This window comes from Theropithecus gelada, chromosome X (assembly GCF_003255815.1).
Source record: "Theropithecus gelada isolate Dixy chromosome X, Tgel_1.0, whole genome shotgun sequence".
Classification (NCBI taxonomy): Eukaryota; Metazoa; Chordata; class Mammalia; order Primates; family Cercopithecidae; genus Theropithecus; species Theropithecus gelada.
The window spans coordinates 113,698,144-113,770,232 of record NC_037689.1 but is presented as its reverse complement, the minus strand read 5'-3'; the positions used below and the strand labels follow the sequence as shown (position 1 = coordinate 113,770,232).

Genomic DNA, 72,089 nt, shown 5'->3' with positions numbered 1-72,089 from the left:
CTCCTAATAAAGAGCAAAACTTTTATTTTGGACTAAAGCTTTTTCTTTTGACCTAACAAATTAACATAAAAGAATCAATAATAAATTCCACTTGAAGACTTACTGGTTGTTGAAGTTTAAAGCAGTAATCATAAATCAGCTTGCTTAGTGCCTAAACACACTCCTGTAAGAGAAACAGCAGCTAAATAATTCAGGAGTTTTACAAAATACAGTGTTAAAACACAGGAAAAACAGAAGTTCATCCATAAAAAATACTTTCATTTAATGTATGTTCTACTTTCCAAGTAAATGATATACAAATTGTTCATACTTACCTTAAAAATTAAGGCTGCAGAATGCTTTGAATTCTGTGCTTACTCGTTCTCTCAGACGCTGGGACGTAATAGCACCAGATCTCTGGTTTCCTTCTTATATGTTTGGTCTGTCCACTGGGAGCCTTCAACCTACATAATTCTAGGGCTGACTTATGAACACTTGCCAGCTTTCCAGAGAGGTTTTTTTTTTTTTTTTTTTTTTTTTTGTCTGCAAAACATTAATCTGAAATTCTCACTGTCTCCAATCATAACAGCTCATTGAAATAAATCTCAAACAAAAAAATGAAGTTTCCACAAATGTGTTAGATAATTTTGAAGTCAGTGGCTTACTTTAAGAGAAGAACATAATAATTATTTATAGAATTTTCTCTTTCTTTTTTCCTAATATTGGCATTCTAATAGAAATTAATGAGTAGAGACTAGGAAATTTATTATAGTAGCAAAGTCTTTGTTCATCATCTTTTACAACCTTCATTACTTTCTGAAAATTTTATCCATGTTTATTAAAGAATGGTAGCAATTTTACTTGAAGTCTACAACTTCTAAAATTTCTCCTTTGCTTTATGCGGTTTTTGTTGGCTTCTTGCTGGAGGGTTGGAGATTGCAGGAATATAACTTTTACGTGATGGAGAAGAGGTTTGGTCCTCCTTGCATAGGTCTCTGTCATATTTGTAGTTTAAATACAAAGCACAAAAAGTGAAGAAGGATTAGGTGACTATTTCAACATAGATCACTGTTGCTGCTGTTTCTTGTGGCAGTGGGGGCAATAAACTACACAACCAATCCAACAGAAGCAAGAGTGACAAAATGAAGAAAGATAAGAACAAGTGATGGTAGTGATAATACTAGCTGACAATACATGTTATGTGCCAAACACTGTGATGAGTTATTTATCATCAATAATTTAATAGAGAGGCAGTATAACACACTGGTTAGTAAATAGCCTCTGGGATCCAACCACCTGGCTTTACAAACCCAGCTCTACCACTTACTAATTCTGACCTTGGCCAAGTTACTTTATTTCTCCATGTCTCAGTTTCTCATCTGAGAAATGAGAATGATATAAATTACCTACATCATAGAGTAGGAATTTTAAATAAGCTAATGGAAAATTAAATGAGCTAATATGTTTAAAGTGCCTAAAATCATGCCTAGCATATGGTAGGTGCTATTACAAGCTATTCATTTTAGCCCCCACTTTAAAAATCAGGAAACTAGGACTCATAGAGTTTAATAACTTTTCTGAGATCATACAGCTATTAAATGAAGACACTTGCATTTAAATCAAAAGAAACTAATATCAGAACTCATTCTGTTTAGCCTCTATACCACAAGAGGAAGCACTAGATGGTCCCTTAATCTCACTCTTTGTCTTGGCAAAAGGAAACGTAGCATTTACAGAAAATCACTGATGACCATTCATAATCTATCACAAAATCATCAAAGAAGGGGAAAAGAATTGGAAGAACTGTTATGTGGGGAAAAGTATTTTTCTTAATTGTGTTGCCCAATTGGAGACCATAGGAAGGAGAAACTTGTGACTAGAAAGCTTTCTGTAGTTAGTACAGAAAACCAGAGAACCTAGAACACATTTTAAATGGGCAAAAAGATTCAAGTTATTCCTGTGGATCGTATTTTTCAGATAAGCAGTAAGGGCACGCCTGTCCATGCTGCAGGCCACAGGTAAAGGATGAGGGCAGGCTCTGAGGAAGTAGCTGGGCACCTAAGTATGGAGTTCAGCAGAACAAGGAAGGAGAAGTCAGTGTTGATGACAGAAAACAAAATTGCAAATGGCATGAGACAAAGCACAAGACTTTTGATATTTGTCTGTTTCTCCATTAATATTGAAGTCAATACTGTAGCACACAGGCAGTTGAGATCAGTGAGAAGTCATCGTTGTGTGAAAAATACAGTAGGATTCAAAGGTTTCATAGACCATCTTAAAGTTTCTTTTGGTGAACAGTTTGAACATAGTCAAAATTCCCCTAATAAATGTATGCACCATTTTACTAAATCTCAAAATATTTGTGTCCTATGCTCTGGACAGATTCAGTTGAGGCTGAGGCTCTGTTAAAATGATAGAAAACTTATGTTTTGGAAACAAATGAGGGGTCACATATGTTTATCAGCAGGAAAGCTGACATGGAAACTGTTTTCTCTCATTGTTTAAACCTGGTTTCTCCCTCCATTTCAAATGTTTGTTTTTGCCACATAAAGGGGAATTTTCCAGGCCAGGGCCTCCCAAGTGGTCATAATGGGTCAGATTCTCACCCTGCTCTTTTTCTTGTCCCCTCTTATGCCCCTTGCAAAGAAACAGCCAGGAGGTGAGCTATAAAATTATGAGAACAAACTACAGGCTTGTCTCCAGAAGACCTAGCCTTGAACACCCACAAGGAACAGGGGATCTTGTCTAGAGCTTTTGTCCTTCATTAGAGTAAGTTCTGACGTAAATAAAGTTTAAAGAGGTACATATTTCCCAGAAGATTAAAGGGCCATTTACTCTGCGTCTTCATACTCTTAGGAGTAAATTTTTTCACAAGTCAAAGAAAAATTTTGTAACTGTAGAGAATTAACAAAAAAAGTTTATAAAAGGAATAGCAATAATATTGACACCACTTGAAGAAAGAAATACTGTATATTATTGATTCAGCAAAGAACTCCCAGTTAAACCAACAATGTAAATACGCTTGAGAGTCAAATAAATGTCAGTCCTGGGAAGCAGTACAACACAAAAAGTTCATTCTCCTGGGAGTAGGGAATACTTTTTCTGCTGGTAGACTTACTTAAAAAAGTTTCAGGTCATTTGAATAAATTATGCAGCTCTGCAGGACAAGTGTAGCTGAGCTAGCAGAATTAAATAGTAAATCACATTAAATTAATTTTTTTCTAATGAATACCTGTTGTTTATTGTGAGATTACTTAACAGTAAATTTGAAAGGACTAAGCTAAAAAAGTAAATGTTCTTGGGAGGAATTCTTCCTCTGCTAGAAGGTTACAGAGTTCAGAACAAATTTTATTTGCCCCCTCACCTCCACCCACACACACAGATGAAACTTCAAAGGAGAAAAGAGATACATAAATGCAAAAATTAGCAAAAATTCTAGACATAAGTGCCCTGGTTATAGAGGTAAAGATTAGAGGTACAGATTATGGAATGATTTTAATACATATGGGTCTTCCTTTTTAATCTAGGTCTTTCAGAGTCAATTTAACTTTCCCCAACCACAGCCACCACACTGAGTGCCAATATCATTACCACTTCTCTCAACTTCAACACACACACGCATCACTCACACCCATAGACTCACACACGTACTTTATACCAACCTTTCTTTAATTCACTTACCCATTGAGTAGCCATGCTTTCATTGTCACTGGACTTTTCCTAACCTGGGGGTCTATAAAAGGAGGGTAGTTAAGAAGATTGCCCGTTATTGATGAATCTTTGCATATTATTTTTGTGCCTCTCGGTGAAATGTCACAATGAAAGCAAATGGAAAAAAATAAGGCCTTTTATTCAGAAATAACAATCAGATTTGCCATTTTTAGAAACCAGCTTAAAATTCAGTGAAATGCCCAACATGAGTGATTATTTGCATTCCACTACCTCTTTGTCTACGTATCACATGAAAAGTGACAGAGAGGAATGCTAAGTAAGTTAAGGTGGAACCGATGTAGTGAGATGAATGGATGTCAGACTCAGTACATTTTTTTTTAATTTTTTGTTATTATTTATTTTTTATTATACTTTAAGTTCTAGGGTACATGTGCACAACGTGCAGATTTGCTACATATGTATACCTGTGCCATGTTGGTGTGCCTAATGTAACTCGTCACTTACATTAGGTATATCTCCTAATGCTATACCTCCCCCTATTCCCTTCCCCCAATAGGCCCTGATGTGTGATGTTCCTTTTCCTGTGTCCAAGTGACCTCATTGTTCATTTCCCACCTATGAGTGAGAACAGGCAGTGTTTGGTTTTCTGTTCTTGTGATAGTTTGCTGAGAATGATGGTTTCCAGCTGCATCCATGTCCCTACAAAGGACACAAACTCATCCTTTTTTATGGCTACATAGTATTCCATGGTGTATATGTGCCACATTTTCTTCATCCAGTCTGTCACTGATGGACATTTGGGTTGATTCCAAGTCTTTGCTATTGTGAATAGTGCCGCAATGAACATACGTGTGCATATGTCTTTATAGCAGCATGATTTATAATCCTTTGCATATATGCCCAGTAATGGGATGGCTGGGTCATATGGTACTTCTAGTTCTAGATCCTTGAGGAATCGCCATGCTGTTTTCCACAATGGTTGAACTAGTTTACAGTCCCACCAACAGTGTAAAAGTGTTCCTATTTCTCCACATCCTCTCCAACACCTGTTGATTCCTGATTTTTTAATGATTGCCATTCTAATTGGTGTGAGATGATATCTCATTGTGGTTTTGATTTGCATTTCTCTGATGACGAGTGATGATGAGCATTTTCTCATGTGTCTGTTGGCTGTATGAATGTCTTCTTTTGAGAAATATCTGTTCATATCCTTTGCCCACTTTTTGATAGGGTTCTTTGATTTTTTCTTGTAAATTTGCTTGAGTTTTTTGTAGGTTCTGGATATTAGCCCTTTGTCAGACGAGTAGATTGCAAAAATTTTCTCCCATTCTGTAGGTTGTCTGTTCACTCTGATGGTAGTTTCTTTTGCTGTTAAGAAGCTCTTTAGTTTAAATAGATCCCATTTGTCAATTTTGGCTTTTGTTGCCATTGCTTTTGGTGTTTTAGACATGAAGTCCTTGCCCAAGCCTATGTCCTGAATGGTATTACCTAGGTTTTCCTCTAGGGTTTTTATGGTTTTAGGTCTAACATTTAAGTCTCTAATCCATCTTGAATTAATTTTTGTATAAGGAGTAAGGAAAGGATCCAGTTTCAGCTTTCTACTTACGGCTAGCCTGTTTTCCCAGCACCATTTATTAAATAGGGAATCCTTTCCCCATTTCTTGTTTTTCTGAGGTTTGTCAAACATCAGGTGGCTGTAGATGTGTGGTATTATTTCTGAGTGCTCTGTTCTGTTCCATCAGTCTATATCTCTGTTTTGATACCAGTACCATGCTGTTTTGGTTACTGTAGCCTTGCAGTATAGTTTGAAGTCAGGTAGCGTGATGCCTCCAGCTTTGTTCTTTTGACATAGGATTGTCTTGGCAATGCGGGCTCTTTTTTGGTTCCATATGAACTTTAAAGCAGTTTTTTCCAATTCTATGAAGAAAGTCATTGGTAGCTTAATGGAGATGGCATTGAATCTATAAATTACACTGGGCAGTATGGCCATTTTCACAAAACTGATTCTTCCATTCCATGAGCATGGTATGTTCTTCCATTTGTTTGTGTCCTCTTTCATTTCACTGAGCAGTGGTTTGTAGTTCTCCTTGAAGAGGTCCTTTACATCCCTTGTAAGTTGGATTTCTAGGCATTTTATTCTCTTTGAAGCTATTGTAATGGGAGTTCATTCATGATTTGGCTCTCTGTTTGTCTGTTACTGGTGTATAAGAATGCTTGTGATTTTTACACATTAATTTTGTATCCTGACACTTTGCTGAAGTTGCTTATCAGCTTAAGGAGATTTTGGGCTGAGGCAAAGGGGTTTTCTAAATATACAATCATGTCATCTGCAAACAGGGACAATTTGACTTCTTCTTTTCCTAACTGAATACCCTTGATTTCTTTCTCTTGCCTGATTGGCCTTGCCAGAACTTCCAACACTATGTTGAATAGGAGTGGTGAGAGAGGGCATCCCTGTCTTGTGCCAGTTTTCAAAGGGAATGCTTCCAGTTTTTGTGCATTCAGTATGATATTGGCTGTGGATTTCTCATAAATAGCTCTTATTATTTTGAGGTACATTCCATCAATACCGAATTTATTGAGAGTTTTTAGCATGAAGGGTGGTTGAATTTTGTCAAAGGTCTTTTCTGCATCTATTGAGATAATCATGTGGTTTTTGTCTTTGGTTCTGTTTACATGCTGGATTACATTTATTGATTTCTGTATGTTGAACCAACCTTGCATCCCAGGGATGAAGCCCACTTGATCATGGTGGATAAACTTTTTGATGTATTGCTGGATTCGGTTGGCCAGTATTTTATTGAGGATTTTTACATCGATGTTCATCAGGGATATTGGTCTAAAATTCTCTTTTTTTGTTGTGTCTCTGCCAGGCTTTGGTATCAGGATGATGTTGGCCTCATAAAATGAGTTAGGGAGGATTCCCCCTTTTTCTATTGATTGGAATAGTTTCAGAAGGAATGGTACCAGCTCCTCCTTGTACCTCTGGTAGAATTCAACTGTGAATCCATCTGGTCCTGGACTTTTTTTGGTTGGTAGGCTATTAATTATTGCCTCAATTTCAGAGCCTGCTATTGGTCTCTTCAGGGATTCAAATTCTTACTGGTTTAGTCTTGGAAGAGTGTAAGTGTCCAGGAAATTATCCATTTCTTCTTGGTTTTCTTGTTTATTTGTGTAGAGGTGTTTATAGTATTCTTTGATGGTAGTTTGTATTTCTGTGGGGTCGGTGGTGATATCCCCTTTATCATTTTTTATTGCATCTATTTGATTCTTCTCTCTTTTCTTCTTTGTTAGTCTTGCTAGCGGTCTATCAATTTTGTTGATCTTTTCAAAAAACCAGCTCCTGGATTCATTGATTTTTTGGAGGGTTTTTTGTGTCTCTATCTCCTTCAGTTCTGCTCTGATCTTAGCTATTTCTTGCCTTCTGCTAGCTTTTGAATGTGTTTGTTCTTGCTTCTCTAGTTCTTTTAATTGTGATGTTAGAGTGTCAATTTTAGAGCTTTCCAGCTTTCTCTTGTGGGCATTTAGTGCTATAAAATTCCCTCTACACACTGCTTTAAATGTGTCCCAGAGATTCTGGTATGTTGTATCTTTGTTCTCATTGGTTTCAAAGAACATCTTTATTTCTGCTTTCATTTCATTATGTACCCAGTAGTCATTCAGGAGCAGGTTGTTCAGTTTCCATGTAGTTGAGCAGTTTTGATTGAGTTTCTTGGTCCTGAGTTCTAGTTTGATTGCACTGTGGTCTGAGAGACAGTTTGTTATAATTTCTGTTCTTGTACATTTCCTGAGGAGTGCTTTACTTCCAATTATGTGGTCAATTTTGGAATAAATGTGATGTGGTGCTGAGAAGAATGTATATTCTGTTGATTTGGGGTGGAGAGTTCTGTAGATGTCTATTAGGTCCGCTTGGTGCAGAGATGAGTTCAATTCCTGGATATCCTTGTTAACTTTCTGTCTCGTTGATCTGTCTAATGTTGACTTTGCGGTGTTGTAGTCTCCCATTATTATTGTATGGGAGTCTAAGTCTCTTTGTAAATCTCTAAGGACTTGCTTTGTGAATCTGGGTGCTCCTGTATTGGGTGCATATATATTTAGGATAGTTAGCTCTTCCTGATGAATTGATCCCTTTGCCATTATGTAATGGCCTTCTTTGTCTCTTTTGATCTTTAATGGTTTAAAGTCTGTTTTATTAGAGGCTAGGATTGCAACCCCTGCTTTTTTTTTTGTTCTTCATTTGCTTGGTAGATCTTCCTCTATCCCTTTATTTTGAGCTGATATGTGTCTGTGCATGTGAGATGGGTCTCCTGAATACAGCAAACTGATGGGTCTTGACTCTTTATCCAGTTTGCCAGTCTTTGTCTTTTAATTGGTCGATTTAGTCCATTTACATTTAAGGTTAATATTGTTATGTGTGAACTTGATCCTGCCATTATGATATTAACTGGTTATTTTGCTCGTTAGTTGATGCAGTTTCTTCCTAGCATCAATGGTCTTTACATTTTGGCATGTTTTTGCAATGACTGGTACCGGTTGTTCTTTTCCATGTTGAGTGCTTCCTTCAGGGTCTCTTGTAAGGCAGGCCTGGTGGTGACAAAATCTCTAAGCATTAGCTTATCTATAAAGGATTTTATTTCTCCTTCACTTATGAAACTTAGTTTGGCTGGATATGAAATTCTGGGTTGAAAATTCTATTCTTTAAGAATGTTGAATATTGGCCCCCACTCTCTTCTGGCTTGTAGAGTTTCTGCTGAGAGATCTGCTGTTAGTCTGATGGGCTTCCCTTTGTGAGTAGCCCAACCTTTCTCTCTGGCTGCCCTTAACAGATTTTCCTTCATTTCAACTTTGGTGAATCTGGCAATTATGTGTCTTGGAGTTGCTCTTCTTGAGGAGCATCTTTGTGGCGTTCTCTGTATTTCCTGAATTTGAATGTTGGCCTGCCTTAGTAGGTGGGGAAGTTGTCCTGGATGATATCCTGAAGAGTGTTTTCCAACTGGTTACATTTCCCCCTCACTTTCATGCACACCAATCAGACATAGATTTGGTCTTTTCACGTAATCCCATACTTCTTGAAGGCTTTGTTCGTTTCTTTTTCCTCTTTTTTCTTTAGACTTCTCTTCTTGCTTCATTTCATTCATTTGATCCTCAATCGCTGGTACTCTTTCTTCCAGTTGATCAAGTCAGTTACTGAAGCTTGTGCATTTGTCATGTATTTCTGTGTCATGGTTTTTATCTCTGTCAGTTCGTTTATGGCCTTCTCTGCATGGATTATTCTAGTTATCCATTCTTCCGTTCTTTTTTCAAGATTTTTAATTTCTTTGCACTGGGTACATAATTCCTCCTTTAGCTCTGAGAAGTTTGATGAACTGAAGCCTTCTTCTCTCATCTCGTCAAAGTCATTCTCCATCCAGCTTTGATTCGTTGCTGGCACTGAGCTGCTTTCCTTTGGAGGGGGAGATGCACTCTTATTTTTTGAATTTCCAGCTTTTCTGTCCTGCTTTTTCCCCATCTTTGTGGTTTTGTCTGCCTTTGGTCTTTGATGATGGTGACGTACTGATGGGGCTTTGGTGTGGGTGTCCTTTCTGTTTGTTAGTTTTCCTTCTAACAGTCAGGACCCTCAACTGTAGATCTGTTGGAGATTGCTTGAGGTCCACTCCAGACCCTGTTTGCCTGGGTATCGGCAGCAGAGACTGTAGAAGATATAATATTGCTGAATAGCGAATGTACCTGTCTGATTCTTGCTTTGGAAGCTTCGTCTCGGGGTGTACCCAGCCGTGTGAGATATGAGGTTTCGGTTTGCCCCTAGTGGGGGATGTCTCCCAGTTAGGCTACTCAGGGGTCAAGGACCCACTTGAGCAGGCAGTCTGTCCTTTCTCAGATCTCAACCTCCGTGTTGGGAGATCCACTGCTCTCTTCAAAACTGTCAGACAGGGTCGTTTGCGCCTGCAGAGGTTTCTGCTGCTTTTTGTTTGTTTGTTTGTTTAGCTGTGTCCTGTCCCCAGAGGTGGAGTCTACAGTGACAGGCAGGCCTCCTTGAGCTGCTGTGAGCTCCACCCAGTTCGAGCTTCCCAGCAGCTTTGTTTACCTACTTAAGCCTCAGCAATGGCGGGCTCCCCTCTGGCAGCCTCACTGCAGCCTTGCCCATAGATCGCAGACTGCTGTGCTAGCAATGAGAGAGGCTCCGCACTCATGGGACCTTCCCAGCCAGGTGTGGGATATAATTTCCTGGTGTGCCGTTTGCTAAGACTCTTGGTAAAGTGCAGTATTGGGGTGGGAGTTACCCGATTTTCCAGGTGTTGTGTGTCTCAGTTCCCCTGGCTAGGAATAAGGATTTCCTTCCCCCTTGCACTTCCCAGTTGAGGCGATGCCTCGCCCTGCTTCAGCTCTCACTGGTCGGGCTGCAGCAGCTGACCAGCACTGAATGTCCAGCACTCCCTAGTGAGATGAACCCGGTATCTCAGTTGAAAATGCAGAAATCCCCTGTCTTCTGTGTCGTTCACGCTGGGAGCTGGAGACTGGAGCTGTTCCTATTCGGCCATCTTGCTCCGCCCTCTTGAAATTATTCTTCTTTTATTTGTTTTTTTAAACTGAGATATAATTTACATATTATGAAATTCACCTTTTTAAAAATATACAATTCAGTGGTTTTTAGTATACTCATGAAGTTGTGCAGCTATCACCACTATATAATTCCAAAACCTTTTTATCACTTCTAACAGAAACCTGATATCCATTAGCAGTCACTCTCTATTTGCCTTTTTCCCTTGTCTCTATTCTCCTTTTATTTTAAGATTAAAATACAAGCTGTAGCCTAGAAATTACAGAAGACATTGTCTAGAGAAATAGATAACAAATCAATACATAAATGAATGAACTTTAAGAATAGTGTGGCTTTACTATTTTCATTGTTCTTTAGTTATTTTCAGTGGCATGTATCTGTAGCCCCACAGATTGAAGTAAACTTAACACTTTCATTCAGTGAACAGTACTGTTAGCAGAAGTCTATGTCCCCTCTAACTGTATAAATTCTTGTTTGGTTATTTGTGCTAAACTCACAGTCAGAAGGTTTCTCTGGAGTTAATACAGAAAAGTAAATGTTGTATAAATAGCCTATAGGGTTGATTCCATCTGAAGGTCCCCAGACTTTTTGTGAAGAGAAGCCACTTTTCATTTCCCTAGATATGAAGTACCCCGGGGTTGTTAGGGAGGTGCAGACATTAATGAATGTGAACAGGATACGGGAGAGGGCACCAAGCACTGTGCTGGGCACTTGACACATATTTCATGTATACTTTGCAATAATTCTGAAAGACATATATCATCCATGCCTTATAAATAAAGAGAATTGAGGAGATTGAAGCACAAAGAGGTTAAATAACTTGCCCAATCTCAAACAGCTAGTAAATTATAGAACTGAGACTCAAACCTCAGGCATTATTTCTTCTACACCATTCTGATAAACATGAGGCACATTAATCAATTTTCCTGATGAAAAGGGGATATCTATGTATTCTGGGAATCTCCAGATAAAAGTAAATCAGAAAAATGTTTTAAAATATTAGTAAGTATATTAGTCCATTCTTGCATTGCTATAAAGAAATGCCTGAGCCTGGGTAATTTATAAAGAAAAGAAGTTTAATTGGTTCATGGTTCCACATGCTGTACAGGAAGCATAATTTTGGAGGCCTTAGGGAGGCTTTACTCATGGCAGAAGGCAAAGCCAGAGCAGACGTCTTCACATGGCCAGAGCAGGAGAAAGGGAGGGGGAGGTACCTCACACTTTTAAACAACTGGATCTCATGAGAACTCACTCACTGTGCAGTACCAAGTAGGGGATGGTGCTAAACCATTCCTGAAGGATTCACCCTCATGATCCAATACCTCCCACCAGGCCACATCCCAAACATTGGTGATTACATTGGTGATTATCATTTAACATGAGATTCGAGTGTGGCCACATATCTAAACCGTATCAGTAGGATAGCTCAGCAAATGAGAGCACTCCATAAATATAATACACTTAGAGCAAATCTCACAAGTCAATGCTGTTGTAAAAGTAATGTTTTTATTTGCTGACTCTTAACTCAAAGGTAAATGCCCATAGCTAAGATGAAGTCAATAAGGTGAAAAGAGCTTTCATTGAAGCAGTTTTTGTTTTCATAATTTAGTTGACTGTGAAATTCTCTTCAAAGAACTGGGACAGCTCTTCATAAAAACCTAAAAACTGTATTAATATATAAAGTAAGAGAACGATGCATGTATAACTTGACTTACAATTTCAAAATAAATTCATTTTTTTCTGTAAGATTGTGAATTTCTAAAAATGTCTGGGTTTGCCCTTGAAATTTTTCAAATACTTTGAGAAGTTCCAGGCACTTCTATGTAAGACCTATGGGGAAAACAAGAGTAAAAGGGAAATGTAAACTCCCTTAGGTATCCAGCTAGCTAATAAGGCCTTCCCGCTGTGTAAGACAGCAAACCTGAGGCAGGAAGGAGAGTAGAGGAGACAAACAAGGAAGATCCAAGTTCATTGTTTCAGTTGTGAAAAAGTAAATCTTCTGGAATGATTAATTGATTGGGGCCAGTACGTTAATTATGGGTGTTCTGAGCTTGTTTGGAGTTTGAAGCATGGAAGCTGGAGAGGAAAATGGTCCTCCTCTTTCTGGGGAAGAGGAGTATGCAACTTTGAGAAGGATGCACTTGGAGAATGAGTGAATGAAGGGATAAAATAAGCACCCCCTTCAGCAACCAACTGGTACAAATGTGATCAAGACTGAAAAAGTTGGTTTCAACATTTTATAATGCTAGCTCTCAGCATGCTCATGCAGGATTTTGTTGATATTATTTATACCATCTTTATAGTTCAAGTTTCTTTCAAGTATTCATTCTTTCAATAACAATTACCTCAAGCACTACCACGTACCAAGCCTTGAACCAGGTCTTGGGAATACAAGATAAATTAAGCTTGCCCTCTGGTCTCCAGTAGCTTACAGTCTTATTTATTTTAAATAATAGATGTTTCATAACAATTGCTTTCTCTTTTTGGCTTCATGAGTATAAGAAAGCCTTAGGAGGGTACGTATAATAAGGAGACAAATGAATCTTTCAGAATCCACGGTAGACTGGTAACTATTGAGAGACTGGTGCTGGTAAAATATTTCCATTTTGTCACTGAAAGTTTCTCTCTCTCTCTCTCTCTCTCTCTCCCTCCCTCCCCCCTCCCCCCTCCTTTTCCCTCTCCCTCTCCCCCACCCCCACCCTTCTCCACACCTCCCTTCTCATTTCACTTCTCTCAACCCTCCTCCTTATTTCTTTTTCAGCAATCCATCCTTGCATTTTTTGTCCTTGTTGCTGTTTTTGTAACTTGGGTTGAACATATTGAAATGACAAATGTATTTTTCCACATGTTACATATCCAAAGTGATAGGCATGCCATGGTCATCACTGGTCTCAAGGATCAGACAGTTCAAATGATTAGATAAACAACATATGGGACATGTGGACAGATCAAGGTAATAATGTGGCTAATTGTCACAGAGGCTGACCTAGAAGAAACAGTGCAATTGTGCTACAGATTTATAGAAACTTAGGGTATATTGTCAATCCAAATGGACTTAGGGATCCAACTACTTATGACTCTACATTCACAGATGAAAAATAAGATGAATAAGTGGCTTTTAAAATGTTCCACCAGATACACTTTTAAAGATTTTGAATGCATCAATCTATTTTCACCCACATTTGCTCATATAGCACAGTGATTAAAACCACAAGCCTGGAGAGAGGCCAAGGTTTGATCCTTGTTTACTAGGCTGTATGACCTTGGATAAGTTACTTCTCATCTCTGAGCTTCAGTTTCTTTGTCTAGGTTATTGTAAGCATTAAATGAGATAATGCATGTAAAGCATTTAGCAATGTGCCTGGAATATAGTATAGTCAATGAATATTTGAGATTTTGATTGAATCACTATCATTATAAACAACTCAAATCAAAGTAATCCAAATAAATCAGTCACACACTATATCATTCTGTGTTGTCACTTTATACTAAAACAAGATAAATGCAGTTTTGCATAATGTACTGGCAGGATAAATAAAATATTTTCTCTGAATCAAGTGGTTCATGTTCACATTTCTGCAAATGTAAAATAGGAAGAATAACTATACCTCCTTACAGGTATTTGTGAAAATTGTATGAAAATACATGTATGTAGAGTGCACAGAACAGACACCAAGTAAGGGCCAGCAATTGTGCACATTGTTGCTGCAGTTGTTTTTCTTATTATGGAGATGTTTCAAGTTGATAATATTAACTATTATTAAAAATCATCATTATTAATAATTATCCAAAACTACCTAAGTTTTTCTGATCAAGTTTTTGGCTTCTAAACAAAGAAATGAACTGAAATGTGGCCTTGTAAAAACTTGTAAAAACAAAGACAGAGTGAGACTCCATCTCAAAAAAAAAAAAAAAAAAAAGAATTTGGAATGAAAGGCACAGACTATATAGACAATCTATAAAGAACTAAATGTCAGATCATGTCATTCCCCTCCGTTCAAAAGCCCCCAGTGGCTGCTTCTCTTAATATAGCTTACAAGGCCTTACATGATCTGTTGACTCCCTTCCCACATGACTCCAAGCTGACCCACACTCTCGCTGACATCTCCACTACTTCTGAGACCTCCATCTACCACCTCTTTCATCTGGTTTACTTCACTTAAATCACACTGGCATCCTTGGTATGCCTCCTGTTCCTTAAGCACACTCTGCCTTCAAGGCCTTCAAAAATGCTATCCCCACTATGTGGAATAGTCTTTTCTCAAATGGCCACATGGCCAACTCCCTCACTTCTTTTACATCTCTGCTCAAACATCATCTTATTAAAGAGGATTTCTCACCCCTAACTAAAATAACACCCATATTCTGCTTTTTCACCATAGCCCTTATCACCACCTAACATAGCACACGCGCGCACACACACACACACACACACAGACGTATAATCATATTTTGTTTACTGACTTTCCCCTCATATAACAAAGTAATGTTTATTAACAGCAATTTTGCCTCTTTGGTTCACTGAGGTATTCTTAAGTTCTAGGGCCAAATCTGACACAAAATAGGAGCTCAATAAATATTTGTTGAATGAATGACTGTCACTTAAAACAAATTTGTCATTTAATTGGAAGTGTTTTTTATTAGACTGAAACAAAGGACCAGACAAAATATTCCCATATTAGTTACACTTGAATTTTTAACAACTTTTGCTTTCAAAAATTTAACTTAAATGGGTAGTTTTAAACTAGTATGGTGCTAAAGTTTTTTTCTATTTGTTTTCATTGTTATTATTGTTCATAGTTTGAAAATAATACCACCTGTTATGGCAAACATTTGTCATCATTGGACTTTGATATATTAACATTTCAAAGTCTATTTAAAGTCATGTAATGAAATGCAATCTGAGGCTCCCTTTGGCTTAATAAATTTATCAGCTGTGGAGCAAGAGTTCTATTTGTAATGTTTGAATTTTAGAATATTTCATACCAAGTAAAATATTAAAAGTGGATTTTAATTATTCAACTACTGTTACTAGAGTTAAAACCTTATATTATAATTATTTGTCAAAATTTCTAATTGTCCATAGTAAGGAAAATTGTCTGATATCTGTTCCGCAAGCTGGAATACAACCAAATAAATTTTTTTGAAATACTTTGGCAGAGACACAGTCTTGCTATGTTGCCCAGGCTGATGTTGAATTCCTGGCCTCAAGCAATCTTCCCCCCTTGGCCTCTCAAAGTGTTAGGATTATAGATGTGAGTCACTACATCTGACCTTACCAAATTATTTCTAAGCTACAATTTTCATTTCATCTGATGTTGGGTATGGAAGCTTAGAACCTCCACCAACTCATCTACTCATTCACTAAAAAACATTTCTTGGGCATCTATTTTTATGTGTTAGGCAATGGCCAAGCTCTGAAGTGTGACACGACAATGACCAAGAACATTTCCGCTCATAGAAGAAAGTCTAACTCTATTGAGGGAGATGAATACAAATATCAATGTTGGACATGCATGCACAATGGGGAAGGAACTCTGACCCTTTTTGGGAAGAGATTTCAGAGGGGAAATAGTTTCTAGTCAGGTCATGGGATTAATACAAGGTCTAACAGGCAGAAAAATAAGAAAGAAATTTAAGCAGAAGAATGCAAAGGTGAGGAGGCACAAACTGATAGGAACTTTTAAGGAAATGAGAAGACATTTGGTTTGACAGGGCTTGGGCTACTGTTTCTCAAATGGAGAACTGTTTATCAACTGTCATCGAATTACCTTACTTCATAATATCTCCAATTCCTGGAAGCTCCTGCCAGACTTCGAAAGATAAGGCCCAAGGACCAGCAAGTTTATTTTCATTTTTAATTTTATTTTTCATGGGTACACAGTCGGTGTATATATTAATGGGGTACTTGAGACGTTTCAAAACAGGCATGCAATGAGTAATAATATCATGATGTAAAGTGAAATATTCATCCCCTCAAATACCTATGCCCCGTATTTTAATTGAATTATACTCTCAGTTTTAATAAAATGTACAATTAAATTATTATTGAATACAATCACCAGACTGTGCTATCAAATACTAGGTTTTATTCATTTTTTTCTGTCTTTTGTACCCATGAACCATTCTCATATTCCCCCCACCCCCCACCATTACCCTGCCAAACCTCTGGTAACCATCCTTCTATTCTCTCTCTGTGGGATTAATTGTTTTGATTTTTAGATCACACAAAGAAGTGAGAAGATGCAATGTTTGTCTTCTATGTCTGGCTTATTTCATTTGTCATAAGGACTTCCGGTTCCATCCGTGTTGTTGCAAATGACAGGAATTTATTCTTTATGGCTGAATAGTCCTCCATTGTGTATCTGCACCACATTTTCTTTATTCATTCATCTGTTGATGAACACTTAGGTTGCTTCTAAATCTTGTCCATTGTGAACAATGCTTCAATAAACATGGGAGTGCAGATATCTCTTTGATATACTGATTTCCTTTCTTTTGGGTATATACCCAGCAGTGGGATTGCTGGATCATATGGAGCTCTGTTTTTGGTTTTTTGACAAAACTCCAAACTGTTTTTTATAGTGATTGTCTAATTTACATTCCCACCAACAGTGGACAGTGTTCCCTTTTCTCCACATCCTCACCAGATTTGTTATTGCTTGTCTTTTGGATTAAAAGCCATTTTTACTGGGGCTAGGTGATACCTCATTGTAGTTTTGATTTTCATTTCTATAATGATTAATAATGCTGAGCATCTTTTCATATGCCTATTTGCCATTTGTATGCTTTCTTTTGAGAAATATCTATTGAAATATTTTGCCTATCTTTAGATCGAATTATTAGGTGTTTTTTTTTTTTTTTTTTTTCCTATAGAGTTGTTTGATCTCCTTACATATTCTGGTTATTAATCCCTTGTCAGATAGGTAGTTTGAAAATATTCTCTCCCATTCTGTGGGTTGTCTCCTCACTTTGGTGAATTTTTTTCTTTGTTGTGCAGAAGCTTTTAAATTTGGTGTAATATTAGTCTATTTTTGCTTTGGTTGCCTGTGCTTGTAGGGTATTGCTCAAGAAATCTGTGCCCAGAACAATGTCCTGGAGATTTTCCCCAATGTTTTCTTGTAGTTTCATGGTATGAGGTCTTAGCTTTAAGTCTTTAATCCATTTTAATTTGATTTTTGCATGTGGCTGGAGATATGAGTATGGATTCATTCTTCTACATATGGATATCCAGTTTTCACAGCACCATTTGTTGAAGAGACTGTCTTTCCCCCAATGTATGTTCTTGTCATCTTTGTCAAAAATGAGTTTACTGTAGTTGTGTGGATTTGTTTCCATATTCTCTATTCTGTTCCATTAGTTTCTGCATCTGTTTTTATGCCAGTATCATGCTGTTTTGGTTACTATTGTTCTGTTGAATAAGTTGAAGTCAGGTAATGTGAATCCTCCAATTTTGTTCTTTTTTGCTTAGGATAGCTTTGATTATTCTGGATCTTTTGTGGTTCTACATAAATTTTAATATTGTTTTTCTTATTTCCGTGAAGAATGTGATAGGTATATTGATAAGGATTGCATTTAATCTGTAGATTCCTTAGAATAGTATGGACATTTTAATAATATTGATTCTTCCAGTCAATGTACATAGAATATCTTTCCATTTCATGGTGACCTCTTCAATTTCTTTTATCAGTATTTTATAGTTTTCATTATAGAGGTCTTTCACTTCTTTTATTAACTTAATACCGAGCTGTTTAATTTTATCTGTGGCTATTCTACATGTGATTTTTTAAATTTCTTTTTCATATTCTTCACTGTTGTCATATAGGAATGCTACTGGTTTTTGTGTATTGATTTCTATCCTGCAAATTTACTGAATTTGTTTATTAATTCTAATAGTTTTTGAGGAGTCTTTAGATTTGTTAAAATATAAGACAATATCATATTCAAGGAAGGATAATTTGACTTCATCTATTCCAATTCATATGCCCTTTATTTCTTTCTCTTGTCTGGTTGCTCTAGCGAGGATATCCAGTACTATCCTGAATAACTGTGGTGAAAGTGGGCATCCTTGTTGTGTTTTAGATCTAAAAGGAAGGCCAGGCATGGTGGCTCACGCCTGTGATCCCAGCACTTTGGGAGGCTGAGGCGGGTAGATTGCCTAGGGTCAGGAGTTTGAGACCAACCTGGCCAACATGGTGAAATCCCGTCTCTACTAAAAATACAAAGTTAGCTGGGTGTGGTGGTGTGCACCTGTAGTCCCAGCTACTGGAGAGGCTGAGGCAGGAGAATCGCTTAGAACATAGGAGGCAGAGGTTACAGTGAGCCGAGATCACACCACTGCACTCTAGCCTGGGCGAGAGAGTCAGACTCGGTCTCAAAAAAATATATATTCAATTAAATTAAAATTTAAAATTTAAAAAGATCTAAAAGGAAAGGCTTTCAGTTTTTCCCCATTAAGTATGGTACTAACTGTTGGTCTGTCATACATGGCTTTTATTATGCTGAGTTGTTTCCTTTATCTCGTTTTTGAAGGCTTTTTTATTGTGAAACGAGGTTGGAATTTTTCAAATGCTTTTTCAACATATTGAAATGATCATGTTGTTTTTGTCCTTCATTCTGTATCAGATTGATTGATTTGTGTATGTTGAATGATCCTTGCATCCTGGGGATAAATCTCACTGAATGATCTGTTTTATGTATGTTGAATTCAGTTTGCTAGTAATGTCTCATTTTTCATCTCTGACTTCATTTATTAGCTCTTCTCTTTTTCTCTTAGTCCAGTTAAAGGTTTGTCAATTTTGTTTAACTTTTTGAAAAATAAACTATTTTTTTCATTTATGTTTTGTGTTTTTTATTTCTTGTTTTTTTTTGTTTGTTTGTTTGTTTGTTTTTTTTTTTTGTTTTTTTTTTTTGTTTTTTTTTTTTTGAGACGGAGTCTCACTCTGTTGCCCAGGCCGGAGTGCAGTGGCCGGATCTCAGCTCACTCCAAGCTCCACCTCCCGGGTTTAGCCATTCTCCCACCTCAGCCTCCCGAGTAGCTGGGACTACAGGCGCCCGCCACCTCCCCCGGCTAGTTTTTTGTATTTTTTAGTAGAGACGGGGTTTCACCGTGTTAACCAGGCTGGTCTCAATCTCCTGACCTCGTGATCCGCCCATCTCGGCCTCCCAAAGTGCTGGGATTACAGGCTTGAGCCACTGAGCCCAGCCGGTTTTTTTTGTTGGTTTTTTTTGTTTTTTTTTTTTTTTTGAGTGTTTTAAACATGTTTTTTGACTTACTGTGTGGTCTATTCTTGAGAATGACCCATATGCTGAGGAAAAGAATATTTATTCTGCAGCCATTGGTTGAAATGTTCTGCAAATATCCCTTTGGTTCATTTGATCTGTAATACAAAACCTGAAGTTTTAACGAGTTTCTGAATTGATTTGCACACTAAATTTAAGAACCAGATGCCTTTTGGAAGTGGTGGTGAGAGGAAAAAGAAAGCAGAATTGCTGAACAGTAAGACTGGAAATATATACATCGAAGCATTATTATAAAGGCCTTTTATAATCCTACTATGGAGCATATTTTAATCTACTGACAATGGAGAAGTTTTAGCCAGAAAATTCATACAATTAGGTTTTATCTTAAAAGAAATAATCAGTCAACAATGGACAGGATGGGTGGGTATGATAGAAATTAAAGTTATGCCGACAAATTAGGATGAATGTTTTAGAAGTTCACACTCTATGCTTCTCACCAACCTCTAATGTGACTCAAAATATGTTAGAAAAGAAGACTTTGGAAAAATAACTATGGTCATGGTATGTACAGAATGTATTGTTTGGTTTGAAGGAAAGACTCGTTAGTTTAATAATCCACTTACTGTCACTTCCAATAAAATGTCTGTCATTTTCTACTTATGCTGTAATATATACAAAAACAGTGTGAATCTGTGGAAATAAACTGATTTTAGTTTTCACATACATTTATTTTGCAGAACAATCATCCAGAAATAACTTCTGATTTACATTTTCTATTGGTACTTCTTTAAGGCTAATCTCTTTAATAGGCTCTAATTCACTCATAATTGTTGTGAATCACCTCAAGCTTATCATATTTCTAACAAGATGTCATTTTGTAACTACCTTCCATTCCTCCTGAATTTCTGAGCTTTATGTTTTCTACCTGTGTGAAATTATCTCTGTGAAATTTGAGAGTAAAAGTTTATTATTATCTTTTCCTCTCTAGAACAATCCAATTCTACCAGCTAAAGTTCTTAGAAACTTTGTGTTTATGAGGATCTTTTTAAGGAGTATGTCTCAGGGCAATATAACTCAATAAAAAAGGTAACCATCTTAAGTATTTCTATTCATACATACATACACATATACATATGTGTATATGATTGCTAATATTTCAATTATTACTTGAGATATTAATACTATTACTAATAACTGTATTAATAATAGCTGCCATTTCTTAGGTTCTTCCTATGTGTTAGGAATTGTAATATATAAGCATTTTGCAAGCACCACTGTGTATAATATAACCCTTATAACATCACTTTGAGGTAGAAATTTTTATGAGTCTCAAAATTTACAGAAATCTGGGGAAATTTGACAAATGTCACTCAGTTGATAAGTGACAGAGACAGGATTGGAATTCAGATCTGCTTGCCTTGGGAGATAACATTCTTGATCTCTATTCTCCACTGTCTTGACTCAATTTAACTAGAACCACTTTCTTTGTGAGTATATATATATTGCTATGATAATGATTCATTAACATGCTCCTTCCATTCCATTATTTTAAGATATCAAAGTTTCCAATAATACTGAATTTCAAAGGTCCAGAGATTGGGGATTTTCCTTGAGACTACCTTAACCTACTATGAGTTATTCTTCATAAATAAATGCGAACATTAATTTCTTATAAGTGTCCTAAACTTTTTCATACATGTGTTCTTTCCATAGGGATAAGTTATCACAAATGTACAAACCTGCTTCCCTCCTCCCTTGGCAATTATTGCTGACATAGAAAGTTCTCAAAGGGAACTGCAGTCCACACTGATACCCCTTCAGAATTCAGAATATTAACATAAGGAATAGCAGACTTGGATGAATATCTTGTTATATGAGTTTTGAGCATACACTTTACTTCATCAAACAGTAATAGTACAAATATTTTACATTAATATCTTCAAGTTCTTTCACATTTAAACTATTGTTCAATCTTCACAAAAACAAAGCCAGCAAGATAGAAATTATCTTGATTTTCACATGGAAATTAGCGCTCAAAACAGTTAAGTGATTTAATCAAAATATCATGGCTAGTTAATATCCTATACCCAATCTTAGTTTTCATCTGGCCTCTCGTGTATTTTTGCAAAATGAATTTTTTACAAAGTATATGATAATTCACAAGAAGATGAATAATAATAACAGGCATTATTTGTTATATCAGTCCCAAAGTTAGAATTTTTACATGACATATTTATGATTATCAAAACAACCTTATAGAGCAGGTATTATTATACACACATTTCAGCTGAGATACCAAGGTAGTACAGCTAAGAAGTGGCAAAGCTGGAATTTAAACCAGATATCTTTGGTCCCAAAGCCCATGGTCTTTACACTAAGTGGAAAGAGTAAATTAACATAGAAAAAAGTTCATATTCTCTAATAATCAAATAAATACCAGTGAAAACAAACTTTGATTTTTAATTTTTAAGCTTAATATAATAGTAAAACATTATACCACAAACTGATGGTATTTTATTAATCAATGATGGGATTACCAACTGCTACACTTTTGGAAAGCAATGTGATAATACTTTAAAAACTCAATTATTTCACTCCTTAATAATGTATCCCAGGGAAATAATTCAACAGAAATAAGAAAACATGGATGAAAAAGGTCATTATAGTATAAAACACAATAACAAAAATTGAAAACTACTAACAGTTTTTCAATATGATATTACTGTTACAATATTGATACAATGAAATGTGATTCTTGAAAAGTAATGTAACAAATAAGAAAATGTTTAAGCTTTCAGTTGAAATGCCATAACTCAAAATTGGGCCTACTGGGTACACACCAAAATATAAGTAATGCTAAATCAAGTTGGACCTTCAATTTACAATTTAGTCCAAAGAAAATTCTAGATGAATCTAAAATTTAAACATAAAAAGCAAATATATAAAAATAGTAAGGAAAAGCCTTCATAAGCATAATGCAAACCTCAGAATTTACAATCCAAAGACATAAATTTAATCACCTAAATGTTTTAAAAATTCTATGTGGCGGGGGCGGAGCAAGATGGCTGAATAGGAACAGTTCCAGTCTCCAACTCCCAGCTCGAGTGACACAGAAGACAGGTGATTTCTGCATTTTCAACTGAGGTATTGGGTTCATCTCACTAGGGAGTGCGGGACAATCAGTGCTGGTCAGCTACTGCAGCCCATCCAGCAAGAGCTGAAGCACGGGGAGGCATCGCCTGACCTGGGAAGCTCAAGGGGGAAGGGAATCCCTCTTCCTTACCAGGGGAACTGAGACACACAACACACGGAAAATCGGGTAACTCCCACCCCAATACTGCACTTTACCAAGGATCTTAGCAAACGGGCACACTAGGAGACTATATCCCACACCTGGCCGGGAGGGTCCCACACCCACGGAGCCTCCCTCATTGCTAGCACAGCAGTCTGCGATCTATGAGCAAGGCAGCAGCAAGGCTGGGGGAGGGGTGCCCACCATTGTTGAGGCTTAAGTAGGTAAACAAAGCAGCTGGGAAGCTCGAACTGGGTGGAGCTCACAGCAGCTCAAGGAGTCCTGCCTGTCTCTGTAGAATCCACCTCTGGGGACAGGGCACAACTAAACAACAACAACAAAAACAACAACAAGCAGCTGAAACCTCTGCAGACGCAAAAGACTCTGTCTGACAGCTTTGAAGAGAGCAGTGGATCTCCCAACATGGAGGTTGAGATCTGAGAATGGACAGACTGCCTGCTCAAGTGGGTCCTTGACCCCTGAGTAGCCTAACTGGGAGACATCCCCCACGAGGGGCAGACCGACACCCCACACCTCACACGGTGGAGTACACCACTGAGAGGAAGCTTCCAAGGTAAGAATCAGACAGGTACACTCGCTGTTCAGCAGTATTCTATCTTCTGCAGCCTCTGCTGCTGATACCCAGACAAACAGGGTCTGGAGTGGACCTCAAGCAATCTCCAACAGACCTACAGCTCAGGGTCCTGACTGTTAGAAGGAAAACTAACAAACAGGAAGGACACCCACACCAAAACCCCCTCAGTACGTCATCATCATCAAAGACCACAGGCAGATAAAACCACAAAGATGGGGAAAAAGCAGGGCAGAAAAGCTGGAAATTCAAAAAATAAGAGTGCATCTCCCCCTGCAAAGGAACGCAGCTCATCGCCAGCAACGGATCAAAGCTGGATGGAGAATGACTTTGACGAGATGAGAGAAGAAGCCTCCAGTCCATCAAACTTCTCAGAGCTAAAGGAGGAATTACGTACCCAGCGCAAAGAAACTAAAAATCTTGAAAAAAGAGTGGAAGAATGGATAACTAGAATAATTAATGCAGAGAAGGCCATAAACGAACTGACAGAGATGAAAACCATGACATGAGAAATACGTGACAAATGCACAAGCTTCAGTAACCGACTCAATCAACTGGAAGAAAGAGTATCAGCAATTGAGGATCAAATGAATGAAATGAAGCAAGAAGAGAAATCTAAAGAAAAAAGAAGAAAAAGAAATGAACAAAGACTGCAAGAAGTATGGGATTATGTGAAAAGACCAAATCTACATCTGATTGCAGTGCCTGAAAGTGAGGGGGAAAATGGAACCAAGTTGGAAAACACTCTTCAGGGTATCATCCAGGAGAACTTCCCCAACCTAGTAGGGAAGGCCAACATTCAAATCAGGAAATACAGAGAACGCCACAAAGATACTCCTCGAGAAGAGCAACTCCAAGACACATAATTGCCAGATTCACCAAAGTTAAAATGAAGGAAAAAATCTTAAGGGCAGCCAGAGAGAAAGGACGGGTTACCCACAAAGGGAAGCCCATCAGACTAACAGCAGATCTCTTGGCAGAAACTCTACAAGCCAGAAGAAAGTGGGGGCCAATATTCAACATTCTTAAAGAAAAGAATTTTCAACCCAGAATTTCATATCCAGCCAAACTAAGTTTCATAAGTGAAGGAGAAATAAAATCCTTTACAGATAAGCAAATGCTTAGCGATTTTGTCACCATCAGGCCTGCCTTACAAGAGATCCTGAAGGAAGCACTAAACATGGAAAGGAACAACCGGTCCCAGCCATTGCAAAAACATGCCAAAATGTAAAGACCATCAAGGCTAGGAAGAAACTGCATCAACTAACGAGCAAAATAACCAGTTAATATCATAATGGCAGGATCAAGTTCACACATAACAATATTAACCTTAAATGTAAATGGACTAAATTGTCCAATTAAAAGACACAGACTGACAAACTGTAAAAAGAGTCAAGACCCATCAGTTTGCTGTATTCAGGAGACCCATCTCACATTCAGAGACATACATAGACTCAAAATAAAGGGATGGAGGAAGACCTACCAAGCAAATGGAGAACAAAAAAAAGCAGGGGTTGCAATACTAGTCTCTGATAAAATAGACTTTAACCCATCAAAGATCAAAGGAGACCAAAAAGGCCATTACATAATGGTAAAGAGATCAATTCAACAGGAAGAGCTAACTATCCTAAATATATATGCACCCAATACAGGAGCACCCAGATTCATAAAGCAAGTCCTTAGAGACTTACAAACAGACTTAGACTCCCATACAATAATAATGGGAGACTTCAACACCCCACTGTCAACATTAGACAGATCAACGAGACAGAAAGTGAACAAGGATATCCAGGAATTGAACTCATCTCTGCAGTAAGCAGACCTAATAGACATCTACAGAACTCTCCACCCCAAATCAACAGAATATACATTCTTCTCAGCACCACATCACACTTATTCCAAAATTGACCACATAATTGGAAGTAAAGCACTCCTCAGCAAATGTACAAGAACAGAAATTATAACAAACTGTCTCTCAGACCACAGTGCAATCAAATTAGAACTCAGGACTAAGAAACTCAATCAAAACCGCTCAACTACATGGAAACTGAATAACCTGCTCCTGAATGACTACTGGGTACATAACGAAATGAAGGCAGAAATAAAGATGTTCTTTGAAACCAATGAGAACAAAGATACAACCTACCAGAATCTCTGGGACATATTTAAAGCAGTGTGTAGAGGGAAATTTATAGCACTAAATGCCCACAAGAGAAAGCTGGAAAGCTCTAAAATTGACACTCTAACATCACAATTAAAAGAACTAGAGAAGCAAGAACAAACCCATTAAAAAGCTAGCAGAAGGCAAGAAATAACTAAGATCAGAGCAGAACTGAAGGATATAGGGACACAAAAAACCTTCCAAAAAATCAATGAATCCAGGAGTTAGTTGTTTGAAAAGATCAACAAAATTGATAGACTGCTAGCAAGACTAATGAAGAAGAAAAGAGAGAAGAATCAAATCAATGCAATAAAAAATGATAAAGGGGATATCACCACTGACCCCACAGAAATACAAACTACCATCAGAGAATACTATAAACACCTCTATGCAAATAAACTAGAAAATCTAGAGGAAATGGATAATTTCCTCACTTACACTCTCCAAAGACTAAACCAGGAAGAAGCTGAATTCCTGAATAGACCAATAGCAGGCTCTGAAATTGAGGCAATAATGAATAGCCTACCAATAAAAAAAAGTCCAGAACCAGATGGATTCACAGCTGAATTCTACCAGAGGTACAAGGAGGAGCTGGTACCATTCCTTCTGAAACTATTCCAATCAATAGAAAAAGAGGGAATCCTCCCTAACTCATTTTATGAGGCCAACATCATCCTGATACCAAAGCCTGGCAGAGACACAACAAAAAAAGAATTTTAGACCAATATTCCTGATGAACATTGATGCAAAAATACTCAATAAATACTGGCAAACCGGATCCAGCAGCACATCAAAAACTTTATTCACCATGATCAAGTGGGCTTCATCCCTGGGATGCAGGGCTGGTTCAACATATGCAAATCAACAAACATAATCCAGCATATAAACAGAACCAAGGACAAAACCCACATGATTATCTCAATAGATGCAGAAAAGGCCTTAGACAAAATTCAACTGCCCTTCATGCTAAAAACGCTCAATAAATTCGGTATTGATGGAACGTATCTCAAAATAATAACAGCTATTTATGACAAACCCACAGGCAATATCATACTGAATGGGCAAAAACTGGAAAAATTCCCTTTGAAAACTGGCACAAGACAGGGATGCCCTCTCTCACCACTCTTATTCAACATAATGTTGGAAGTTCTGGCTAGGGCAATCAGGCAAGAGAAAGAAATCAAGGGTATTCAGTTAGGAAAAGAAGAAGTCAAATTGTCCCTGTTTGGAGATGACATGATTGTATATTTAGAAAACCCCATTGTCTCAGACCAAAATCTCCTTAAGCTGATAAGAAACTTCAGCAAAGTCTCAGGATACAAAATAAATGTGCAAAAATCACAAGCATTCTTATACACCAGTAACAGACAAACAGAGAGCCAAATCAGGAATGAACTTCCATTCACAATTGCTTCAAAGAGAATAAAATACCTAGGAATCCAACTTACAAGGGATGTAAAGGACCTCTTCAAGGAGAACTACAAACCACTGCTCAGTAAAATAAAAGAGGACACAAACCAAGGGAAGAACATACCATGCTCATGGATAGGAAGAATGAATATCGTGAAAATGGCCATACTGCCCAAGGTAATTTATAGATTCAATGCCATCCCCATCAAGCTACCAATGAGTTTCTTCACAGAATTGGAAAAAACTGCTTTAAAGTTCATACAGAACCAAAAAAGAGCCCACATTGCCAAGACAATCCTATGTCAAAAGAACAAAGCTGGAGGCATCACGCTACCTGACTTCAAACTATACTACAAGGCTACAGTAACCAAAACAGCATGGTACTGGTACCAAAACAGAGATATAGACCAATGGAACAGAACGGAGTCCGGAGAAATAATACCACACATCTACAGCCATCTGATCTTTGACAAACCTCAGAAAAACAAGAAATGGGGAAAGGATTCCCTATTTAATAAATGGTACTGGGAAAATTGGCTAGCCATAAGTAGAAAGCTGAAACTGGATCATTTTCTTACTCCTTATACGAAAATTAATTCAAGATGGATTAGAGACTTAAATGTTAGACCTAATACTATAAAAACCCTAGAAGAAAACCTAGCTAATACCATTCAGGACATAGGCATGGGCAAGGACTTCGTGTCTAAAACACGAAAAGCAACGGCAACAAAAGCCAAAATTGACAAATGGGATCTCATTAAACTAAAGAGCTTCTGCACAGCAAAAGAAACTGCCATCAGAGTGAACAGGCAACCTACAGAATAGGAGAAAATTTTTGCAATCTACTCATCTGACAAAGGGCTAATATCCAGAACCTACAAAGAACTTAAACAAATTTACAAGAAAAAAACAAACAACCCCATCAAAAAGTGGGCAAAGAATATGAACAGACATTTCTCAAAAGAAGACATTCATACAGCCAACAGACACATGAAAAAATGCTCATCATCACTGGCCATCAGAGAAATGCAAATCAAAACCACAATGAGATACCATCTCACACCAGTTAGAATGGCAATCATTAAAAAGTCAGGAAACAACAGGTGCTGGAGAGGATGTGGAGAAATAGGAACAGTTTTACACTGTTGGTGGGATTGTAAACTAGTTCAACCATTATGGAAAACAGTATGGCGATTCCTCAAGGATCTAGAACTAGAAGTACCATATGACCCAGCCATCCCATTACTGGATATATACCCAAAGGATTATAAATCATGCTGCTATAAAGACACATGCACACATATGTTTATTGCGGCACTATTCACAATAGCAAAGACTTGGAATCAACCCAAATGTCCATCAGTGACAGACTGGATTAAGAAAATGTGGCACATATACACCATGGAATACTATGCAGCCATAAAAAAGGATGAGTTTATGTCCTTTGTAGGGATGTGGATGCAGCTGGAAACCATAATTCTCAGCAAACTATCGCAAGAACAGAAAACCAAACACCGCATGTTCTCACTCATAGGTGGGAACTGAACAATGAGATCACTTGGACTTGGGAAGGGGAACATCATACACTGGGGCCTATCATGGGGAAGGGGGAGGGGGGAGAGATTGCATTGGGAGTTATACCTGATGTAAATGACGAGTTGATGGGTGCTGACGAGTTGATGGGTGCAGCACACCAACATGGCACAAGTATACATATGTAACAAACCTGCACATTGTGCCCATGTACCCTAGAACTTAAAGTATAATAATAATTTTAAAAATTATAAATGGCAATAAAATATCATTAAAAAGTCAAAAGAAAACAGATTGGAAAAAATGAATATATGCATATGAATACATATGACAAAGAAATAACTGCCTTAACATGTACAGAGGTCCTATAAATTATTAGGAAAAAGATAAAACAACAGAAACATGGGGGAAAGACATAATAAACAGAGTTAATAGAAAAACGAAAAATGGCAATTAAATAAATAAAAATGACCAAATTCACTCGCTACTAGAGAATCACAAAACTACAATGAGATATTATTTTTCAAGTATTACATTAATAAAGTTTTTTAATGTTTGATAATATGCTACATTGGTGAGAGTATATGGAAATCAGCACTTGCATACATTGTTGATGAGAGTGTAGATTGGTATAATTTCTATTGATGAAGATTTAGCAATGACATCTATATCCTTTGAACTAACGATGTATCCTACAGATATATTTGCATATAAGTGCAAATAAATATGTAACGAGGATATTCATTACAACATTGTTTATAACAAAAAATTTAAATAACCTAAGTATAATACTTCTCCATAGAGGAGTGTTAAAATATCTACATAATGGAATTCTATGGACCTGTTAAAATGAACAAAGTTGGGCTGTATGTTCTGATATGAAACAATCTCCAAGATAAACCATTAACTTAAAAATACACAATGCAGACATTTTCAGTTTCCAGTCCAGCATGTAAGGAGCTTGGAAGTCATCACCCCATCCTAACAAGTAAAAAGCTTTTTAAAAATGAAAAAATCAGCAACTTTTCTTAGATCCATTCGAGAAGTAAGGTCATAGGGCAAACCACTACCCCCAAAATTGGAGACAGACAGGGAGATAAAGAGAAACATAACTTACTGAAGTAGAAACCTGTAAGCAGAAATTTCCATGGAAACCAGTAACAGGATATGAAAGCCAGAACTGTACTTGTTAAATTACTGGAACTCAGTGTAGACAATTCTGAGAGGTAAAACCTTCAGGGAGGCTCAATCATGAGCCACCCTACACTTTTTTGAGTTTTACCTCTAGGAGCCTGCAAGGCTCTCTCAGTACATATTGGGGGAAAAATCCCCTTACGCTTCTGGCATGGGGAGGGAAAATATAAGAATTTTGAAACACATAAGAACATTCTGTTCTTAATAAAGCTGGCCCTCAAGGGAAACTATTTTACCAGAGCCTCAGTGCTTAACTAACCCTAAGGGAAAGGAAATATCCAACTCTATCCCCCTGTAACCATCCAGCCCTACTTAGAGAAGGGAGATAAAACTGAGAAGCACTTGTAAAATTCACAGCCCAGGGACATAGGTTCACTGAAAGACTGAGACCTCACCATAGGACTATAGAAAACTTCCCCTCCTCCAACATCTTACCACCTCATTAATAAGGTCTATTGCCACAATTCCTTTTACTCACTACATCATGTCCAACTTCAGCAACAACAACAACAACAAAATACAAGGCCATACTGTCCGGGAATGGTGGCTCATGTCTGTAATCCCAGCACTTTGGGAGGCCAAGGTGGGAGGATCACTTGAGCTCAGGAGTTTGAGACCAGCATGGGCAACACAATGAGACCCCATTTCTACAAAAAAATTACAAGCCACACTAAAAGGAAAAATATACAGGTTGAAGAGACAGAGCACATATCACAACCAGACTCAGGTATGACAATGATGTTGGAATGATCAGATCAGGAATTTAAACAACTATCATTAATATGCTAAGGGCTTTAATACAAAATGTAACAACACGCAAGGACATATGTGTAATATAAGCAGAGAGATGAAATTTTTAAGAAAGAATAAAAAAAGAAATGCTAGAGACCAAAAATACCGTATGACCAATCCTTTTGATGGGCTCATTAGTAGACTGGACATCACTGAGGAAAGAATCTCTGAGTTTGAGAATATGATGAAAGAAACTTCCAAAACTTTAAAGCAAAGAAAAAACAGACTGGAACAAAAACAGAATTCTACAAAAAGAAGAAAGAGAAATGAACAGAAAAAAGTATTTGAAGCAGTAAGGACTAGGAATTTACCCCCAAATTAATGTCAGACACCAAACCACAGATCCAGGAAACTCAGAAAATAAGAAGCAGGATGAATACTAAAAATACTACCACACCTATGCATATCATGTTCAAGCTTCAGAAAGTCAAATACAACATTCTTGAAAAAAGCAAGAGAAAAAAAATTAAAGCTTTACTTACAGAAGAACAAAGCTGGGAATTACATTCTCCTCAGAAACCATGCTAGCAACACAAGAATAGAATAAAATATTTGAAGTGATGAGAGGAAAAAATACCTCACCAACCTAAAATTTTGAGCCCTTCAAAATTATCTTTCAAAAATAAAGGAGAAATAAAGACTTTCTCAAGCAAAAATTGAAGAAATTAGTTGCCAGTAGACCTGCTTTTCAAGAAATGTTAAAAGAAGTTCTTTAGAAGAAAAATGATGGAGGTCAGAAACTCAGATCTACATAAAGGAAAAAAAAAGAGCATTTGAGAAGAAATAAATGAAGGTAAAATGAAGTTTAATTTTTATCATTCTTAATTGAGCTAACAAGTCACAATTTCAAAATAATAGAAACTAATTGCATATACTTAACTGAAATAAATTACAGCATTGATAGAAGGGATAAGACGGAGAAATTAGTAACATTTTGTTATTACAACAACATTTTGTTGTTACTGTACAAGTATACAATCCAAAGAGTCTTATAGTGTTATTTGAAAGTGGACTTGGAATAGGTGGAAATGTATGTATATAGAAAACTTTGGGACAATCACTAAAACCAGAGAAAAGAAAAAAAATGTGTAATTGACATGCTAAGAAAGGTGAAAAAATGAAATTACATAAATTGTTCAGTTAAAACCACAAAGGCAGAAAAAGAGTAGAAGACACAAGTAGAAACAAAACACAAGGGCAACTAATAGAGAAGAGTAGCAAATATGGTAGCTATTAATTTAACTATATCAATAATTCACATACTATACAATTAACCCATTTTAAATGCACAATTTAATGGTTTGGGTATAGAATTAATTTTTAAAAATTGTAGTAAAAATATATATATAACAAAATTTGCCATTAAAAATATGTGGCGCAGAAAATACATGTATTATGCTACAATTAGTATAAAATGTAAGTATTTATACAGAAATGTCCTTGAAAGCACAGAATATCTCTGACAGAAACTTACAACAATAGTTATGTCTAAGGAGTGCCACTTGGGGATGGAGAAAGAAAAATAAAAGGGAAATAATTCTTAGTTAATATTCTTCTGTATCATTTTCATGGTTTGCTATGTTACTATATTACCTACTCAAAAAACCAAAACCATTAAAAACTTTCTCAAGCATGTTTAAAACAGGGCATTTTTTCACTGCTCTTTCTTTTCACATTAACACTAGACATTACTAATCAGTCAGGGTACCCTTTTCCACTGAGAGCACCGATTAAATTTCAGAATCCTTCTCACCACAGTGCTCCAGGCTTTCACTACCAGTAAACCAAAGCAATACACAATGGATAATATCATTGCAATTATGTAATGAGATTCACATACTGAAAATATATTCTAGTTAGAGATTTCTATCTATATGAAATTTTCCAAGCAACTTGGCTATAACATTAAACAATGTACCTTTTAACTAGTACTTTCCCAGAAAATAAAAGTAAAGATGAATAAATATGCTAAATATGTACTATGTTACTACAGTTTCTGATTGTATGTTTAGAATATACACACCTCTCTGCCAGATTCAGGACAAAAAACACAGCATTTAAGGCTTTATATACTCACCCATATGTGGAATATTCCAAACTATGTACCATTTCAAAATATCCTGGCAGGTTATCTAACAATGCTGCAACATTTTTAAAGCAGTCAGACTGCCAAGTCTCAGTGTGGGATTCAGATGTGGAAGATATTTGGAAGCGTATATTTTCTTCTAGGCAATTCCAGAATATGTCACTGTGAGAGAATTCCAGCCTCCTACCCCCAGAATTGTAGGTTAGTAACTGTGACTGCAACACATCGTTGGTGGCTCCAAAACAAGAATGATTGCATCTTGCATTTGCCACTGGCCAAAAATTTGTAGAGTCCTTGGCAGAAAGTCATTTCAAATCTAAGTCAAATGCTCAAGTCCACAGCATTTTTAAAATCAAAGCCAGTAGCAGTCAGAGTTTTACAATCTCCAACACATATGCAGGTGTGCAGGTGTATGTGTATGCACATGCACACACACATACACACACAAAAAAAAAACACACATACCCTTTTTGCTATAACCCCATCCTCCTCTTAAGCAGAAAGGGAACACTTTCAGATTTTAAGAGCTAGAGTTGAAATTTTCTTGATATAATTTTAACCTAAACTGCCCATATTATACCCAAAAGGAAAACTCCTATAGCATAATTCAACAATAGGTATGACCTTACACAAATTATTTCATTTCCCTGGGTGTATTAGTCCATTTTCACACTGGTGATAAAGACATACCCAACACTGGGAAGAAAAGGAGGTTTAATTTGACTTTCAGTTCCACATGGCTGGAGAGGTCTCACAGTCATGGTAGAGGGTGAAAGGCACTTCTTACATGGCAGTGGCAAGAGACAATGAGGAAGAAGCAAAAGCAGAGACCCCTGATAAACCCATCAGATCTAATGAGACTTATTCACTATCACAAGAATTGTGCAGGAAAGACCAGCCCCCATGATTCAACTACCTCCCACTGGGTCCCTCCCACAACCCTTGGGAATTCTGGGAGATACAATCCAAGTTGAGATTTGGATGGGGACACAGCCAAACCACATCATTCTGACCCTGGCCCCTCTCAAATCTCAAATCCTCACATTTCAAAACCAATCATGCCTTCCCAACAATCTCCCAAAGTCTTAACTCATTTCAGCATCACCTCAAAAGTCCACAGTCCATTGTTTCATCTGAGACAAGAAAAGTCCCTTCCGTATATGAGCCTATAAAATAAAATGCAAGTTAGTTACTTCCTAGATACTATGAGGGTACAGGCATTGGGTAAACACAGACATTCCAAATGGGTGAAATTTGCCAAAACAAAGGGGCCACAGGCCCCGTGCAAGTCTGAAATCCAGTGGAGCAATTAAATTGTAAAGTTCCAAGATGATCTCTTTTGACTCCATGTCTAACATACAGGTCACACTGATGCTAGAGGTGGGTTCCCATGGTTTTGGGCAGTTCAACCCCTGTGGCATTGCAGGGCACAGCCTCCCTCCCAGCTGCTTTCACAGGCTGGTGTTGAGTGCCTGTGGCTTTTCCAGGTGCATGGCACAAGCTGCCAGTGAATCTACCACTGTGGGGTCTGGAGGACAGTGTCTGTCTTCTCACAGCTCCGCTAGGCAGTGCCCCAGTAGGGACTCTGTGTCGGGGCTCTGACCCCATATTTTCCTTCCACACTGTCCTAACAGAGGTTCTCCAGGAGGGGCCTGCCCCTCCAGCAAACTTTTGCCTGGGCATCCAGTCATTTCCATATATCTTCTGAAATCTAGGTGGAAGTTCCCAAAGCTCAGTTCCTGACTTCTGTGCACCTGCAGGCTCAACACCACATGGAAGCTGCCAAGATTTAGGGCTTCCACCTTCTGAAGCAACAGTTTGAGCTGTACCTTGGCCCTCTGGAGTGGCTGGACACAGGGCACCAAGTCTCTAGACTACACAGCATGGGGTCCCTGGGCTCAGCCCATGAAACTACTTTTTCCTCCTTGGCCTCTGGGCCTGTGACTGGGGGGTGCTGCCGTGTAGGTCTCTGACATGGCCTGGAGGCATTTTCCCCATGGTCTTGGGGATTAAAATTAGACTCCTTGCTACTTATGCAAATTTCTGCAGCCAGCTTGAATTTCTCCCCAGAAAATGGGTTTTTCTTTTCCATTGCATAGACAGGCTGCACATTTTCCAAATTTTTATACTTTGCTTCCCTTATAAAACTAAATGCTTTTAACAGCACTCAAGTCATGTCTTGAATGTTTTGTTGTTTAGAAATTTATTCTGCCAGCTGGGCATGGTGGCTCATGCCTGTAATCCCAGCACTTTGAGAGGCCGAGGTGAGCAGATCATCTGAGGTCAGGAGTTTGAGACGAGCCTGGTCAACATGGCAAAAACCTTATCTCTACTAAAAATACAAAAAGTTAGCAGAGTGTGGAGGTGGGTGCCTGTAATCCCAGCTACTCAGAAGGCTGAGGCAGGAAGAATTGCTAGAGCCTGGGAGGCGGAGGTTGCAGTAAGCCAGGATCTCACCACAGCACTCCAGCCTGGGCAACAGAGTGAGACTCCATCTCAAAGGAAAAAAAAGAATAAAGAAAAATTTCTTCCACCAGATACCCTAAATTATCTCACTCAAGTTCAAAGTTCCACAAATCTCTAGGACAGCGGCAAAATGCCGCAAGTTGCTTTGCTAAAACATAACAAGAGTCACCTTTACTCCCATTCCCAACAAATTCCTCATTTTCATCTGGGATCACCTCAACCTGGAGTTTATTGTCCATATCACTATCAACATTTTGGACAAAGCTATTCAACAAGTCTCTAGGAAGTTCCAAACTTTCCCACATTTTCCTCTCTTCTTCTGAGCCCTCCAAACTGTTCCAGCCTCTGCCTGTTACCCAGTGCCAAAGTCGCTTCCACATTTTTGGGTATCTTTTCAGCAACGCGCCACTCTACTGGTACCAATTTACTGTATTAGTTCGTTTTCACACTGCTGACAAAGACATACCTGAGACTGGGAAGAAAAGGAGATTTAATGTGACTTTCAATTCCATGTGGCTGGGGAGGTCTCACAATCATGGCAGAGGGTGAAAAGCACTTCTTACATGGCAGTGGCAAGAGACAATGAGGAAGAAACAAAAGTAGAAACCCCTGATAAACCCATTAGATCTAATGAGACTTATTCACTATCCCAAGAATAGCACAGAAAACACCAGCCTCAATGATTCAATTATGTCCCACCGGGTCCCTCCCACAACCCTTGGGAATTCTGGGAGATACAATCCAAGTTCAGATTTGGGTGGGGACAGTCACTGGGTTTCCATTTCCTCAACTGTAACATGAAATAATTTCACTTGGCAACCTCTTAGATCTGTCAAGTTTGAAGATTCCTAAAAAATAAGAATCATTTTAATATAAATAGCTTTACATGAAGAATAGGAGCAGTATTCAACCCCCATTAAAAATTAATATGTCTTAAGGATAGGTTGCAAGACTTAAACTGGGTCATCTTTCATCTTTTGAAGTCTCTTTTAGGTTCAAGATTCTATTAGTACTCTGGACATTAGTTTTCTAAACTAATATGTCTGCATTTTTTTAGAACACCTGAAAAGAAACAACTCATTGAAGTTAAACACTTCAGCCTTTGCAATATTCAACAAAACATGAATGGAAATCTAAGATTTTTATATTAATGGTGGTAAACATTGAAACTGTCTACTGACAGGAATGTACCTGTACATTCCTAATAAAACACACTGAGCTTTACCATGAGGTAATCCCAAAATGTCTATCCCTGCTTCATCTGGGTTAGGATTTTCCTGGAGACCATTGGCCTCTTTCATAGTCAATCAACACCAGCTTACCTAGGACCACTTATACGCAGAAAGTAATATAAAGTAGGACAGAGAACAAATAGTTTGATGGGATCAAAATTTACAAATCCTGATTATTATTGGCAGGGGGGAGGGGTGCAATATAATGGCTTTAAGGGAAGAAAGATGAAGTTAAGATTTCAGATCTGCCACTCATTAGCTGTATCATCCTGGATAAGGTATCTAAGCCTATATATTTCAATTTCCTCAATTCAGTGAGGATAATGATACCGAATTCTTAAGGCTAATATTCCTGCAATACTGAAGGTATTCAAGAAGTAGCTATTAAAATTAGCATGTCCTCCTGGACACTATATATTCTGTCCTACCATAGCTAGTCTTTTGTTTCCACTCAGTCTCACTCCCCCCACCTTCATTTCTTCCCCCGTCTCTTTCTCTGTATCTGAGCTTTTGCAGTCTACCCAGCTAGAGAATATTTCGGATATCTCTTCTACTTAGCTAAACCCTGAAGTCTAGTCCCTTCTGGCTAGTTCATGGTCCAGACTCACTAATAAAGAAGTACAAAATGTCCGTTGGTCCATTGAACCACTTCTTCTATCTGAGATGAGTGTATGCTATTTTATTTGCAGTCAGTATTATGGTTCTTGGTCCTTAAGCAATGTAAAAAATCACCAGTCAGAATACAAACATTTATGGAAGAAACCTAAGAATCGACAGGGTGTTTATCATGATGACTCAGGCTATCAAGAAAGTCAATACAAACCAGACATGATGCCTAGAACAAAGATTATAACTTACAAACTGTGTGTTAGAGAACATCTGCCTTCCCTCCAGCATCAGCTTCCCTTGTGGCAAAAGAGGTATTTATAGACCTAGATTTTATAGTTTTATTTGGAATTGTAGACTTTGGTCTTGGAAAGTAGGAAAAATGTGAATTTGTGTAAGCTTTGAAAGTGCAACCTTTGTCCAGAGGAGAAAATAATCCTCTTGTAAAATATTGCCTATTTCAAAGAATCCCTGGACAAGTTCTAAAAGTCAAGTTAATACAGCAAACTCTTACTTTTAGAAATAAACATGAAAATGATGACAGGAATTTAAACTGGGTGTGATGCAGAAACTATCTGACAACTCCAATTCTCTCTCTCCATGACTCTGTCATAACTTTACACGGAGAATACTGAGGGTTGGTTGGGGCCTCTACTCTAGTTGACAGGGTAATGGTTAATATCAGCCATAACTACAACTCCATGTAAGCTGTATAATCTATAATGAGAAATTTTTAAATCACGGGACCCTGAGTAATCATCCTCCATTACAGACTACAATTGAAGAATTATTGTTATATGAGACTACAGAAGTTTAATAATTTTACAAAATGTTTTTATATATTGTACAAACATTGAGAGAGCTACTTTGAAGTAGAAAGTATTGAAAATAAGATAGCTTTTACCTTCAAAATAAAACTACTGTCTTAAAAGTTTCAAAAATAAAAACAAGCAACTGATTGGTAAACCTAAAGATTCTTCTGTAGCCACAGAGCAGTTACTTCTCTAGTGTTCTCTGAACAACCCCTTGAAATTTTGGATATTCAATACGACTCTATTATTATAGTATCTCTCTGTCTTGTGTTGTTTCTTTTTTTTCTTCTAAGTATGCTTTTCTTTTCTAACCTTCTAAGAATAAGAAATTCCTAAGACGTAATTCTTGACTATTTTTTTCATTACACCTTCCACAGCACAGATTCTATCTTTTTCTTTCACTGATGCCCCCATCTCTTAGAAGTCATTTATTTAAAAAACAGTTATTATGCACTTGTTTTAGCTCTAACCTTTTTTAAAAACTTCCAAAATCATATGTAACTTTGCATCACTTAACATGTAGCTCATTAATAAAAATATGAGACACATAAAGAAAATAATCTGACCATTTCCTGTATTACAAAGGTGACTTGTCTAACACATATGAACTTCATATTTTTTCTTTTTTTACCTACTTTTTGAGATATAATTTACATAAAATAAAGTGTATCCTTCTTAAGTGTATACTGTGATTATTTCTGACAAATATATGTACCCTACACTCACTACCTTTATCAAGATACAGAACATTTCTATCACCCAAGTTTCCTCCTGCCACTTTGCAATCAATTCGCTACTCACCACTGTTAATTCCAGGCAACCATTATGTCTTTCTGGCACTATAGACAAGGTTTGATTAATTTAGAATTTTAGATAAGTGGAATCACACAGATTTACTTGCTTTGTCACTGTAATCTTAACTAACCATAATATTTTTCAGAATTATTCGTGTTGTTCCATCAGTCAGTACTTAAATTCTTTTTTCTTTCTGAGCAACATTCCATTATACAGATGTACCACTATTTGTTTATTCATTCATTTGTTGAAAAACAATTGTATTATTCTAGTTGTTGACTATCAAAAACACTCACGTCCAAACTTTTTTCTGGAAACGTCTTTTCATTTCTACTGGGTAAATAATTAGAAGTCAAATTATTGGGCCATAGAACAAGTACATGATCAAATTTATTTTTAAAAAAACTAACAAATTGAAGGAAGGGCAGAGGAACATGGCCAATAGAAGCCTTAAGTAATCTTCTCCACTTCAGAAATGCTAATTTAACAACTATCTACACACAAAAATCTAACTTTCTAAGAGGCAAAAATCAGGTGAGCAATCACAGTACCTGGTTTTAAATTCATATCACTGAAAGAGGTACTGAAGAGAGTAAAAAAGACAGTATTGAACTGCTGACACCACTTTTTCCCCATACCTCTGGCAATGGCCACATGGTATAGAAAATCTGTGTGCTTGAGAGTGGGAGAATGTATTTCTAGGACTCTTCATCAAATTCAGTGTTTCCAGTCACAGCAAAAAAACCTAGATCTGGAGTAAACTCAGCCAATGCCTACCTACAAAGACAGCATTTAGATCAGCCCTAGTCAAAGGGAACTAACCCAGCTCAATGGTTGAAAGTTGAGTTTCAGCAAGCTGTGTCACTATGGGCTAAAATGCTCTGGGTTGCTAAATAAGCTTAAAAGGCATTCTAGGCAACAAGGACTGCAAATCCTAGGCAAGTCATAGTCCTGTGTTGACATTAGAGGTAGTGAACGTAGGGCACCGGGACACCAGCCAGGGAGACTAAGGAAGTGTTTACGTTACCCTTCACCCAACTCCAGGCAAAGCAGTTCTGGGGCACAGCACCAAAAGTGACACCTTCCTTCTGCTGAAAGAGAAGACAGTGAAGAGTACAGAGGACTTTGTCTTGCATCATGGATACCAGCTCAGCCACAGTGGGATAAGCCACTGGGCAGACTCATGAGGCCCCTTTCCAGGCCCTACCTCACAGATGATATATCTAGATACAACCTGGGCCAGAAGGGGAGTTTCTGCCTTAAAGAAAAAGACCCAGTCCTGTCAGGATCCATTACTTTTTGGCTGAAGAGCTACTTGACTCTAAAAAACAAGCATCAACAACCAGGTAGTAAGTCATAGAACTTGGGTGAAATTCTGAGACCTGCTGGTTTCACTAACCAGCTGGGGAACAGTAGGGAAAAGCACCAAGTGGGCTCTTGGTATCCTCAATTCCAGGCCTTGGCTCTTGGACAGCATTTAAGTACCAACCCTGGGCCAGAGGGGAGCCCACTGCTCTTAACATTCCCAGGCCTGGCAGCATTCACCACAAGCTGACTGAAAAGCTCTTGGCTTTAAATGAACATTGACAGTAGTCTGAAAGTACCCTCCATGGTTGTATGGTGGTGGTGCCAATGGGGAGAGGCTTCCTTGCCTATAAAAGGGGAGAGAAGAATGGCAAAAACTTTGTCTCCTGGTTTGAGCATAGGATTAGCCACAATAGAATGGAGCACCAGGTAGATTTCTAAGGTATTTGATTCCAGTTCCTTCCTTCTGGATAGCATCTCTGGAATTGCACAGGGCCTGGAGGACCTTGCCACCTTGATGGGAAGGACACAAGCCTGGCTGGCTTTTCTACCTACTGAGTGCAGAGCCCTGGGGTCTTGAGCAAACATTGGTGGTAACCAGGTAGTGGTTACACTAGGCCTTGAGAAATACCCAGTGCTGTGCTGGTTTCAGGTCTGATCCAGCACAGCGCCAGTGGTGATGCCCATAGGGTTGCTTATGTCCTATCACCCACAGCTCTGGAGAGCTCAGCAAAAATAGTGAGACTGCTTGTTTGGGAGAAAGTAAAGGAAAGTAACAAGAGCCTCTGACTGGTAATCAAAATAACTCTTTTGCCTCTTATTCAAGACCAAAATGGCAGTATCTCTATGAGTCTGCAAAAACCACAGCCTTACTAGGCTTTAGGTGTCCCCGAATGCAGATATGGCTTAGACAACAACACCCAAGTCGTTTTGAATACCTGGAAAGCCTTCCTGTGAAGGACAGGTACAAAAAAAAAAAAAAAGAGAGAGACTGTGAAGACCACAATAAAAAACTAACTCTTCGATGCCCAGACACTAATGAATATTCACAAGCGTAAAGACTATCCAGGAAATCATGACCTAACCAAACAAACTAAATAAAACAACAGAGACTAATAATGGAGAAACATGGAGAAACAGAGATATGAGAATTTTCAAACCAGGAATTCAAAATAGCTGTTTTGAGAAAACTTTAAAAAATTAAGATAGCATAAGAAATAGAAATGTATTAGATAAATTTAACAAAGATAATAAAATTTTTTAAAAATAAAGCAGATATTCTGGAATAGAAAAATGAAATTAACATATGAATAATGTTTCTGAGTTTTCCAATAGCTGAATTTATCAAGAAGGCAGAATTTGTGAGCTTGAAGACAGGTTATTTGAAAATACACAGTTAGAGGAAACAAAAGAAAAAAGAATAAAAAACAAAGAAGCGTGTCTATGAAACAGCCTCAAAAAGGTAAATCCAAGAGTTATTGGAATGAAATAGCAGGTGGAGAAAGATATCAAGGTAGAAATGTTGTTCAAAGAGATAATATCAGAGAATTTCCCAAATCTAGGGAAAATATCAATATTCAACTTCAAGAAGATTATACAACACCAAATAGATTTACCTCAAATATTACTACTTCAGTTGATTTCTTGAAAAGTTAAACAAAATTGGAAATCCTTTAGCCAGAATATCTAAGATAAAAAGAACATAGATCCAAATAAATAAGAGATTAAAAATAAGACATTACAAATGATTCCACACAAATTCAAAGGGCCATTAGTGGCTACTATGGGCAACTATATACCAATAAGTTAAAAAATCTGGAAGAAATGGATAAATTCCTATACACATACAACTTACAAATATTAAATCATGAAGAAATCCAAGACAGGAACAGACCAATAAGTAATGAGATAGAAACCATAATAAAATGTCTCCCAGTAAAGAAAAGCCTGAGAGCAGATGGCTTCACTGCTGAATTCTACTAAACACATAAAAAAGAATTAATACGATCCTACTCAAAGTATTCTGAAAAATAAAGAAGGAAAGACTTCCAGAAGTATGAAGCCAGTATGACCTGAATATCAAAGCCAGACACAGACATATCAAAAATTGAAAACTACAGGTCAATATTCCTGATGAATTTTGACACAAAAATTCTCAATAAAATACTATCAAACAAAATTCAACAATAAGTTCATTTATCATGATCAAGTGAGATTCATCCCAAGGATGCAAGGAATGTTTGACATATGTAAATCAATCAAGGTGATACATCATATAAACATAATAGAGAAGAGAATCCATATGATCATCTCAAGCAATGCTGGAAAAGCATTTGATAACATTAAGCATTGCTTCATGATAAAAACCCTTAAAAAACTGAGTATAGAAAAAACATTCCTCAACATAATAAAAGGCATGTGTAGCAGACCAACAACTAGTATTACATTGAATGGGGAAAAACTAACAAACTTTCCTCTAAGATCTGGAATGCCGCAAGGCTGCCTACTGTCCCCACTGTTATTTAACATAGTACTGGAAGTCCTAGCTAGAGCAATTAGAAAAGAGAAAGAAATAAAGACATCCAAATTGGAAAGGAAGAAGTCAAATTATCCCTGTTTGTTGATAACATGATCTTATATTTGGAAATTCTAAGGACTCCACAAAAAACTACTAGAACTAATAAACACATTCAGTAAAGTTGCTGAATACAATACTATTTTATAAAATTTAGTACCATTTGTATATGCCAACAGTGAACAATCTTAAAAACAAACATAGTAATTCTATTTACAATAGCCACACATAAATACCTCAAAATTAACTTAAGAAAGTAAAAGAAAATCTACAATTAAAACAAGAAAACTTTGATACAGAACATTGAAGAGGATACCAAAAAAAATGAAAAGATATTCCATGTTCATGGATTGGAAGAATTAATGTTGTTAAAACGTTCGTAATACCCAAAACAATCTACTGATTTAATGCAATCCTTATTGAAATACCAATGGAATTCTTCAAAAAAAAATAACAAAAACAGGGCTATAGTAACCAAACCACAACAATACTAGCATAAAAACAGACACATAGATCAATGGAACAGAATAGGCAACCCAGAAACAAATGGATACATGTGCAGTGAACTCATCTTCTACAAAGTTGCCAAGAACATACATTGGAAATATAGTCTTTTCAATAAATGGTGTTGGGATAACTAGATATCCATATACAGAAGAATAAAACTAGAACAGTACCTCTAGCCATATACAAAAATAAAATCAAAATGGATTAAATACTTAAAATTGAAGGCCTCAAACTATAAAATAACAATAAGGAAATATTGGGGAAACTCTCCAGGACATTGGTCTGGGCAAAATTTCTTGAGTAATATCCCACAAACCCGGGTAACCAAAGCAAAATTGAACAAATGGGACCAACTCACATTAAAAAAAACTTCTGTATAGCAAAGGAAATGATCAACAGAATGAAGGTACAACACATAGAATGACAAAAAAAATTGCAAACTACCCATCCTACCCATCTGAAAAGATATTAATAAACAGATTATATGAGAAGTTCAAACTACTCTCTAGAAAAAAAAATCTAACAATTTGAATCAAAAATTGGCAAAAGATCTGAATAGACATTTCTCAAAAGACATACAAATGGCAAATAGGCAAATGAAAAGGTGCTTGACATCATTGATCATCAGAGAAATGCAAATCAAAACTACAATGAGATATCATCTCACCTCAGTTAAAATGGGTTTAACCAAAAGGCAATAACAAATGCTGATGGCAATGGGGAGAAAAGCGAGCCTTCATACACTATTGGTGGGATTGTAAATTAGTACAACCACTATGAAAAACAGTTTGCAGACTCCTCAAAGAACTAAAAATAGAGCTACCCTAAGATCTATCCATCCTACTGATGGGTTTATATTCAAGAGAAAATAAATCAGTATATGGAAGAGATATCTGCACTCCCATGTTCATTGCAGCACTGTTCACAATAGCCAACATTTGGAAGCAACCTAAGTGTACATCGACAGATGAATGGATTTTTAAAATGTGGTACAGATACACAATGGAGGACTATTCAGCCATAGAAAAATAAGATTCTGTCATTTACAATAACATAGATAGAACTGGAGGTCATTATGCTAGTTGAAATAAGCCAGATACAGAAAGACAAACATTGCATGTTCTCACTTATTTGTGAGATATAAAATTCATAACAATTGAACTCACAGAGATAGCAAAAGGATGGTTACCAGAAGCTGGGAAGGGTATTGGGAAAGTGGAAGTGACCTGGGGTTGGTTAATAGTTACAAAACAAAATAGAAAGATTAAATAAGACCTAATATTTGATAGCACAACAGGGTGGCTATAGTAAATAGTAATTTAATTGTACATGTTAAAATAACTAAAAGAGTATAATTGGATTGTTTGTAACACAAATGATAAATATACGTTGGGATGGATCCCCCATTTTACATTATGTAACTATTACATATTTTCTGCCTGTATCAAAACATTTCATGTACCCCATAAATATATACACCTACTATGTACTCACAAAAATTAAACATTTTTCTAATAATTAAATTGTTTAATAGGCTAAATACATCAATCTGAGATTTCAAACTATAAAACTACTAAAAGAAACCATTCATAAAATAGTCCAGGACATTGAACTGAGCAAACATTTCTTGATTAATATCTTACAAGCACAGGCAGCCAAAGCAAAAATGGACAACCGGTTCACTTAAAAGTTAGAAAAACTTCTGCACAGCAAAGAAAACAAGCAACAAAATGAAGAGACAACCCACAAAATGGGAGAAAATATTTTCAAACTAACCATCTGACAAGGGATTAATATACAGAATATATAAGAACCTCAAACAACTTTATAAGAAAAAATATAATAATCTGATCAAAAATTGGACAAAAGATCAGAATAGACATTTCTCAAAAAAAAGACAAAGAAATTTAAAACAGGTGAATGAAAAGGTTCTCAACATAATTGATCATTAGAGAAGTGAAAATCAAAACTACAATGAAATTTCCTCTTACCTCAGTTAAAATGGCTTTTATGCAAAAGATAGGCAATAACAAATGTTGGCAAGGATGTGAAGGAAAGGGAATTCTCCTACACTTTTTGTGGAAATATAAATTAGTACAACGACCATGGAGAGCAGTTTGGAGGCTGCTCAAAAAAAAACCTAAAAAATAGAGTTACCATACAATCCATCAATCTTACTGCTTGGGTATATATCCAAAGAAAGGAAATCAGTATATTGAAGAGATATCTGCACTCCCATGTTTGTTGCAGCACTGTTCAAAACAGCCAAGGTTTGGAAGCCACCTAAGTGTCCATCAACAGATGAATGGATAAAGAAAATGTGACACTTGCACACAATGAAGAGGAAGGACTATTTAGCCCTAGAAAAGAATGAGATCCTGTCATTTGCAACAACAGGGATGAAACTGGAGATCGTTATATTCAATGAGATAAGCCAGGAACAGAAAGACAGGCTTCCATGTACTCAGTTATTTGTAAGAGCTAAAATTTAAAATAAGTGAACTCATGGAGATGGAGAACAGAAGAATGGTTTCCAGAGGTTGGAAAGAGGGTAGTGGGGGATAAGAGAGATGTAAGGTTGTTTACTGGGTACAAAAAAATAGAAAGTATACCTCCATGAACGCTGATGTGATTATTACGTATCACATGCCTGTATCAATATATCTCACTTGACCCCTAAATACATATCTACTATATACCACAAAAATTAAAAGCAAAAAATTTAGATAAAATTGTTAGAAAACTAACAAATGTTTTTGGTTGTATAGTTTTACACTCACGCATCAATATTAAGAGTGACAGTTTTTCCACTTTCATATCAACACTTGGTACTTTCAGTATTTTTAATTTTAGCCATTCCCATAGATACAAGTAGTATCATATTGTGTTTTCAGTTTCCATTTCTTTAATATCTAATTATGTGAAGAATCTTTTTGTATCTTCATTTGCTATTCTTTTTTTATATATATACTTTAAGTTCTAGGGTACATGTGCACAACGTGCAGGTTTGTTACATATGTATACATGTGCCACTATTCCCATTAGACATTTATCTCCTGAAGTGTTTGGTCAATTTTTTTTTTACTCATTTTTCAGTGTTTTATTTTTTTTGCCTGCTTATAAATGCATGGCAAATGAAAGAGTTTTTAAAATATTTTTGTAGATTTGCTTTTAAACAGATTTATTGAGATAATTCACATACCATGTAATTTACCCATTTAAAGTCAATTTCAGGAGAGTTGACATCTTAACAACATGAACTCTTAATAAATAGTTTCTATTCTTTGGGGTTTAAAAATAATTTTTCTCAACAATGTTTTGTTGTTTTAGTGTACAGGGCTGGAACATTTTTAAAATTTATCTTAAGCATATCATAGTTTTTTATGCCATTGTAAATGGATATTCAAAATTTCATTTTTCGGTTGTTTCTTTGTATTATAGAAAAACAACTGATCTTTGTGCACTGAGCTTATGTTCTACTTCTTTGCTAAATTTACTTTTGATTTCCGGTAAGTTTTTAGAAAAACATATTCTATGATTCTCTGGTAGTCTCTACATATATGTCTTGTTTTCCGTGAATAATAATTGTATACTTTCTAAAAGTTTGTGTTTTGTATTTGATTTTCTCACCTTATCATACTGGCTAGGACAAAAAAGTACAAAATTGAATAGGAGTGGTAAGAGCACATATGTTTGCCTTGTTTCCAATTTTAAGCAGAAAACATTTAGTGTTTCAAGATTAGGCATAATGTTATTTATAAGTTTCCGGCTTTTCTTGTTTTTCTGTACATGCCTTTTACCATGTTAAGGAAGATCCCTTCTTGTCCTAGATAAATTAGAGTATTTTTCATGAAAGTTCACTGTGTATTTAAAATGCCTTTTTTAATACCCCTTTGAATATAAATTTTTACTTTTTTTGTTATTTTTATATGGTGGACTAAGTTGATTGATTTTTAATTGTGGTAAAATACATGTAACATACAATTTTTTATTCAAAAAATTTTAAGGATACAATTTGGTGGTATTAAGTACGTTCACATATTATTGTGCAACCATCACCAACAACCAGCTCTAGAATTCTTTTTATCTTTCCAAACTGAAATCCTCTACACAATAAACAGTAACTCTCCACCTTCCTTTTCCCCAGCTCTAGAATTCTTTTCATCTTTCCAAACTGAAATCCTCTACACAATAAACAGTAACTCTCCACCTTCCTTTTCCCCAGCTCTAGAATTCTTTTCATCTTTCCAAACTGAAATCCTCTACACAATAAACAGTAACTCTCCACTTTCCCTTTCCCCAGCTCCTTGCAACCACCATTCTACTCTGTGTATCTATGAATTGCGCTATTCTAGGTAACTCATGTAAGTAAGATTACACCTTTCTCCTTTTGTGTCTTGTTCATTTCACATAGCATAATATCTTCTTGGTTCATTCATGCTGTAGCATTTGTACAACTTTTTCTTTCTTTTCAAGGCTGTATAATATTCCATTGTATAAACATACAACAATTTGTTCATCCATCCTTCTATTAATGAACATTTACATTGTTTCCATTTTCTGCTATTGTGAATGACGTTACCATGAATATTGGTGTACAAATATCTGTTCAAGTAACTGCTTTTAATTATTTGTGGTATATTCACAGAAGTGAAATCATCGGATCACATGGTAATTTAATTTTTAATTGTTTTACCACATTCTTACCAACACTTGCTATTTTCTAGATTTGTCATTTTGTTTGTTTTTTTTAATAGCTGTCCTAATGGGTGGGAATTAAAATCATATTTTGGTTTTTATTTTTATTTTCCTAATGATTAGTTGTGTTTGTCATCTTTTTATAGGCTCATTGGCATCAATATATATTTCTTTTTCAGCTAAATTTATGTACAAGTACTTCATCCATTTTAACATTGGATTGTTTGATTTTTTGTTGTTGAGTTGTAAGATTTTTAAATATATTATTGATATTAACTGCATATCACATATATGATTTGCAAATACTTTCTCCCACTCCATGGGTTGTCTTTTCACTGCTGACACTGTACTTTGATACACAAAAGTCTTTAATTTTGACAAGGTCTAATTTATTAACTTTTTTTCTCTTACCTGTGCTTTGAAGGTCATATCTAAAACAATTTTTACCAAATCCAATGTCATAAAGATATCCCTATGTTTATGTTTTTGTCTAAGAATTTTATAGTTTTAGCTCTTATGTTCAGATTTTTGCTCCATTTTGAATTAATTTTTGTATGTAATGTAAGGTAAAGGTCCAATTTCCTTCTATTGCTTGTGCATATAAGGTTTCTCACCACCGTTTGTTGAAAAGATTATGTTTTTTATTGAATGGTCTTGGCAAACATCAAAAATCATTTGATCACACATGTTAGGATTTATTTCTGTGTTCTGTATTCTATTCCATTGATCTATGTTTATGTCTTTGTGCCATTACCACAATATTTTGTTTAGTCTAGCATAATAGACAGTTTTGAATTCAAGAAGTGTAAGAATTTCGATTTTATTTACAGAGTGTTTGGCTATTCAAAGACTTTTGAGATTTCATATACATTTTAAAATTGATTTTTTCTTTTAATGCAAAAAAATTATTATAATATTGATACAGATTTCCTTGTGTGTGGAGGACTTTAGGTAGAGTAGACATCTTAACACATTATCTTGCAATATATGAATACATAATGTCTTTCTATTTATTTGTGTCTTCTCAAATTGCTTTTGGTAACATTTTTTAGTTTTCATGTACAAGTCTTTTGCATGTTTATAAGTTTATTCCTATTTGGTATTTTCATGCTACTGGAAATGGAATTCTTTTCTAAATTTCCTTTTTGAATTACTGATTATTAGTGTATAGAAATGCAACTGAATTGTGTGGGTTGATTTTTTATCCTGTAATCCTGCTAAAATTGATTATTAGTTCTAACAGGTGTGTGTGTGTGTGTGTGTGTGTGTGTGTGTAATACTTAAGGTGTTCTACACATAAGATTATGTCATTTGTAAACAGAGCTAATTCTACTTCTCCCTTTTTTTAATTATACTTTAAGTTCTGGGGTCCATGTCCACAACGTGCAGGTTTGCTGCATATGTACACATGTGCCATGTTGGTATGCTGTACCCATTAACTCGTCATTTACATTAGGTATATCTCCTAATGCTATTCCTCCCCCTCCCCCCTCCCCACAACAGGACCCAGTGTGTGATGATCCACTTCCTTTGTCCAAGTGATCTCATTGTTCAATTCCCACCTATAACTGAGAACATGCAGTATTTGGTTTCCTGTTCTTGCGGTAGTTTGCTGAGAATGATGGTTTCCAGCTGCATCCATGTCCCTACAAAGGACACAAACTCATCCTTTTTTATGGCTGCATAGTATTCCATGGTGTATATGTGCCACATTTTCTTAATCCAGTCTGTCACTGATGGACATTTGGGTTGATTCCAAGTCCTTGCTATTGTGAATAGTGCCACAATAAACATACGTGTGCATGTGTCTTTATAGCGGCATGACTTATAATCCTTTGGGTATATCCCTAGTAATGGGATGGCTGGGTCAAATGGTATTCCTAGTTCTAGATCCTTAAGGAATCGCCACACTGTTTTCCACAATGGTTGAACTAGTATACAGTCCCACCAACAGTGTAAAAGCCTGATACCTTTTCCTCCACATCCCCTACAGCACCTGTTGTTTCCTGACTTTTTAATGATTGCCATTCTAACTGGTGTGAGATGGTATCTCATTGTGGTTTTGATTTGAATTTCTCTGATGGTGAGTGATGATGAGCATTTTTTTCATCTGTCTGTTGGCTGTATGAATGTCTTCTTTTGAGAAGTATCTGTTCATATCCTTTGCCCACTTTTGATGGGGTTGTTTGTTTTTTTCTTGTAAATTTCATCGAGATCTTTATAGGTTCTGGAAATTAGCGCCTTGTCAGATGAGTAGATGCAAAAATGTTCTCCCATTCTGTAGGTTGCCTGTTCACTCTAATGGTAGTTTCTTTGCTGTGCAGAAGCTCTTTAGTCTACTTAGATCCCATTTGTCAATTTTGGCTTTTGTTGCCGTTGCTTTTGGTGTTTTAGACATGAAGTCTAACATTTAAGTCTCTAATCCATCTTCAATTAATTTTTGTATAAGGCATAAGGATCCAGTTTCAGCTTTCTACTTATGGCTAGCCAATTTTCCCAGTACTATTTATGAAATAGGGAATCCTTTCCCCATTTCTTGTTTTTGTCAGGTTTGTCAAAGATTAGATGGCTGTAGATGTGTGGTATTATTTCTGAGGGCTCTGTTCTGTTCCATTGGTCTACATCTCTGTTTTGGTAGCAGTACCATGCTTTTTTGGTTACTGTAGCCTTGCAGTATAGTTTGAAGTCAGGTATGCCTCTAGTTTTGTTGTTTTGGCTTCAGATTGTCTTGGCAATGAGGGGTCTTTTTTGGTTCCCTATGAACTTTAAAGCAGTTTTTTCCAATTCTGTGAAGAAACTCATTGGTAGCTTAATGAGGATGGCATTGAATCTATAAATTACCTAGGGCAGTATGGCCATTTTCACAATATTGATTCTTCCTATCCATGAGCATGGTATGTTCTTCTATTTGTTTGTGTCCTCTTTTATTTCACTGAGCAGTGGTTTATAGTTCTCCTTGAAGAGGTCCCTTACATCTCTTGTAAGTTGGATTCCTAGATATTTAATTCTCTTTGAAGCTATTGTGAATGGGAGTTCATTCATGATTTGACTCTCTATTTGTCTGTTACAGGTGTATAAGAATGCTTGTGATTTTTGCACATTTATTTTGTATCCTGAGACTTTGCTGAAGTTGCTTATCAGCTTAAGGAGATTTTGGCCTGAGACAATGGGGTTTTCTAAATATACAATCATGTCATCTGCGAACAGGGACAATTTGACTTCATTTTTTCCTAACTGAATACCCTTGATTTCTTTCTCTTGCCTGATTGCCCTAGTCAGAATTTCCAACACTATGTTGAATAGGAGTGGTGAGAGAGGGCATCCCTGTCTTGTGCCAGACTTCAAAGGGAATGCTTCCACTTTTTGCCCATTTAGTATGATATTGGCTGTGGGTTTGTCATAAAAAGCCCTTATTATTTTCTGATGCGTTCCATCAATACCGAACTTATTGAATGAGTTTTTAGCATGAAGGGCTGTCGAATTTTGTCGAGGCCTTTTCTTCATCTATTGAGATAATCATGTGAGTTTTGTCTTTGCTTCTGTTTATATGCTGGATTACGTTTATTGATTTGCATATGTTGAACCAGCCTTGCATCCCAGGAATGAAGCCCACTTGATCATGGTGGATAAGCTTTTTCATGTGCTGCTGGATTTGGTTTGCCAGTATCTTTTGAGGATTTTTACATCAATGTTCATCAGGGATATTGGTCTAAAACTCTCTTTTTTTGTTGTATCTCTGTCAGGCTTTGGTATCAGGATGATGTTGGCCTCATAAAATGAGTTGGGAGAATTCCCTCTTTTTCTATTGATTGGAATAATTTCAGAAGGAATGGTACCAACTCCTCCTTGTACCTCTGGTAGAATTCAGCTGTAAATCCATCTGATCCTGGACTTGTTTTGGTTGGTAGGCTATTAATTATTGCCTAAATTTCAGAGCCTGCTATTGGTCTATTCCGAGATTCAACTTCTTCCTGGTTTAGTCTTGGGAGGGTGTAAGTATCCAGGAAATTATCCATTTCTTCTAGGTTTTCTAGTTTATTTGCGTAGAGGTGTTCTTAGTATTCTCTGATGGTAGTTTGTATTTCACGTTGGTGGTAATATCCCCTATATCATTTCTTATTGCGTCTATTTGATTCTTCTCTCTTTTCTTCTTTATTAGTCTTGCTAGTGGTCTATCAATTTTGTTGATTTTTCAAAAAACCCATTCCTGGATTCATTGATTTTTGGAGGGTGTTTTGTGTCTCTATCTCCTTCAGTTCTGCTCTGATCTTAGTTATTTCTTGCCTTCTGCTCGCTTTTGAATGTGCTTGCTCTTGCTTCTCTAGTTCTTTTAATTGTGATGTTAGGGTGTAAATTTTAGATCTTTCCAGCTTTCTCTTGAGGCCATTTAGTGCTATAAATTTCCCTCTAGACACTGCTTTAAATGTGTCCCAGAGATTCTGGAATGTGGTGTCTTTGTTCTCATTAGTTTCAAAGAACATCTTTATTTCTGCCTTCATTTTGCTATGTACTCAGTAGTCATTCCGGAGCAGGTTGTTCAATTTCCATGTAGTTGAGTGGTTTTGATTGAGTTTCTTAGTCCTGAGTTCTAGTTTGATTGCACTGTGGTCTGAAAGACAGTTTGTTATAATTTCTGTTCTCTTACATTTGCTGAGGAGTGCTTTACTTCCAACTATGTGGTCAATTTTGGAATAAGTGTGATGTGGTGCTGAGAAGAATGTATATTCTGTTGATTTGTGGTGGAGAGTTCTGTAGATGTCTATTAGGTCCTCTTGCTGCAGAGTTGAGTTCAATTCCTGGATATCCTTGTTAACTTTCTGTCTCGTTGATCTGTCTAATGTTGACAGTGGGGTGTTAAAGTCTCCCATTATTATTGTATGAGAGTCTAAGTCTCTTTGTAAGTCTCTAAGGACTTGCTTTATGAATCTGGGTGCTCCTGTATTGGGTGCATGTATATTTAGGATAGTTAGCTCTTCCTGATGAATTGATCCCTTTACCATTATGTAATGGCCTTCTTTGTCTCTTTAAACTTTGAGAGTTTAAAGTCTGTTTTATCAGAGACTAGGATTGCAACCCCTGCTTTTTTTTTTTTTTGTTTTCCATTTGCTTGGTAGATCTTCCTCCATCCCTTTATTTTGAGCCTACGTGTGTCTGTGCATGTGAGATGGGTCTTCTGAATACAGCAAACTGATGGGTCTTGACTCTTTATCCAATTTGCCAGTCTGTGTCTTTTAATTGGATCATTTAGTCCATTTACATTTAAGGTTAATATTGTTATGTGTGAACTTGATCCTGTCATTATGGTATTAGCTGGTTATTTTGTTTGCTAGTTGATACAGTTTCTTCCTAGCATCGATGGACTTTACATTTTGACATGTTTTTGCAATGGCTGGTACCTGTTGTTCCTTTCCATGTTTAGTGCTTCCTTCAGGATCTCTTGTAGGACAGGCCTAGTGGTGACAAAATCTCTAAGCATTTGCTCATCTGGAAAGGATTTTATTTCTCCACTTATGAAACTTAGTTTAGCTGGATATGAAATTCTGGGTTTAAAATTCTTTTCTTTAAGAATGTTGAATATTGGCCCCTACTCTCTTCTGGTTTGGAGAGTTTCTGCCGAGAGATCTCTGACACTATTCACAATAGCGAAGACTTGGAATCAACCCAAATGTCCATCAGTGACAGACTGGATTAAGATAATGTGGCACATATACACCATGGAATACTATGCAGCCATAAAAAAGTATGAGTTCATGTCCTTTGTAGAGACATGGATGAAGTTGGAAACCATCTTTCTGAGCAAACCATCGCAAGGACAGAAAACCAAACACCACATGTTCTAACTCATAGGTTGGAATTGAACAATGAGGACACTTTGACACAGGGTGTGGAACGTTACACACCGGGGCCTGTCATGGAGTGGGGGAAAGGAGGAGGGGTAGCATTAGGAGATATGCCTAATGTAAATGATGAGTTAACAGTTGCAGCACACCAATATGGCACATGTATATATATGTAACAAACCTGCATGTTGTATACATGTACCCTAGAACTTAAAGTATAATTTTAAAAATAATAAATAAATAAATAAATAAATTTTCTTATCCCAATATCACAGAGGAAGAAACTCTAGTAAGAGACAAGATCATAATTTGAACTGAGATGTGCTTGACCCCAAAGCACTTGTTCCTAAATACTATGCCTTTGTCTTTAGAAAGATGTCCATGTCTGTTAGAAAGGGGAGTAGAAAGGGAGGTGATGAAATTACATGGTGATTACCTGTCTTTGGAAGGATTGGTATAAAAAAGAGAAAGAACATCACATAGCCAAGGACAAAAACAAAAGAATGGTATAAACATGCACAACGAGTATCAACAAACCTAAATTTCTGTGAGTTGCGGCTCTGAAATATGTTAAAGACCAAGTAATTCTTTAATTTTTGAGCTACATGTGGGACAAAAAGAACAAAATTTGGCAGAATGCTTGCCTGGGTCAAATGGAGTAATAAGACCATATGACAAAAAGCAAGTAAAATTACTCAATTCCAATTTTTTCTTCCTTTTCTATCAAAGGGAGTGGCCTTCAACTTCCAACAGTAAGAGAAATGCGGATTAAAAGGCCATCTAAAATAGTTGAATAGTAAGAGAGTTCTGTGCCACTTTAAATTAAATAAAACATATAGGCTCAAATGAACTCAGCCTCAGTATAACAAAAAATCTTATGGATGTAAACGTAAGACTATTCTGGAAATCTCTCATGTCAACTAAACAAACATATATGTACCAAGCATGGTAACGGAATCTCTTTGGCCATGGGTAAAGATTAATGAGTCCCTACCTTCTAGGGCCCATAGCCTGGATGAAATATTTTCAAAGCTAAGTTAGAAAGCAATTTATGATAAAAAAAAAAATTGCTAGTTGGGCGTATGAGATCTCAAGAGAACTTACAGTGAATTAACTCTGTAAGCTCGCCTTTGAAAATGTATGAGACTTCAACTGGTAGAAATTTGGTGGAAAAATGCCCTAAGTCAATGAGAATTCCCCAGTCATGTCATTAGAATATTATAGTGGAAAAGTGCAGAGTTTACTTGGAGAAGTGTAAATGGTTTAGTTTTGGGAAAAATCAAGAACATTGAAAAAGTATACAGGTCACTAGACAGTAGGATAAGATTGTCTCATTTTTTATCACTGTATACCCAGTATATTCCTTGCAAATATTAGTATCCAATGAAAACAATATTGAACAGGAAATATGAATTTAAATATAGGTATAGGCAAATGTTGCCTCAATTTCCAAAACTGGAAAAAGCTATATCTCAGAACATTTACAACGGATTGACTTTCAGAGATGTCTAAAGAAAAGTAGGGTTCATGAGCAAGTGGCAGAGTTATCAGTAGCTAAGCTTACCAGATTTTCTTTTTCCCCACATTTTTATTGTGAAAATTATAAAGTTATAGAAATGTTGAAAGAATAATTCAATGAACATGCATTTATACTTCCCCTAGATTCTCCAAATGTTAACATTTTGCTCCATTTACTCGACCTCTGTGTGTGTGTGTGTGTCTGTGTGTGTGTGTGTCTTTTTTCTGAATCATTTGAAAGTAAGTTTCAGATATCATTACTTCCTTTTTAAACAAGGTTATTAAACTTATATCAACAAGTATAATGTATCTAGGCTTTCTCAAAGTATATGGCAAATTTTTTTCTTGATATTGTACTAACAAAATGGACAAAGTGTAAGTTAAATAATATGACTAGGTGAGTTCATGCTTAGTTAAATTAACATACTGAAGAGTGTTGATTAATGGAGCAATTGCACCCTGGAGGGAGGTCACTGGTACTCCACCACACAACTCTGCACTTATTTTAGTTGGCATAAATGTTTTATCTTCTGCTGAGAGTTTATCCCTGAATAATGTCTAATTTCACGCTTTCCAGCTGTAGTTTACAGAAAGTCACCTTTAGGGTTTTAAAAAATATATTCTTAGCCACTCTGAGCGATTCTGACTCAGTAGGCCTCGGAAAGGGCCCTTGGCATTTGTGGCAATTATCTATGACTAAGAATCACTGATTTAGGATAACTTTTTATTTAGTTGAATCTCTTGTCGAACCTACCCCATTGCAAATAATGTAGTCTTAAAAACCTTCAGACTCTTATGCCACAAAGAATTGAGTTACTGAGTACTTCTACCTGAAAGAAATTATTTGCCAATTTTAGGTCATCTCATTCAACCAGCAGCTACAGTTTCAGTTAAGCTTTATAAAACTCATAGTTGTAACTTCTAAACGTGGTAGAAAATTTCTTGTATGTTCTAAATGCTAACATTTTGCCTGTGGAATGTGGCTAAATTGAGCCTTAAAACATAAAAATTCTAACATGCAAGCTCTGAATTTTAGTATCAGATGTTTGGAATAAACCTATATTTTATGAAGTAAAGCTTTATAATTTCAAAGTTTTTAGGCTTCATACTTTCTACACATAAGATGAAAATTTGTTAGTAGAGGGTCAGACACTCAGTTCAGTCAACTACAGGAGGAACATTATGAACTCATAGCAAGAACTTCTTCCTTCTGTGTCATGATTTATCTCCTTAATAATTTACAGTTTTATCTTCTCCTAAGGACCATGCTGTTTTGAAAAATATGACTACAATTTGAAAATCCTTTATTCTCTATGAACTCATTGTACATAATAAGATAATCATCAAATGACTTCAACGTTGTGGTAGATGAGAGGTTATTAAGACCTTCCACATGGGCTCTCTATGGACTAGAAGGTTGATTCCCCTATAAATCAGTCATCTAGGGCTAGCAGGATAAATCAGAATGGGACAAGAAAAAAAAACCTTCTGAATTTAGTACTTTTAAAAGATAGATGCCTTATGAAATAAATCTGGAACACGTTGCACACTTGTCTGCATTCATCAGGTCAATGTTATTGTATTACAACTTGCCTCTCCCTGCCAGAGTAAAAAAGAAAGTGGTCTACAGTGGAAATAAGTTGTATAAATGAAACAAAACAATCTTAACTTGATTATATCATTGAGAATAGGAAATTATGTTACCAAGAATATGTGAAAAGCAATGGCTATTCACACATGGCTTTCCAATATTATGTTTTTTGAATTAAGAAACCTATCATCTTAATATCTGAACCTTAAAATAATGACACCTACCAAGTGCTTAATATTTCCCAGGTGCTCTTATAATTACTTTAAATCACAGGATTTTAACTTTGGATGCAAATTAGAATCATCTGGGGAACTATAAAATTCTAGATGACCTGGCCTCACTGGAAACCAATTAAATCAGAATATCTATGCGTGGCATCAGTCCAAGCATTGGTATTATTTAAACTCACCAGGTGATTCCAATGTGCAGCTGAGGTTAAGAATTGTTTTTTGGATGCAATAATTTCTTTAATCTTCACAACAGCCTTTTGATAAAGGATACTTTTTATCATCACCATCATCATCTTTAATTCACAAGTGACAAAACCATGACAGAGAGATGTGAAGTCCATTTACCAGGGCCACCAGCTCACAAGTGACAACTGGGATTTGAATCCTGGGAGTTTAGCTCTAATGCTATTATTATGTCACTGCCAACTATATTAAAAATCAAAGATTAACAAAATTCTTGTCAGCCTTGAATTACCCATCATAAATGTTGCCCTAGTAGCCCTTAAATAATTTTAATTTGTTTGCTTCAAAGATGAAGAAAAAATAACATCTGCTGAGAAAAATTAATTTCCCTTTATTAATATTATAACGTAAGTAATCTGGTTTCTACAGTGTATCTACTGCCATCAAGCAATGTAAAATACTAGCACTTCCAGCCATAATTTTTTTTTAGTTTATATCTTTTTTATTTTTATTTTTATTTTTCCATAGGTTTTTGAGAAACAGGTGGCGTTTGGTAACATAAGTAAGTTATTCAGTGGTGATTTGTGAGATTTTGGTGCACCCATCACCCAAGCAGTATGCACTGTACCCAATTTGTGGTCTTTTATCCTTCACCCTCCTCCTACCCTTTCCCCCAAGTTCAAAAATTTGAAGCCTGACAATGTGATAGAAAAGGAAAACACATTTTCTGAGGATAAATTCCAACTGGCTGTAGAAATTTGCATAAGTAACAAGGAGCCAAAAGATAATTGCCAGGACAATGGGGAAAATGTCTCCAGAGCATGCCACAGACCTTTGTGGCAGCCCCTCCCATTACAGGCCCAGAAGCCTAAGAGGAAAAAAATGGTTTCCTGGGCGAGGCCTAGGGCCTCCTTGCCCTATGCAGCATAGGAACTTGTTGTCCTGTATTTCAGCTGCTTCAGCCATGGCTAAAACTGGCCAAGGTACAGCTCAGGCCATGGCTTCAGGGGGTGCAAACTCCAAGCCATGAGAGCTTCCATATGGTGTTGGGTGTGAAGGTGCACAAAAGTCAGAAACTGAGGTTTGGGAGTATCTGCCTAGATTTCAGAGGATTCATGGAAATGCCTGGATGTTCAGGCAGAGGTGTGCCACAGGAGCAAAGCACTCGTGGAAAACCTCTGCTAGGGCAATGAACAAGGAAAATGTAGGGTGTGAGCTCTCACACAGAGTATGCACTGGGCCACTGCCTAGTGGAGCTGTGAGAAGAGGGTCACCCTCCTCCAGATTCCGGAATGGTAGATTCACTGACAGCTTGCACCGTGGACTTGGAAAAGTCACAGACACATAATGCCAGCCCACGAATGCAGCTGGGAGGGAGACTGTACCCTGCAAAGCCATAGGGGCAGAGCTGCAAAGGACCATGGGATGTGAGATGTGATGTGATGTGAGAAATGGAGTCAAAGGGGATCATTTAGGAGCTTCAAGATTTGATTGCCCCACTGGATCTTGGACTTGCATGGGGCCTCTAGCCCGTTTGTTTTGGCCATTTTCTCCTATTTGGAATTGGGGTATTTATCTAATGCCTGTATCCTCACTGTATCTAGGAAGTAGTTAACTTGCTTTTGATTTTACAGGCTCCTAGGCAGAAAAGACTTGCCTTGCCTCAGATGAGACTTTGGACTGTGGACTTTTTAGTTAATACTGAAATGAGTTAAGACTTTGGGGGAATGTTTGGAAGGCATGATTGGTTTTGAAATGTGAGGACATGAGAATTGGGAGGGGCCAGAGATGGAATGATATGGTTTGGCTGTGACTCCACTCAAATCTTATCTTGTATTGTAGCTCCCATAATTCCCACGTTTTGTAGGAGGGACCAAGTGGGAGGTAATTGAATCATGGAGGCAGATCTTTATGGTGCTGCTCTCCTAGTAGTAAATAAGTCTCACAAGATCTGATGATTTTATAAATGGGAGTTTTCTGCACAAGTTCTTCTTGCCTGCTGGCATGTAAGAAGTCCCTTTGTTCTTTCTTTGTTTTCTGCCATAATTGTGAGGCCTCCCCAGCCATATGGAACTGTGACTCAATTAAACATCTTGACTTTATAAATTACCCGGTCTAGAGTATGTCTTTATCAGCAGCATGAGAACAGACTAATACACTGATCATTAGTGATGTTGAAAACTTTTTTCATATGTTCATTGGCTGTTTGTATATCCTCTTTTGAGAATTGTCTGTTTATGTCTTTAGCCCGTTTTTAGATGTGATTGTTTTTTTCTTGCTAATTTGTTTGAGTTCCTTGGTCAATAAATGTAATACACCATATAAACAGAATTAAAAACAAAAGTCACATAATCATCACAATAGATGTAGAAAAAGCATTTGACAAAATCCAGCATCCCTTTATAATTAAAACTTTCAGCAAATTGGCATACAAGGGACATACCTCAATGTGATAAAGGCCATCTTTGACATACTCACAGCCAACATAATACCGAATGGGGAAAATTTGAAAGCATTCTCTCTGAGAACTGGAACAAGAAAAGGATGCCCACTCTCACCACTTCTCTTCAACATAGTACTGGAAGTTGTAGACACAGCAATCAGACAAGAGAAAGAAATAACGAGCATCCAAATTGGTAAAGAGGAAGTCAAACTATTGCTGTTTGCAGATGATATGATAGTGCACCTAGAAAACCCTAAAGACTCCTAATAAAAGCTCCCAGAACTGATAAATGAATTAAGCAAATTTTCAACCTCCTAGGTTGCAAGCCTCAAGCCATGGCAGCTTCCATATGGTTTTGGGCCTGCAGGTCCACAGAAGTCAGAAATTCATGTACAAAATTAATGTATGCAAATTACTAGCTCTTCTATACACCAACAATGACCGAGTTGAGAATCAAAACAAGAACTCAACCCCTTTTACAATAACTGAAAAAAATAAATAAATAAAATAATTAGGAATATACCAAATCAAGGAGGTGAAAGACCTCTACAAGAAAACCACAAAACACTTCTGAAAGAAATCATAGATGACACAAACAAATGGAAACACACCCCATGCTCATGGATGGGTAGAAACAATATTGTGAAAATGATCATACAGCCAAAAGCAATCTAAAAATTCAATGCAATTCTCATCAAAATTCCACCATCATTCTTCACAGAACTAGAAAAAACAATCCTTAAATTTATATGGAACAAAAAGAGTCTGCATATCCAAAGCAAGACTAAGCAAAAGGAATAAATCTGGATGCATCATATTACCTGACTTTATACTATAAGGCCATAGTCACCAAAACAACATGGTACTGATATAAAAATAGGCACATAGACCAAGGAAACAGAATAGAGAACCCACAAATAAAGCCAAATACTTACAGCCAACTGATCTTTGAAAAACCAACCAACCTTTAATTTTTAATATAGTCGCAAACTAATTGCTACAGAGTTTGACTTTAAAACATTCAAGAAAAGTAATATTTATAGAAGACATAAGAAAGACCTATTCTTCCAGATATTCTATGTTTTAGCCTTCAACTAAGTGAAAAGAGAAGAAAGACTAATATTTGCGCTGTTATTTTGCTTCCTTTCAGAATGACCTTCATTGTAGTATTTAAAGATTCCAAAATTATGCATTAACATTACAGTATTGTAACTTTTGTCTTTGCAAGATAGTTCAACTTTTTTGTGTTGATTTTTAATTTTTTATGTATATACTAGGTGTATATATTTATGGGGTACATGAAATGTTTTATACACACAAGTAATGCATAATTATCACAACATGGAACATGGGATATCTATCCCTTCAAGAATTTATTCTCTGTGTTACGAACAATCCAACCATACTCCTTCAGGTATTTCAAAATGTACAATTAAATTATTATTGACTTTAGTCCTCTTGTTGTACTATCAAATATTAGGCCTTATTGATTCTTTCTAAATATTTTTTTTCTACCAATTAACTATCCCAATCTCCCCCTCAACCCCTACTACCCTTCCAGTCTCTGGTAACCATCCTTCTATTCTCTATCTTTATGAGTTAAATGTTTTGATTTTTAGATCCCACAAAGAAGTGAGAACATGTGATGTTTGTCTTTCTGTGCCTGGCATATTTCACTTAATATAATGATATCCGATATTATTTATGTTATTGCAAATAACTAAATTATGCTTTTTAAATGCCTGAATAATGCCCAAAGTTATACATCCTAGTTTTTTTATCCATTTAGCTGTTGATGAATACTTAGATTGTTTCAAAATATTCACTATTGTAAACAGAACTGCAACAAACATGGGAATGCAGATATCTGTTTAATATACTAATTTTATTTCTTTTGGGTATATACCCAGAGGTGGGATTGCTGGATCATATGGGAGCTCTATGTTTAGTTTTTTGAGAAACCTCCAAATTGTTCTTCATAGTGGCTTTACAGAGTTACATTCCCACCAGCAGTGTACAAGGATTTCATTTTCTCCACATTCTTATCAGCATTTGTTATTACCTATCTTTTGGATATAAGCCATTTTAACTGGAGTAAGTGAGATGATATCTCATTGTAGTTTTGATTTGCATTTCTCTGACAATAATAATGAGCACTTTTTCTTATGTCTCTTCACTATTTGTATGTCTTTTGAGAAATGTTTATTCAAATCTTTTGCCAATTTTTCCATGGGATTATTAGACTTTTTCTTATAGAGTTGTTTGAACTCCTTGTATATTCTGGTTATTAGTCCCTTATCAGATGGATTGTTTGCAAATATTTTCTCCCAGTCTGTAGGTTGTCTCTTCACTTTGTTGATTGTTTCCTTTGCTGTGCAGAAGCTTTTTAATTTGATGTAATCCCATTTGTTTATTTCTTGTTTGGTACCCTGTGATTGTGGGCTATTACTCAAGAAATCTGGATAATTTCCTCAATTGCTTCTTGTAGGAGTATTATAGTTTGAGGACTTAGATTTTATTATATAATCCATTTTGACTTAAATTTTGTATATGGTGAGAGATAGGGGTCCACTTTCAGTCTGCTGCATATAAAACTTCCCTCTTAGCACTGCTTCCATAGGTTTTGGTATGTTGTGTTTTCATACTCATTCATTCCAAGAAATTGTTCAGATTTTATGAGAAAATGGCAGATAGGAGGCAGGACTAAATTGCAGCTTCCAATTGGAAGACAGAGCAGCAGGTAGACTCACACTGTAAATTTTTGCTCTAAGAACCACCGCAGAAATATACCAGGAAAGCCAAGAGAATCTACAGACCCTTTGAAGGAGGCAGATTGCTACTGTAGGCCCTGAGAGACAGCCCAAAAACTGTAAGTGTCCAAAGTATGAAAGCATAAAAGGGGAATCATCCACCCTCAAACACACACACTTACTGGGGAACCTAAAGGTCCAGATCACGAGAGAAGAATTTGACCTTACTGGGAGTTAATACAAATTTAGAGAGCCAAGTGAAATACAAGGGTAGAAGAAGCAACAGGAAGAACTCTGTCAGCTCTGTTGGTCCCCAGGGAAGCCATTTCTGACTTTCACTTGCAGAGGTCCTTGGAGAGGGCTTCCAGGGGAACTAGGAAAAGACCACAGAGAGAAGAAAACTTCCAGCAAAACTTTGTAACAATTTTGACTGAACATTAATTTTCCTGGACAGATCCCAGGGGAAGGGGTGAATCAGGAGTGCAGACACACCACAGAAGCCACAGCAGGTGGGGAGGCAGGAAACATGAAAGCCCAGCTTGCTTTCAAAGTGGGGAAGCTGGTAACCTGGGGCAAGTTCCCAGCCTTGCTCACCCACTGCCTGGAAATAAACTCAGTGCTGTTGTAGGGGCACGGCTGAAGTGAGACCAGCCTTTTGAACTGCATGGGAGCTGGGTGAGACTTGTAACTGCCAGCTTTCCTCCACTTCCCTGGTGACCAGCATGACACAGCAGAGGCAGCCATGATCCCCCAGGGAACATAACTCCATTGGCCTGAGAACCACAGCCAATTCCCCACAACTGCTGGAGCAAGACCCAACCAAAGAGAGTCTGGGTTCAGACATGTGTAAGGCTGCACACACCTGATGGTCTTTCTCTACGAACCCTGTGCCCTGGTAGCTGAAAACAAAGGACTTATCTCTTAGGAGCTGTAGGGCTCAGCCCACCACCTGATCTTCTCTATACTATTACAGCTGATGTTCTCTTGAAAGCACCACCTCCTGGCTAGAGACCAGCCAGCACAAAACCAGTTCAGTAAACAAAACTACAACTAAGGACCTTCACAGGGTCCACTTCACTCCTCTGCCACATCCATGAGGGCAGTTGCTAGTATTCACAGCTGAGAGACCTAAATATGGTTCACATCACAAGACTCTGTGCAGACACACCCCAGTACTCCAGCCTGGAGCCCGGCAGCTCTGCTGGATGGTTAGATCCAGAAGTAAAATAATAATCACTGCAGTTTGACTCTCAGGGAGCCACATCCCTAGGAGAAGGGAGAGAGCACCACATCAAAAGAAGACCCCATGGGACAAAATAATCTGAACAGCAGTACTTGAGCCCAAAATCTTCCCTCTTAGATACTCTACCCAAAAGAGAAGAAACCAGAAAAACAATTATGGTAATACAACAAAACAAAGTTTTTTAACACACTCAAAAGATGACACTAGCTCACCAGCAAAATATCCAAACAAAAAAGGAATTCTTGAATTTCCAGGAAAAGAATTTGGAAGGTCAATTATTAAGCCAATCAAGAAGGCACCAGAAAAAGGTGAGGTCCAGCATAATGAAAAAAAAAAAAAAGATACTACATATGAAGGGAAAAATCTACAGTAAAATAGATAGCATAAATTTAAAAAAATCACGACTTCTCTAAGTGAAGAAAACATATAGAGAAATGCAAAATGCACTAGCAACTCTCAGCAATAGAATCAAGTAAGTAGAAGAAAGTACTTCAGAACTCAAAGACAAGGTTTTCAAATTAACCCAATCTAACAAAAAAAGAAAAAAGACTCAAGAAAAATAAAGCTTCCAAAAAGTTGAGATAAATGACAAAACTAACTAATTTCTAATAAATAATTAAATAAATCTAAACAATAATCTAATATGTTAAAAAACATATTTGAGGAAATAATTGAGGAAAACTTCCTCAGCCCTGCTAGAGATCTAGACATTTAAATACAAGAAGCTCAAAGAACACCTGGGAAATTTACCACAAAAAGATCATCTAGGCACATCATCATCAAGTTATCTAAAGTGAAGATGAAGGAAAGAATTTTAGAAGTTGTGAGGCAAAAGCACTAGGTAACCTATAAAGAAAAACTCATCAGATTAACAGCAGATTTCTCAGCAGAAACCCTACAAACTTGAAGAGATTGGGACCCTATCTTTATCCTCCTTAAACAAAGCAATTATCCGTCAAGAAGTTTGGATCCAGTGAAACTAAGCTTCTAAATGAAGGAAAGATATAGTCTTTTTAAGGAAACAAATGCTGAGAGAATTCTCCACTACCAAGCCAGCACTAAAAGAAATGCTAAAAGCACCTCTAAATCTTGAAACGAATCCTCAAAATACACTAAAATAGAACCTCCTTAGAGCATAAATCTCACAGGACCTACAAAACAAAAATACAATATATTTTAAAATAACACAAGGTATTCAGGCAACAAATAGCATAATGAATAAAATAGTGCCTCACATCTCAATATTAACACTAAATGTAAATGGCCTAAATGCTCCAATTAGAAGATACAGAATGACAGAGTGGGTAAGAATTCACCAACCAAGTACCTGCTGTTTTCAAGAGACTTGCTTAACATATAAGGACTCACACAAACTTAAGGTAAAGGGATGGAAAATAAATATTCCTTGAAAATGGACACCAAAAGTGAGCAGGAACAGCTATTCTTATATCAGATGAAACAAACTTTAAAGCAACAGCTGTTAAAAAATGACAAAGAAGAAAGTGAAATAATTATAAAATGATTTGTCAAATAGAAAAATATCACAATGCTAAGTATAAATGTACCTAACATTGGAGCTCCCAAATTTATAAAACAATTACTACTAGACCTAAGAAATAAAATAAACAGCAACATAATAATAGCAGGGGACATCAATACTCCACTGACAGCACTAGATTGTTCAGGAAGATGAAAAGTCAACAAAAAAATGGACTTAAATTATGCCCTAGAACAAATGGACTTTACAAGGATTTACAGAACATTTTACCCAACAACTGCAGAATATTTATTCTATTCATCAGCACCTGGAACATTTTCCAAGATAGACCATATGATTGATAGGCCACAAAACAAGTCTCAATAAATTCAAGAAAATGGAAATTATATCAAGTACTCTCTCAGGTTACAGTGGAATAAAATTGGAAATCAACTCCAAAATGAACGTTTAAAGCCACACAAATGTATGAAAATTAAATAACCTGCTCCCCAATGATTGTTGGATTGACAATGAAATCAAGATAGACATTTAAAAAAATTATTTGAACTGAACAATAATAGTGACACAACCCATCAAAACCTCTGGGATACAGCAAAGGTAGAGCTCAGAGGAAAGTTCATAGCCTTAAATGCCTACATCAAAAAGTCAGAAAGAGCACAAATAGACAATCTAAGGTTATACCTTAGGGAACTAGAGAAACAAGAACAAACCAAACCCAAACCCAGGAGAAGAAAAGAAATAAGAAAGATCAGAGCAGAACTAAATGAAATAAAAATGAAAAAAATAAGATAAATTAAACAAAAGCTGGTTTTCAAAAAGATAAATAAAATCAATAGATCATTAGCAAGATTAACTAAGAAGAGAAGAGAAAAGATCCAAATAAGTTCAATTAGAAACAAAATGGGAGATATTACAACTGACACCACAGAAATACAAAAGATCATTCAAGGCAATTAGGAACACCTTCATGTGCATAAACTAGAAAACCTAGAGAAAGTGGATAAATTCCTGGAAACATACAACCCTCCCAGATTAAACCAGGAAGAAATAGAAACTCTGAAGAGATCAATAACAAGCAACCAGATTGCAAAGGTAATTGAAAAATTACCAACAAAAAAAGTTCCGGACTAGACAAATTCACAGTTGAATTTTATCAGACTTTCAAAAATGAATTGGTGCCAATCTTATTGAAACTATTCCAAAAGATAGAGAAAGAGGGAATTCTCCCTACATCATTCTATCTGGTATCCCCTTAACGCCAAAACCAAGAAGGGACAAAAGAAGGAGGAGGAGGAGGGGAGGAGGAGAAGGAGGAGGTGGAGAAGAAGGAAAAGGAGGGGGGTAGGAGGGGGAGGAGGAGGAGCCTACAGACCAATATCCCTGATGAATCTGGATGCAAAAATTCTTAAGAAAATACTAGCTAACCAAATCCAACAGCATATCAAAAAGGTAATCCACCATTTCAAATGGGTTTCATACCAGGGATGCAGAAATGGTTTAACATACACAAGTCAATAAACGTGATACGGAATAAAAACATAAACGGAATTAAAAACAAAAATCACATAATCATCTCAAGAGACACACAAAAAAGCATTTGACAAAATCCAGCATTCCTTTATGATTAAAACCCTCAGTAAATTTGGCATACAAGGGATATACCTCAATGTATACAACATAATACTGAATGGGGAAAAGTTGATAGCATTCCCTCTGAGAACTGGAACTAGACAAAAATGCCCACTTTCACCATTTCTATTCAACATAATACTGGAAGTCCTAGCCAGAGCAACCAGAAAAGAGAAAAAGATAAAGGGCATCCAAATTGGTAAAAAGGAAGTCAAACTGTCGCTTTTTGCTTATGACATGATAGTATACCTAGAAAACCCTAAAGACTTCTCATAGAAACTCCCAAAACTGATAAATGAATTCAGCAAAGTTTCAGGATACAACATTAGTGTATGCAAATCAGTAACTCTGTTATAAACCAATAGCGACAAAGCTGAAAATCGAATCAAGAATTCATCCACTTTTACAATAGCGACAAGAAAATAAAATCCTCAGGAATACACCTAACCAAGGAGGTTAGTTCATCATCACCTTTCAAAGAACTTAAAACAAAATTCTAAAATTCATATGGAATTTTAAAAAGCACACAAAACCAAAGCAAGACTAAGCAAAAAGAACAAATCTAAAGGAATTATATTACCTGACTTCAAACTGTATTATAAGGCCATATTAACCAAAACAGCATGACACTGTTATAAAAATAGGCACAAAGGCCAATAAAACAGAATAGAGAATACAGAACTAAACACAAATAATTACAGCCAACTGATCTTTGACAAAGAAAACAAAAGCATAAAGTGGGGAAAGACACCCTATTCACAAATGGTGCCGGGATAATTGGCAAGTTACACATAGAAGAATGAAACTGGATCTTCGTCTCTCACCTTATACAAAAATCAACTCAAGATGGATTTAAAAAAGACTTAAATGTAAGACCTGAAACCATAAAAATTCTAGAAGATAACATTTTTTAAAAACCCTTCTAAACACTGGCTTTGGTGAAGACTTCATGACCAAAAACCCAAAAGCAAATGCAACAAATACAAAGATAAATAGATGGGACTTAATTAAGCTAAAAAGCTTCTACAAAGCAAAAGAAGCAGCAGAGCAAACAGACAACACACACAGTGGGAGAAAATCTTCACTGTCTATACATCTGACAAAAGATTAACATTCAGAATCTACAAGGAACTCAAATCAGCAAGAAAAAGCAAACAATCCCATCAAAAAGCAGACTAAAGGCATGAATAGACAACTCTGAAAAGAAAATATACAAATGGTCGGCAAACATATGAAAAAATTCTCAACATTACTAATGATCATGGAAATGTGAATCAAAACCACAATGCAATACCACCTTATGCCTGCAAGAATGGGCAAAATCAAAAAAATAAATAAAATCAAAAATCAAATAACAATAGATGTTGGCATAGATATGGTGAAAAGGGAACACTTTTACGCTGCTGGTGGGAATGGAAACTGGTACAACTACTATGGAAAACAGTGTGAAGATACCTTAAAGAACTAAAAGTAGAACTGCATTTGATCCAGCAATCTCACTACTGTGTATCTACCCAGAGGAGAAGTCATTATATGAAGAAGATACTTACACATGTTTATAGCAGCACAATTTGCAAAAATGTGCACCAATCAATGAGTGGATAAATTGTTTTTTATATATATATATAAAACACTGTATAATATATTATATACATAATATATATAATATATATATAATACACACACAAACACACACCCCAAGGAATAGTACTCAGTCATAAAAATGAACAAAACAATGGCATTTGCATTGACCTGAATTGAATTGGGGGAAAGGGTAGGGGGCGGGGTGGCAAGGAATTAAACACTACACATTTGGTACAGTGTACACTGCTCGAGTGATGGATGCACCAAAATCTCAGAAATCACCAACAAAGATCTTATTTATATAACCAAACACCACCTCTTCCCCAATAAACTATTGAAATAAAAAGGGCCATTTATATAAAATTTATTTATTAATCATAAAAAAGAAATTCTTCAATTTTCTTTTTAATTTATTCATTGACACACTGGTAATTCAGGAACATATTGTTTAATTTCCATGTATTTTTATAGTTTACAAAATTCTTCTTGTTATTAATTTCTAGTTTTATTCCCTCATGATCAGAGAAGAAGCTTGATATAATTTTAATTTTTCTGAATGTTTTAAGACTTGTTTTGTGACCTAACATATGTTCTATCCTTAAGAATAATCCATATGCTGAGAAAAACAATGTGTGTTCTGTAGCCATTGGATATAATGTTCTAAAAATATCCATTACATCCATTTGGCCTATACGGTAGATTATATCTGGTGATCCTTTTTTGATATTCTGTCTGGAAAATGTCTAATGCTGTAAGTGGGTGTTGAAGTCTCCAGCTATGATTGTATTGGGGTCTCTCTATTTAGCTCTAATAATATTAGTGTTATTTATCTGGGTGCTCCAGTGTTGAGTGCATGTATATTTAAAATAGTTACATTCTCTCACTGAATTGATCCCTTTATCATTATACAGTGACCTTTGTCTCTTCTTATGCTTTTTGTCTTGAAATCTATTTTGTCTGATATAAGTTTGGATACTGTCACTCTTCTTTGGTTTCCATTGGCATAAAATATCTTTTTCCATCCATGTACTTTCAGTCTATTTATTTTTATGAGTGAAGTGTGGTTCGGGGGTGGTGGCTAACGCCTGTAACCCCAGCACTTTAGGAGGCCAAGGAGGGTAGATCACCTGAGGTCGGGAGTTCGAGACCACCATGGCCAACATGGTGAAACCCCGACTCTACTAAAAATACAAAAATTAGCCAGGCATGGTGACAGGCGCCTGTAATCTCAGCTCCTTGGGAGGCTGAGGCAGGAGAATCACTTGAACTCGGGAGGTGGAGGTTGCAGTGAGCCGAGATCACACCAGTGCACTCCAGCCTGGGGGACAAGAGCGAGACTTCGTCTCAAAAAAAAAGAAAAAGAAAAGAAAAAGTGAAGTGTGTTTCTCGTGGGTAGTAGATCATTGTTTTTTTTAAAAAAAAAAAAATGCATTTGTTCATTCTGTCTTTTGATTAGAGAGTTTAATTTATTTACATTCAACGCCTTCTCCTCTTCCTTCTTTCCTTCCTGCCTGTCTTTCTTTTAGTGAAGGTGATTTTCTCTGATGGTATACTTTAAGTCAATTTCTATATGTTGATGTTTCTTTGTTGATTTTCTGTCTGGAAGATGTGTTCAATGCTGAAAGTTGGATTTTGAAGTCTCCAGTTATTTTTGTGTTGAGGTCTGTTTCTCTCTTTAATATTTGTGTTATATATCTGGGTGTTCCAGTGTTTGGTGCATGTATTTGTAAAATTGTTAAATTCTCTTGTTGGATTGAGCCTTTTATTATTATATAGTAACCTTCTTTGTCTTTTCTTATCGTTTTTTTCTTGAAATATATTTCATCTTATGCAAGTAAAGTGGCTTCTGCTCTCTCTGGTTTCCATTTGGCATGAAATATCATTTTCCAACCTTTTATTTTAAATATATGTGTGTGTTTTAGGTAACGTGTGTCTGTATTACTCAAAGCCATCTATGGTTTCAGTGCAATCCCTATCAAAATATCAATGATATTTTTCACAGAAATAAAAATAAACAACCCTAAAATTTATATGGAATTATGAAAGACCCAGAATAGGTAAAGTTATCCCAAGCAAAAGAACCAAACTAGATAAATCACATTAACTGACTTCAAATTATAGTACAGAATTATAGTAACCAAAAATCATGGTACTGGCATAAAAACAGATAACTCAGAAACAAACCTACACACCTACAGTTAACTAATTTTTAACAAATGTGCAAAGAACATACACTGGGGAAAAGACAACTTCTTCAATAAATGGTGCTTTAAAAACTGGATATCCAAAGGCAAAAGAATGAAACCGGACCCCTATCTCTCGCTGTATAAAATAAACCAAATCAAATGAATAATAGAATGAAATCTAAGAATTCAAACTATGAAACGACTACAAGAAAACTTTGGGTAAAATATCCAAAACGTTGGTCTGGGCCACAAAAAAAAAAAAAAAAAAAAAAGCAATACATCACAAGCAAAGGCAACCAAAGTAAACATAAACAATTGGGATCACATCAACTTAAAAAGCTTCTGCCCAACAAAGGATACAATCAACAAACAGACAACCCACAGAATGGGAGAAAATATTTGACAACTTTTCATCTGACAAAGAATTAATAATCAGAATATATAAGGAGCTCAAACAACTCTGTTTTTAAAAAGTTTAGTTATACATTCAAAATGAGCAAAAGATTTGAATAGACACTTCTCAAAAAAAAAGTAAAACATGCAAATGGTGAAGAGAAGGTGAAAGGATGCCCAACATTGTTGATCATCAGAAAATGCAAATCAAAACTACAATGTGATATCACCTCACTCTGGTTAAAATGACTTACATTCACAGGCAGTAACAAATGCTGGCAAGGATGTGGAGAAAAGAGAACACTTACACACTGTTGGTGGGAATGTAAATTAGTACAACCACTATGGATAACAGTTTGGAGGTTTCTCAAATAGCTAAAAATAGAGCTACTATATTATCCAGCAATCTCACTGCTAGGCATATGCCCATAAGAAAGAAAATCAGAATATCGAAGAGATATCTGGGCTCCTACATTTCTTGCTGTACTGTTTACAATATCTAAGATTTTGAAGCAAACTAAGTGTCCATTAAGAGATGAATGTATAAAGAAAATGTGACACATATACACAATGGGGTACTATTCACCATAAAAAAGAATGAGATTCAGTCATTTGCAAAAACATGGATAAAACTGGAAATTTTTACATTGAGTGAAATAAGCCAGGCACAGAGAGACAAATACCACATGTTCTCACTTATTTGTGAATCTAAAAATCAAAATAATTTAACTCACGGACATAGAGTAGAAAGATGGTTATCAGAGGCTGAGAAGTGTAGTTGGGGATGAGAGGGACGTCAGGATGGTTAACGAGTACAAAAAAAGTTAGAAAAAATGTATAAGACCTACTATTTGATAGCACAATAGGGTGACTATAGTCAGCCATAGTTAACTGTATATTTTAAATAACTTAAAGAGTGTAATTGGATTGTTTATTGTACAAAGGATAATGAGGAGGTGAGTGCCCCACTCTCTGTAACGTGGTTATTTAACATTACATGCCTAAATAAAAGCATCACAGGGACTCCATAAATATATCAACCTACTATGTACCCACCAAAAAGAAATTAGAATGGAAATTATAAAATATTTTGAATAGAAGGATAAAAACATTATGAAAAGCTTATGATATGCAGCTGAAAGCATTGTTTAGAAAGAAACATATAGCTGTATAGCTTTAAATGTGTACATTAGATAAGAAAAAAAAATAATCTTTGGTTATCTACATTACCATGTCAGAAATGTAGAAAAACAGCACATCAAACAGAAAAAAAAAAATAAAAGGGAATAAATAATAAAGATAAGACTAGAGGTGAATAAAATAGAAAAAAGTATATGCAATAGGGAAAATCAACAAAGCCTTTCAATATTTAAAGTCTGCTAAGATCTTTAAAAAATTTAATTCTTAAAGGACTACTAAATTGAAGACACAATAAGGGGACATGCCTACTTCCAGAATCCTAGCATGAGAAAAAAGTAAAACATAACTGGTG

The 72,089-nt window shown here is 36.4% G+C and overlaps 1 protein-coding gene across 2 annotated transcripts in view; it reads right to left on the bottom strand.

The window, feature by feature from the left end:
- Positions 1–426, bottom strand: part of AGTR2 (angiotensin II receptor type 2) — a 4,439-nt gene extending 4,013 nt beyond the window's left edge. The window contains exons 1-2 of one of the 2 annotated variants that reach the window (XM_025372968.1): positions 315–426; positions 104–163 (exon numbers count right to left, since the gene is read on the bottom strand). The gene's annotated coding sequence lies outside the window, so the exon portion shown is untranslated. The remainder of the gene's footprint in view (positions 1–103; positions 164–314) is intronic. The other variant, XM_025372969.1, reaches the window with a different exon arrangement.
- Between the last annotated feature and the right edge of the window lie 71,663 nt (positions 427–72,089).